General features: G+C 36.9%; 4 protein-coding genes, 1 long non-coding RNA gene and 1 pseudogene across 11 annotated transcripts; 1 reads left to right on the plus strand and 5 right to left on the minus strand.

The window, feature by feature from the left end:
* Positions 1-8,324: 8,324 nt before the first annotated feature.
* On the plus strand, positions 8,325-9,199 carry LOC113350586 (annotated as a pseudogene).
* A 14,322-nt stretch (positions 9,200-23,521) lies between these two features.
* LOC113346629 (probable carboxylesterase 2) lies at positions 23,522-24,671 on the minus strand. The gene has a single exon (XM_026590092.1). The coding sequence runs from the start codon at positions 24,620-24,622 to the stop codon at positions 23,675-23,677; it is 948 nt and encodes a 315-aa protein (XP_026445877.1). The 5' UTR covers positions 24,623-24,671; the 3' UTR covers positions 23,522-23,674.
* Positions 24,672-25,125: 454 nt separating this feature from the next.
* Positions 25,126-30,699, minus strand: LOC113346630. 3 transcript variants are annotated; one of them, XM_026590095.1, is made up of 12 exons: positions 30,328-30,699; positions 30,141-30,242; positions 29,932-30,012; positions 29,096-29,205; positions 28,851-28,986; positions 28,645-28,743; positions 27,445-27,550; positions 26,935-27,365; positions 26,580-26,762; positions 26,189-26,389; positions 25,684-26,001; positions 25,126-25,500 (listed from the first exon to the last, which is right to left on the minus strand). In XM_026590095.1, the coding sequence occupies exons 1-12, from the start codon at positions 30,577-30,579 to the stop codon at positions 25,408-25,410; spliced, it is 2,112 nt and encodes a 703-aa protein (XP_026445880.1). In that variant the 5' UTR covers positions 30,580-30,699; the 3' UTR covers positions 25,126-25,407. The 3 variants fall into 3 exon arrangements, with proteins under 3 accessions (XP_026445880.1, XP_026445879.1, XP_026445878.1); XM_026590094.1 differs by having other exon boundaries at positions 26,935-27,359; positions 29,096-29,310; XM_026590093.1 differs by having other exon boundaries at positions 29,096-29,310.
* Positions 30,700-31,353: 654 nt separating this feature from the next.
* On the minus strand, positions 31,354-34,459 carry LOC113352911. The gene is made up of 4 exons (XR_003360985.1): positions 33,193-34,459; positions 32,793-32,882; positions 31,654-31,969; positions 31,354-31,530 (listed from the first exon to the last, which is right to left on the minus strand). It is a non-coding gene; the product is annotated as an uncharacterized LOC113352911 (long non-coding RNA).
* A 1,536-nt stretch (positions 34,460-35,995) lies between these two features.
* Positions 35,996-38,163, minus strand: LOC113352912. Of its 3 annotated transcripts, none has more exons than XM_026596662.1 (2): positions 37,711-38,163; positions 35,996-36,320 (listed from the first exon to the last, which is right to left on the minus strand). In XM_026596662.1, exon 1 carries the CDS (start codon positions 38,141-38,143, stop codon positions 37,721-37,723), a length of 423 nt encoding a protein of 140 aa, XP_026452447.1. In that variant the 5' UTR covers positions 38,144-38,163; the 3' UTR covers positions 35,996-36,320; positions 37,711-37,720. The 3 variants fall into 3 exon arrangements, with proteins under 3 accessions (XP_026452447.1, XP_026452446.1, XP_026452448.1); XM_026596661.1 differs by having other exon boundaries at positions 35,996-36,327; XM_026596663.1 differs by lacking the exon at positions 35,996-36,320 and adding an exon at positions 37,325-37,341.
* Positions 38,164-38,552: 389 nt separating this feature from the next.
* On the minus strand, positions 38,553-41,501 carry LOC113346632 (DPH4 homolog). 3 transcript variants are annotated; one of them, XM_026590097.1, is made up of 3 exons: positions 41,346-41,495; positions 40,312-40,376; positions 38,553-39,250 (listed from the first exon to the last, which is right to left on the minus strand). In XM_026590097.1, exon 3 carries the CDS (start codon positions 39,217-39,219, stop codon positions 38,692-38,694), a length of 528 nt encoding a protein of 175 aa, XP_026445882.1. In that variant the 5' UTR covers positions 39,220-39,250; positions 40,312-40,376; positions 41,346-41,495; the 3' UTR covers positions 38,553-38,691. The 3 variants fall into 3 exon arrangements, with proteins under 3 accessions (XP_026445882.1, XP_026445881.1, XP_026445883.1); XM_026590096.1 differs by lacking the exon at positions 40,312-40,376 and having other exon boundaries at positions 41,346-41,501; XM_026590098.1 differs by lacking the exon at positions 40,312-40,376 and having other exon boundaries at positions 38,553-39,247.
* Positions 41,502-66,130: the final 24,629 nt, after the last annotated feature.

Raw genomic sequence — 66,130 nt, forward strand, 5'->3', positions numbered from 1 at the left:
ACGTTCATATACTCAACACAAGAACTTTTGGAATATATGAAAACTCAACTAGATTAATCACAAGAGAACCTATAATTAATCCAATTGGAATACAATTAACTAAACTAACCACAAAAGTAATCAATTTAATTATTTGGGCTCAACATAAGCGAACTTACGGAACCCCGACTAAGTTCGTCATAGAACATGACAACCTTAACCGTACGTGTACTCAACATAAGAAGGAAAACTTATGAAGTACAAACTAAACAACCAAACAAGTTGATTAATTTAGTTCCTAATGCTCAACATATATCATCTTACGGAACAACCAACCAAGCCAATCAAAAATAATCGACTTAGTTGTAAGGTGCTCAACATAAGATACTCAATGGAGCCTTCACGGTAAACAAAAGATGGATCAATGAAGATCAAAACCGTGGATAACATACAAGGATCTATTCTATTTTTCCATCACTATTTGCATAACGACATAATAGACTTTATCCTTGCAAACAAAAGATTTCATCCTATTTTTCATCAAATAAATGAATGCATAGGCATAACTTTTGTATTTGTCAAAAGTCCGTTCGTCCTTTCATTAATACGAATATCAATTTATGAACGACTTTACTTTTGACAACATATGGGACCTTCAAGTTCACGGACGCAAACAATACATATCCCATAAAAATATTGCAATACTTCAAAATCAAACAGATTAATACTGCAATAACATCACCCTCCAAATATTTTTAGAATTTAAAACCAATAAACCAAAAAAAAAATAACATAAGAAGATGAAAACATAAATAGCTATGTGTAGTGACAATCATTGCTATTTAAAACGCTAGTTATTCTTCCAACTAATCCAAAAAGAATAAATACTAGGCAATAATCCCTTTGAGAAATTCTTTATCATTCTTGAACTCCTTGTTATCGACAGCCATCGGGACATAAGATTCACGGAGATAAGTGTCAATATCCAAGAACTATCTTGGATGAAGATGTAGAATTAGGTTTCTCTGAATTTCCAAAGATTTAGACGCGAAAGTCTTTATTTCACAAATCTCCCTTCTTATTTCCTTTAACTCATCAAGAACATCGGAAAACTTCTGAGAGTTAGATGGAACAGCCCTGGGTTTTCTTGTATTCATTCTTCTTTTTAGGGACTTAGAAACAGGAGATTTCTCTTTTTCCTTGATTGATGGCTTAACAATCATGTTGACATCCTTTCCATCTGACGACATAGTGCTTTGAGAACAGTTATGAACAACTGGATTTGTGTGATGGAATCACTTAACTCAACAAGCATTCTTATAAAGGATATCAAAAAGAAAAAGAAATGTAGGTTCGAAACCTATTGACAGGTTCGCATACGCCCAACTCTAAAACCCTATAAAGAGTAGAATTATCGATAATAACCCTTTCTTTTATTCGATAGACAGAAAACAACAAAACTACAAAAAGAAAAATAAAAACTTTTCTGAAGCCTGGATCAGAACTTAATCTTGTGTCTTTTTGATCAGGCACATGAGACAAGATTTTCCCAATAACACAATCAAGTTGTGTTGTGATGAACAACAATTTGTCCATCTTTTTCCTCATGGGAGGAATCCTCTGATCTCTGTCTATCAAAGCGAATTGACCATGTTTTCTTTTCAAATGGTCTTATTCTATCCCTGGAAACCAACTTCTTTGATGAAGATAAGATCATACATACCTAGGTGGTCTTCTGAGCAAGTTTCAGCTTCCTTGCTAATCGATCTGCTCTTCGTTGAAGTTTGCTTGTGTGCCTTATTTGGTGCTTGTATTTGTAACACCTTGAAAGTTCACGTCCCTTCATCGAACAAAACGAGCACGTCAATCTTGGATAGTATTCAGGCATCTGAGATGTGCAAGAAGCTAGACATATAGTTGATCCTGAAATATTACTGATAAGGTTTCCAGTTACCGGATACAGTGAATCTTCCATCTTGATTAGGTTTCCTTCTTCTCCGAACCCATCGAGGTTGATATATGTATTGCTACAAGTATCAAAATCGATGTTTTCACAAAGAATCCTACACTTGATTTCCTATCTTCGGCGGAATCATAGTTTTTAGACATTTCATCAAGTGTTACAGCTAGACCTTTGTTCCCAGTGTATTTTCTACGATTTGGGAATTCGTTAGCAAAATGGCCAAAACCCTTACACTTAAAGCACTAAGGCATGTCCTCAGCCAGTACGCTTCTTTCATCTATTCAAACGAGCTAGCTCCTAGATCAGCAATGTCATCAGCCTCGTCAGCATCCCTGTTTTTAGGAGGTACGCGACCGTGAGGTTTGTCTGATGACTTAGGCTTGTCTCTTGAAAACCATTTACTTCTCTTCAACAGAAGATCCCTAAAATGTCTTGTGATTAAGGAGACTGATTTATCAAGATCTTCATCTGAAAAATCATCCTCATACTGATCATCCTGAGAGACATGAACACTTTTACCTTTGAAAAGTAATTTAGTGTTCTTCTGTGCTTTAAAGGCAACATCCTTACCGACTTTGGATGTATGCTCATGGTCAAAGATCATTAGCTTCCCAACAAAGGTGTTTCTGGAAAGATTATCGAGGTTATTCCCCTCAATGATGGCATGCTTCTTAGACTCGTATCTAGATGGCAGCGATATGAGAATTTTCATCACAATGTCTTTTTCAGGAATAGTCTTACCCAATGCAAAAGATGCATTAACAATTTCATACACTTTGTGATTAAACTCATCAAATATTTCTTCATCTTCCATACGAAGGTTCTCCCAATCGGAATTAAGGTTTTGAAGCCTAGCATCCTTTTCATTGGAGTTGCCTTGAAATACGGTTTCTAAGATATCCCAAGCATATTTAGATCTAGTGCAGTTTGTCACATGATGCTGAAGATTTGGGGTAATGGCATGTATGATAGCATTCAAACCGTCGGAATTTTTCTTTGCAGCAGTTATCTCAACAGCGGTGTATTCACCAATGGGTTTGGAAATGTTTACATCACCGGCTGCCACAACGGGAGCATCATAGCCATTAAAAACATATACCCATGATTGAAAATCACGCGATTGAAGAAAATCTCGCATAGAAATTTTCCACCATAAGTAATTGGATCCATCGAAGACTGGTGGTACGTTAATAGAGATAGCACCTCTGTCCATAGAGTCGGATCGCTACAAACACAGACTTGTTAGGTCTTAAACGTGTTTGCCTGCTCTGATACAAATTGAAAAAGTGGGGGGTCTAACAACACCACCCAATAATTCGATTAACAATTTTTATGGACTAACTCCGAATTAATTTGCTAGAGAATCAACTAGACATTCAGACTCAATCTAGATAAAAAGTATCTCAAGGAGTTAATATCTCAATCTCTCGATTTGATATTTACTCAAGCAAATAGAAATCTGCGAGTCTTTATCAAAGAGAGATAACTTGGACGGTACCAAATACCAATGTCCAAGGATCAATCAATATCAATCAACAACCAAAGGTTGGATTTCCAATTGATGAGATATTAACGCACAACCTGTATTATTTCTATTATATAAAAATATAATACGGAAAAGAAATAACACAGACACCAGAAGTTTTGTTAACGAGGAACCCGCAATTGCAGAAAAACCCCGGGACCTAGTCCAGATTGAATACACACTGTATTAAGCCGCGACATACACTATCCTACTACAAGCTAACTTCGGACTGGACTATAGTTGAACCCCAATCAGTCTCCCACCGATCCAAGGTACAGTTGTACTCCCTACGCCTCTGATCCAAACAAGATACTACGCACTTGATTCCCTTAGATGATCTCACCCACAACTGAGAGTTGCTGCAACCCAAAATCGCAGACTTGATGATAAACAAATCTGTCTCACACAGAAAAGTCTATCAAAAGGATAAATCTGTCTCCTACAGAAAAACCCTAGGTTTTGTTCCGTCTTATGATATGAAATCAAGGTGAACAGGAGCCAATTGATAATCCGGTCTTATATTCCTGAAGAACAACCTAGATTAATCAATCACCTCTCAACGATCTTACTTGACTATACAAGAATATGTCAAGGAATCACAAACAGTGAGACGAAGATGTTTGTGACTTCTTTATCTTGCCTATCGGAGAACTCTCACGATCTCAAGCCAATCAATAGATTGTACTCGTACGATAGAAGATGCAAGGTCAGATCACACAAATACGATAAAAGTAGTATCGGTCTAGCTTCACAATCCCAATGAAGTCTTTCAGTCGTTAACCTGGTTTTAAAAGAATAAAACCAAAGGTTAAAGGAGAATCGACTCTAGCGAGCGCAGTAATATCACACAGATGTGTGGGGATTAGTTTTGCCCAATGCTAGATGTTTCCTTTATATAGCCTTCAAATCAGGGTTTTGCCTTAGTTACAAAGCAATCCATATTCACCGTTAGATGAAAACCTGATTTAGATTCAAGCTAATATTTCTCAACTGTTAGATCGAAAACTTAGCTTGCCACACACACACTTGAGGTATACGTTTACTGAGTTTGTGAAAACCATGCTTAAACGTGTACGTGTATGTTGGTTCAACATAGTAACCCAAAAGGTTAACCATATGAGCATCTCATATTAACCTGGTTCTTCTTCACCATAACTAGTTCAAATGACTCAAATGAACTAGTTAAATAGTTGTTCAATTGATATGAGATCTTATGTACTACACAGGACACAATTGAAACAAAGATGATTCGATTCGATTGAATCGGCTCATGAACTTTATAGCCAATGTTTTCATAAATCATTCCTTAGTAATTTAAGTTTCATGTTCAGAGCACATCTTTAGATCATAACCACTTAAGCTCACAAACAAGTTCGCGGACTTAAGACAACCGGTAGAATTTTCCAAACTCAGCAGAAAATCTCGGCAATGAGACTTTCGCCAGTTCGCGGACTAGGTTCGCAGACTGAGTTCGTGGACTAAACGCGCAAACAAGTTTTTGGAAAACCCAACAGAAATTCTCGGTAAGAGGACTTCCGACAGTTCGCGGACTTGGCAAAGCCAATTCCTCCGGTTTATCTTAATCAACAAAGTTCGAAAACTTCGGATTAAGGAATACATGGTTATGTAATCTAAACTCTTATTCCAACCATTGAGACATTCTCAGAGGACGTTATATAGTCGTTATTCACAGACCGTTTCCCGTCAGAGCAATTATCAAAGTAATTGAAACTTTTCATGACTTTCATCACTAGGTGAAGATAAACCCGATCAAAGCGAAACACTTTACGAATACATGATTTCGAGAAAAAGATAAGTAGAGTATACTCAGCTCGAAATTTCAAATGTGTATGATCCAGTCTATATAGCATACGAGTTTTGTCTCATAAGAAGTAGGAGATAGAATAGATAGACTTTTGAGTGATAGATAAGTTCAAGTCTCCACATACCTTTTTATTGATGAAGTTCCACGGTTCCTTATGTAGATCTTCGTCGTTGTATGATGAATCGCCATGGCATCCTTGAGCTCAACTACACTTTTCTATCCTAGTCCGAGACTTAGCTATAATAGACTAGAAATCAAGATTCATAGTTTTGATCACTAACATTGGCAAACATGATTGATATAGAAACACATGCGAGGTCGACCGAGCTATGCTCTAACAGTTGTCACTCATTGTCAGTGTATAGGTGTGAGGAAGCGTGAAGGTCTTGCAAGCCTTTAGAAAAAATATATTCGTGGAGCCTGTAGAATGTCATCTCTTGATGCTGGGTTTGATCTAATCTGTCTCGATGTTGATTAAAGAATATCAAAATGTTTTTCTTTGAAGCTTCAACGCGTGTATCCATTTTCGAAACTAATGCAAAACTCTGTCCACTTTACTTTCTTCTTGTTCCATTTGGTGGAAATTTCCGAGGAACCCAAATTTGGTTCCTCTCTCTTTGAGGAACCCATCATTAAGATTGTATATATTTGTAGCCCAAAACATGAGATGTACGGTTAAGATTAATAGATCAATGTTGAATTCGGATTTTCAAACTTTTAATATGAATGAATTAACCTTTATCCATTACGTAAAAAAAACTAAAAATAGAAAATCACAAAGTGGTTTATGGCTCAATTGGCAGATTTAAAGTTCAAATGTAAACTCGGACTTCAGACCAAAAAGAATCCCTAATGTTATCTAAAGAATAAATGAAATATTAGCCAACACATTTTTTATATTCATGAAAAAAAAACAGAATCTGTATATTTAGAGCTCTGATAAAGATTTCAACTTAGGGTATTTATGAAAACATTGTTATGAAATTTGAAATTTCGGTGAGGATATGAGACGATTCTCATAGGTCAAGCATCATATCATTGGAAGAGTAAGTGAGCAAGCAAATATTACATTACTGGAAACTATAAGGAGGAGTTCAAATATAAATTCTGACTTCGGATAAAAAATAGAAAATCCAGAATGCTATCGAAAAGTGAATAATATATCAATATACGCAATAAATAGTATATCAGTGTACATTGTTTTTTTGATTCATAATAATAAAGACTGGGATTAGTATATTTAAAGCTATGATAAAGATTTTGACTTAGGGTTTTTACGACAACAATATTATGTAATTTAAAACTAGGGTAAGGTTCATATTTTTACGATCATTGGAAGAGTAAGAGAGCAAGCAGATATTGCGATTAGTCGAAAAGGATGTAAGCACTTTGTGGTTCAATGGGTAGATTTACAGTCCAGGCGTAAATTCTAAACTGAGTTTTCCCGACAACATGAGGATTATGACATGACATTCATTGGTCAAGCATCATTTTTTTATGATCATTGGAAGAGTAAGAGAGCAAGCAAGAATACGGTTTGGCGAAAAGGTGGCAAGTGTTTTACGGCTCAATGAGTAGATTTTGAGTTCAAATGTAAATTATGACTTCATAACAAAAAGATAGAGTCTCCAGTGCTATCTAAAGAATAAATGAAATATTATCCTATGCTATCTAAAGAATCCCCAATGCTATCTAAAGAATAAATGAAATACTAGCCTATTCGGTTTATATATATGATAAATATTTCAACTTAGGATATTTATTAACGGCAACATCACTTACAATTTAAAACTCCATTGAGGATTCTTAAATAACGCTCAAAGGCCAAGCATCATATTTTTATTTTTATGATCATTCCAAAAGTGAGAAAGCAAGCAGTGATTACGATTAGTAAATATGACAAACATTTTATGGTTCAACAATGGGTAGATTTAGAGTTCAAACATAAATTCTAACTTGACATCAACAATTGAGAATCCTCCATGAGACCCAGAGGATCAATGGAATATCGGCTTACACGGGTTTTTATATTCATTATAAAGAAAAGCACAGAGATCTATATATTCAGAGTTATATCGGGGATTTTAATTTAGGGTATTTACGACGATATTATTATGCATTTTGAAACCCCAGTGAGGATTATGCCAAGAAGCTCGTAGGTCAAAAATCATATTTTTATGATCATTGGAAGGGTAAGAGAGCAAACAAAGATTATGATTTGTCGAATAGATATTAAGCATTTTATGGCTCAACTGTTAGATTTGAAGTTCAAACGTAAATTCTAACTTGAAATCAAAAAGTGAGAATCCCAATGAGATCAAAAGAATCAAAAAAATATATGCCTAAGCGTCATTATCCAAGCGAAAATGCTAAAAAAAAAACCGTATTTATACCCAAAATTTTTTACACCCATGTGTGTCAACTTTTTATTGGCTCTCTTTTAAACCGGACCCTCTGTTTTTCCCAGGTGGGGTATGGTGAGGACGAAATCTACCGTGGATATAACAGACAGATAGGGGTGTAAAAATCCGGGGATGTGCAGCAGCTTCGATTTTCCAATCTAAAACTTCGGTGTGGATTCTAACATGACAGTTATAGGTCAAGGAAGAGAAAGCATTCTGTCACAATATTGTCCCATAACCGGTTGACCCAGATCGATTCAACCCGGGGCCACTAACCGTTATCTTTTAAGGATATCTATTTTCCCATGACGTGTCGTCAGCTCAGTTGCTAACCCAATGGACCCCTGCTTGCTCCAGAACTAACAAGACAATGCCACATAAAGGGGATTGAGGGTGGTGGTGAGTGCGAGTGTAATGCATTTGTGAAAAGAGTTAATTTTTCCTCTTATACTTGATACTTCCACACTACATTCTTTCTTCTCTTCTCTCTCAAAGAATTCCTTTACCAAGTCCATACTCCGTAGAGTCGAAGAATGAAGAAGACTGAAACCTTACTCCAATTCATAACATCAATTTTTATTTTTTATCGAAGATCTTAGGGAATAAATAATTCATAATTTTATTAGTAGTATGGGGATGGTTACTGAAGGTTGCTCATATGTAACCGAGGTGGCGACGTCGTTGCTGGGGTTGGTCGGAAATCAACGTCAACAACAAGTAGAAGTGTGGGATTTTCTCCTTCTAGTAAAAACTTTAATAAGTTTAATCTTCAAGCAGAATATGACGATGCATGGTCGGCGGGAATAATAAGAAAAAAAAGTGCAAACACGGGCAGTAGAAGGTGGTGGTGAGAATGCTGGTGGCAGAGGACTTCATCAATTTGGTATCCAAGTGTGCAAAAAAGTTGAAAGCAAAGGAAGAACTACATATAATGAAGTTACATATGAGCTTGTGGCTGAAATTTCAACAACAATACCTTACATGAAACCAAATTATAATGATAAAAATATTCGACGGAGAGTGTATGATTCCCTTAATGTTCTTATTCAACGAATATCATAGATAAAAACAAAGAGATACAATGGAGAGGCATGATTCATGTTGCTGGCCTAAATGTTGTTGAACAACTTAAGTCTAAATACCTTAGCTTTAGAAACAAAATTGAAAACAAGGCTGCATATCTGCAAGAACTTGAGGATCAATTTGTAGGCCTGCAGAATCTGGCTCAGCGGAATGAGCAACTATGTTGTTCATGGAAGAAAGCTGCAACTTCAGGGGGTGTGTCGTTGCTTTTTATTATAATCCATACGCCTCCACCTGCAACAATTGAGTTAGAGATGTCATAGGATATGAAGTTGTTGTAGTTCGATTTCAATAACACTTTTTAAATACATGACGACCTCTTTGTTCTTAAGTCTATGGGATTATGTGAAGGTTGTACGAGTCCTAAGATAAATGACTTGTCAAAGGATTTTACCCCTACAATTTGCAGGAGTGTCCACTAATCTTCCATGCATTTCTACAAAAGTTCTGAATACTATTTTGTCTGGTCTATTATAGAATATTCGATACAGTTCACTTATAGGTTTTTTTTTTCACAACTGTTTTTCAATAGAAAAATTATTTGTTTACCGATTTTAGGGTTATACAAGTTTCTTCAATTTTATATCCTTGTTTCGACTCGACTAAAGAAACAACCATCAAGCAAAACTCCTAAGCCCAATTTCTATCAAAGTGTTATGTCGGAACTATACACTCACTGCGGGGTAGATCCAACGGTGTGTCCCGCGGAGAGAGTGGGGCCCACCGAAAGTTGAGAAATCATGGAAATAGTTTCACCTGTCCAAATAATTGACGACCAAGTCGACTTCCAATGGATGAGTTAGTTGTTAATGGCGGTTCATTAAGTTTTTTTTTGTTTTGGAAAGTAATCGAAGAACTTCCACTAATACTAACAAATCGTGGAGTGGCGGAAATCAAATGTTTTTAGAAGGTCTGACTGTAACTTTAGCATGCTTGGTTACAGGGATAACTCTTTTCCCATCATTTCCTTATTTTTCTGTAAAACATTAATTAGATGTCTTTACAGAATACAACAACTCATTGGTGTATAACCATATTTTGCTCTTTAAAATGGATTACTTTCATAGATTACTGTTGACGATAAGGTTGAAGATAAGCCAGAGAGAAGAACGAGTGCTTTCTAAGGTTTACTGTTAATGATAAGGTTGAAGATAAGGCACAAAGAATAAAGTGTGTTTACGGTGCGGATAGTTGTGTGTAGAGTCTACAATCTGTAGACGTAAGTAAGGTGTTGGTACTGTCTATCTGATTAATGGAGAGATGTCTTTTTGGATTTTTTTTTATAAGCGAACTTTTTTCTCAACGATTGTTTTTGGTAGTGGAGAGGAACGTGAGGGTCACCATGGTGTTAGGCAGTAACACCTAGTTTTGGTGTGGATTGCAAATGGTTTGCGGAATGGATTGCAAATGGTTTGCGACAACTTCTCTTTGTTTCCAAGTTCCCGCTCCTATGCTTTGCTTGACATCCAAGCGTTATTTAGATAGTTATATTACGTATGTTTTAATCAAATATCCAACGATTGATCACATGTTAGTAGACATACGGATCCAATTAAATTGATACTCATATCCCATTGTTTTTGAACGACCTTTCTACAGCCTAGACAATAAGAGATTGTCCAATTTTGGGACACGACGTGGCACAATATTAATAGTGAAGAAGGGAATGACTCGAGCATTCGAAACTCTGATCAGACATCCTGTTCAGCTGGAGTAATGTGACCAACTGCATCGGCTTTTATTTTTGACGCTATATTTATACACTTACGATGGAAAAAATATGTTGTTTATTGGAAAACATCAACCATGAAAGTGATTATAATGGGACTCCCTATTTTTCCATGGGGATCAAAAGTGATCAAGTCCAGGGCCTGGATGGCACCCCTCTTCACGCGAGGCAGAGATGCCTTGCCAGAGAAACCGCTTCTAATCTTATTGCAACAAACCGAACCTGTTAAGCAGACAACCCCACCTATCCGACCCTAAAATGCTTCTCACATGTTTTTTTCTTCATGAGTCAATATTGGATTTCAGCGAATATCGGCCGGGATAAAACACGATATTTCTGTGAATACCGGTCAATCGGAGAATATCGGTATAATATTGGCAATATAGCCATCACGGACTAACACCAAAAACGGTATTTCGCCCGTATCAACCGAAATTGTCTACATTGTTCATGACGTACCTTCATGAGTCCTAGGTAAACTATAAAAAGGAAAGGATATCTACATGTTTGGGGCCAAATTTTTTTTACTAAATTCCCGATGTTGTTACACTTCCCCCACCGCCTTCCCCCACTCCCTCCATTAGGTCAACGATAAGCCATCTGTAAGAAAAGTACCCATGGATCAAATAATACCAATTTTAACACCATCTTATACATAAGTGCAGCCGATTTCATTACACATTATCAGAAATATCTAGTGTGTAAGAAGGAAAATGTAGCAGCTGACCACTTGTCAAGGTTATTGAATCTATTTATGAATAACGCATATTACACCAGCTATGGCCTCATAACCGAAGCAGATGTAAATAGAACAAAATGTTGTAAACAAGGTGAATTTGGTGCCTTAATCAAATACTTTAGTAAATTTACAATACCCTTGTGTAGTCGTCTTGCTAAAGATGTTGCATTTGTCTTTGATGATGCTTGTAAGGAAGCATGAGAGCAATTAAACAGATGATTACATCCCAGAATTTTGTTTATGCGTTACACATTATTTCAAATGGTAAGCTACCCGTCGGGTTGTCATACTATAGAGGCATGCGGAAGAGCATTCAATTGATCCATGCTTCCGTCATCAAAGACCGAAGTTGTTACACTTCCCCCACTCCCTTCCACCATTAGGTGGCTCCATCTGGACCGTTGATTTCATAAAATTTAATCCCAAGGGAGAAGCAGGGGGTCCCATTATTATTGGTTTGACCAATACCTGCGTGACACGTAAGCGAGGAAGGGAGTGGGGCTCATCTAGAATTTTCGTGTTCGCATAGGAATCCATATGCAGCTAGGTAGTGAACAATATCAGCAAACCAGTTATTTCAGACACAAGAATAAATGAATCAAGGCCCGTTGAAACATTCAGATATCGGATCCTATTCGAAATGTTATATGCGCATGTCCAGTTGTAGTCGGTTAAGGTGCAATCCCGGGGGTTATTGGTAACTCCTCGCTTATGAGCACGTCGTCTCAAGACCTCATGATATAAAGTATCCTGGCGCGTAGTATAGAGGTAAACGAAAACCGGGTATATGATTATATAATATTATCTCAGTCAAATACGTACACCTCTGTACTATACAAAAAAACATATACATGTCACTGTAATCCAAATTAGCTGTCACGTATCTGACTGAATCAAGCCGGTTGAAACATCCTTATACATGTTTGTTTCCATATGCAGCAAATCTTGCTTGTAACCACTTAGATACCCACACAATTTTACAATTTCCAACATTTGAATCCCATCATTAATAAGATCCAATAAACTAGAAGCATGGTTCAAATTTAATCAAATATAGCTTAGAAAACAAATGTCTAAACTGATCCTGTCTGTTCCACAAAAAGTACAACAAAATGGGAAACACCATTTATTGAGATTCAGCCTACAAAACAACCCAATAAGCTCATCTATATACAATTGAAAACCGAATTCAACTTGTAAGGATGAATAAAAACAACCTAACAAGCTTATCTATATACACTTGAAAACCGAATTCAACTTGTCAGCATGAATTAAAATAACTGAATCAGAATTCAATTTATGTAATCATCCTCATAGCAAAAAGTAAAATCATTATGTTCAAAAATCACAGATCTCTTTTATGGGGGTCATTGTCGGTGGTCACTAGGTTAAAAGCATAAAAATAAATTTCACATGAATGTAATACCGACACCAGAAATAGAAAAACCCTAAATCAGAAATCAAAAAGGGTTCCCAAAAAAAAATAGAATCACAAACTAACAATCTCACCTTCCAATGTTAGGCACATGTGTTGGTTGTGGTTGTTGCTAGTTTCGTGAATTCATGACAGACCAAAAAAATTCGAATCGAGTGCTTGGAATACAAGAGGTAGATCAAGATTTTCTGGCGTGTTTTCATTAATTATGTTAGGGTTCGGATGTGAAAAACCTAGGTTTAGAGTTGTTCTACTTTGAGAGAAAGACTGTGATGTCGATATAAAATAAAAAAATAAAATGAAAAGTATCTAGGGTTTTATCTTTAGGTTTGTATTTATAATAATGTCTCAGAATTCAAATCTAACGGCTGAGAAACAAATGTTTGCATTTACACCAAGATAGTAAGCAATTTGTTGTTCAATCTACAGATTTAGAGTTCAAATGTAAATTCTAACTTCATATCCAAAAGAGAAAATCGAAAGAATAAATGATATATCAACCAAAGTATCTTTTTAGATCCATGATGATAAAAAAAAACGAGGACCGATACATTTAAAGCTACTATAAAGATATTAACTTTGGGTTTAAACTACAAAATTATTATGCAATTTAAAACTAAGGTGAGGATTCATGTTTTTATGATCATCGGAAGAGTAACAGATCAAGCAAAGATTAAGATTAGTCGAAAAAGATGTACGCATTTTATGGTTCAGTGGGTAGATTTACAGTTCAAACGTAAATTCTAACCTGAGTTTTCCCGGCAATGCAATTTTAATCTCGGTAAGGATTCTGACGTGACGCTCATTGGTCAAGCATCATTTTTTTTAATATCATTGGAAGAGTAAGAGAGAAAACAAGAATTCAGTTTGTCAAAAATATAGTAAGTGCTTTGTGGCTTTACATGCAAATTTAGAGTTCAAATGTAACTTCTGACATCAGACCAAAAAGAGAGAATTCTCGATGCTATTTCTAAAGTATCTGCTGAAATATTAGCGTTCGCAGTTTTATATTCATAAAAATGAAAAAGACAGGATAAGTATATTTATAGTTATGAAAAGGATTTCAACTAAGGGTATTTATGATAACATGATTATGTAATTTAAAATTACGGTGAGGACTATGACATAATGCACATAGGTCAAGCATCATATTTTTATGATTATTGGAAGAGTAAGTAAGCAAGCAAAGATCACAATTAGTGAAAAATATAGGAAGCATTTTATGGTTTAAACGGTAGATTTAGAGTTCAAATATAAAACATGACTTCATCTCAGAAACACAAAATCCCCAATGATATCGAAAATATAAATGATATATATTAACATATGCAGTTATTTAGATTCATACAAATAAAGACGGGGATTGGTATATTTAAAGCTACGATGAAGATTATTTCAGCTTTTTATGAGGACATTAGTTTGCAGTTTAAAACCACAGTGAGGATTCATATTTTTCGATCATTAGAAGAGTAAGAGAGCAAGAAAACTAAGGTGACATGACGCTCATTGGTCAAGCATTTTCTTTTATGATCAGTGGAAGAGTAAGAGAGCAAGCAAGAATACGATTTGGCGAAAATGTGGCAAGTGTTTTACGGCTCAATGGCCGTCTCTATCAGCTTTGGGATACAGTAGTTTTTAAGTTACGTTAGCTATTAATTGTCAGGTTAATTACTTTCTTTAGCCGTATGTTAATTACGATCTTGTGGCAGTGTTAAGTCCACGTGCAGTCAGTTGAGCCATTGATGCTCTCAATTAGGGTTTGTGTAGTATTTATACTCGCCTTCCTGTTTTTACTGAACTTAAAAAATTGAATAGATAAGAAGAACTCAGTCCAGTGTGGCTGTAGTTAGTACTTTGAGCTCGTGATATCCCTGTACTTCTCGTACTAACATCATCAACCATAACAGTGGTATAACCCAGTAGATCTAGGTACTCTGCAGTGACTGGCGGTCCATCAATCAAAGATGTTAAACACACAACAAAGGAGCTGTCACGATTGATGACGAATCTTACAGAGATACAACTTAAATCAGAGGAGAAACGTGAAGCAGATGCTAAGGCTCATCAAATATTAATTAATCGCCTAGTACAACTCTCAGAAGACACTTTAAAGTATCTCCAAAACCAACCCAGATCCACAGTTGGTGAACAACACACACCACCTACTGGTCATTCTGAAACTCATGGAGTTATCCAAGATTCTCCTGCAAATGCTCTCAAACCAGCAAAACTTGACTTTCTTAGGTTTGATGGTGAAAATCCCAGAAGCTGGTTACGCAAATGTGACAAAAATTTTCAGACGCACCCCATGGATGACACTCAAAAGACAAAATTTGCTTCTATGTACATGGATGGTAGAGCTGATTCTGGTTTTTCGACTATTGTTCTGGTAAAACATCTGTTCCTTGGTCTGAATTTTCTAATCATCTTTGCCATCGTTTTGAGGATCTAGCTAATGATAACTATGTTGGATGTTTTAATAAACTCACCCAAATCACTATTGTGGAAAAATATTTCCAAAAATTTGAGCAACTCAAAGCTCTAATGATAACAAAAAATCCTTCCCTTGATGAAGAGTACTTTATTTTGAGTTTTATTAGTGGATTGAAACCTGAGATTAGTAACTTAGTTAGAATGCACAACCCCACATCTCTTTCTCAAGCTTTTTTCTTAGCCAGACTTCAAGAACAAACTCTTGTTTCCCCACAAAAATCTCTTGCCACTAAACAACCCACTACCTCCACTTATTTCAGTAAACCATCTACATTTACCAAAACTGCCACATCTCTTGTAGTTTCAACTTCAATAGCCCCAATTCCCCAGAAATCTACTTATATACCTCATATTAAAAGATTAACTCAAGAACAATTAGCTCAAATGAGAGCCAAAAATTTATGCTACAATTGTGATGAGAAGTATGTGTATGGCCATAAATACAATACCCAACAACACTATATGGTTCGAGCTGAAGAAGACTCCACAGCAGACAACGTACTTCGCCCACTGAACCAAAACAACCCATATCAGACATGGAAATTTATCTCTATGCTCTCATAGGACATCATAGTACTGAAACCATACGCATTTTGGGGAAAATCAAAAAGCAGGCAGTCACAATTCTGGTGGACACAAGTAGCACTCATAGTTTCATAGATGCTGCCATTGCTAAGAGGTTATTCTGCAATATTCAACCAACATCTAATCTTCTAGTTACAGTAGCAAATGGGGAAAGAACTACAAGTTATGGGGTTTACCAACAGATGGACTGGCAGATGCAGGGCCATCAATTCACATCAGATATTCATTTCCTGGAATTGGGTGGTTGTGACATTGTATTGAGAGAAGACTGGCTTAAATCTCTAGGAGATGTCATGTTCAACTTCTCCAAATTAACTATTTCCTTTACCCATTTGGGCACCAACATCACTCTCACTGGTATTCCTACTAAGCTTCATTTATGATGGTTAGTAGTCAAGTTGTACATAACTTAATTAAACACCACACACCAACATTTTTTGGTCAATTTTTTGCTATTTCAGCTGAACCTCACCTCTTACACCCATTTCTTCACCAATCCATGCTGTATTGGATCAGTTTCCTGATGTCTTTGCTGAACCAACACAGTTACCACCTCAGAGATCATTAGATCACAAAATACCCCTCAAACCTGATGCCCAACCGGTAAATATTTAGACCCTACAAATGCCCCCACATCCACAAAGCAGTGGTAGAATCCTTAATAGAAGAAATACTTGTTTCTGGTGTTATTCAAGACAGTCACATGCCCTTTGCTTCTCCTATTCTTTTGGTCAAGAAAAAAGAAAATTCTTGGAGATTCTGTGTGGATTACGGGAAACTCAATGAACTCACCATCAAATATAAGTACCCTATACCTATCATAGATGAACTTTTAGATGAGTTATATGGCTCCAAATTTTTCACAAAGCTAGATTTGAGGTCTGGTTACTATCAAATAAGATTATTTGAAGATGATACACACAAAACTGCTTTCAGTACCCATCATGGTCATTTGAGCTCAAAGTGATGCCATTGGGGTCACTAATGCACCTGTCACTTTTCAATCTCTCATGAATTCAGTTTTTGGTCCTTACTTAAGAAAATTTGCATTAATTTTCTTTGATGACATCCTTATCTACATCCAGTCACTTGAAGAGCATGTTCAACATATTTCTATAGTTCTTGGCCTTCTAGAACATCACCAACTTTATGCTAAATTTTCAAAATGTTGTTTTGGCCAATCTTCTTTGGGTTACTTGGGTCACGTTATCACAGCAGATAGAGTAGTTGCTGACCCTGAAAAAGTTGAATGTATGCAGCAATGGCATGTGCCAACTTGCCTTAAGCAGTTAAGAGGATTTTTGGGGTTAACATGCTATTACAGGAAGTTTGTTAAGCACCATGGACTTCTCGGCAAGCCACTCACTGACCTCTTGAAAAAGAATGCTTTTCATTGGTCCCTAAGTGCAGGAGAAGCTTTTCAAAACCTTAAAAAAGTTATGTGTACTACTCCAGTATTGGTGCTCCCTGATTTCACTAAAACATTTTTTTTTGAAACAGAAGCTTGTTCTGTGGGTGTAGGAGTTGTCTTAATGCAAAAAGGGAGGGTTATTAGCTTCTACAACAAACCTCTTGGCCTAAGTCTCTAGGTCTCTCTACGTATGAGAAAGAACTACTTGCAGTGGTGATGGAAGTTACTAATTGGAGACACTATCTTTTTGTCCATCATTTCATCATTAATACTGACCAGCAAAACGTCAAATAGTTCATGGATCAGAAAACCACCACTGTTTTACAACAAAGATGGCTCATGAAGTTATTGGAATTTAACTACCATCAACTACAAGAAGGGCATGGAAAACAAAGTTGCAGATGCCCTGTCCATACTTCCTTCTTCTTCTCAATGTTCAGTTATTTCTATTTCTACACCTACTTGGGCTCAAGAGGTCATTCAAAGTTGTGATACAGAAAAAATGGGCCACAATCATCATTCCTCAGTTACTAGTGGCTCTTTCCTCTACTCCTCACTATACTTATGTGTAGGACATTTTGAGATATAAAGGCAGAATTTATATAGGCACCAACAACAACCTCAGGTATACCATCTTACAATCTATTCACTCTTCTGCAATTGGGGACATTCAGGCATGCAAAGTAGTTACATAAGAGCTAAAAGCCATTTTTATTGGAAAGGCCTTAAGAAGGAGATGTTATTATTGGTTAGCCACTATGATATCTTCCAAAGGAATAAGGGTGAACATACTTTCCCTGCTGGATTACTTCAACCTTTTCCAATTCCCACACAGGCTTGGAAACATATCACCATGGATCTCATAGATGGCTTACCCATTTCAAGTAAAAAAGATGTTATTCTTGTTGTGGTTGATAGACTCACAAAATATAGCCATTTTATTGGCTTGACTCACCTATTTACATCTTCCACTGTAGCACATGATTTCCTTATCATATTTTCAAATTTCATGGTCTTCCCTCTTCCATTATTTCAGATAGAGACAAGATTTTCACTAGTAACTTATGACAGGAACTGTTTAAAGCAATTGGCACCAGTTTGCAAATGAGTATTGCCTATCACCCTCAATCAGATGGCCAGACTGAAAGAGTGAATGCATGTTTAGAAAACTATCTCAGATGCATGACTGGACATCATCCAAAGCAATGGTTCAAATGGCTTCCCTTGGCAGAGTTCTGGTACAATACAAACCACCATACTAGCTTAAACATGACACCATTCAAGGCATTGTATGGTTACTCTCCTCCACACCTTGCTTTTCACTGCATTGAAGATTACTTAACTCAAAGGGATGCAATAATGAAATTGCTAAGAGACTCTTTACACAAAGCACAAGAGAGGATGAAGGTATTTTATGTTAATAAGAGAACTAACAGACAATTTGAAGTTGATGACTTGGTCTTCTTGAAGCTCTAACCCTATCGGCAATCCTCAATTGCTCTGCGCAGAAATTTCAAGTTCACGACAAGATACTATGGCCCTTTCCCTGTGATTGCCAAAGTTGGCTAAGTATCCTACGAACTTCAGCTACCTGCTTCATCTCAGATATATCATGTGTTTCATGTTTCTCAGTTGAAGAAACGCATAGGTTCTGCTGCTATCACTGCCCCGACCCTCCCACAACTGATGATGATGGAGAAATTATCCTCAAACCAGTTGCCATGTTGGGCACAAGAGAAATCACTAGAGGACGTGCTATTATTCCTCAGTTGTTGATCCAGTGGTTTCACTCAACTGCAACTGACGCTACTTGGGAGGATACTTCAAATGTCAAGGACCGTTTCCATAAGTTTCATCCTTGAGGACAAGGATGATTTGAAGATCGAGGTAATGTCATGTACCTGCTGAAGATGGTTGCCTCTATCAGCTTTGGGATTCAGTTAGTAGTTTTTAAGTTACGTTAGTTATTAATTGTCAGGTTAATTATTTTTTTTAGCAGTAAGTTAATTAGGATCTTGTGGCAGTGTTAAGTCCACGTGCATTCAGTTGAGCCGTTGATGCTTTCACTTAGGGTTTGTGTACTATTTATACTCGCTTTACTGCTTGTACTGAACTTAAGAAATTAAATAGATAAGAAGAACTCAGTCCAGTGTGGTTGTAGTTAGTACTTTGATATCGTGATCTCCCTTTACTTATCGTACTAACATCATCAACCATAACATCTCTTTATTAGCAATAACCATATCCACTCGAACGAGTAAAGAAGCGCCTGGATCTTCTTGTATTGTGGTTGCGAGCCTGTGAACTCAACTGAAATTTCCATCCCTAATATCGTCATAATAACCTCATTCCAATATGAAACTAATCCTATATTTTTTAGTTAAATTCAGGAGAATTGAATCTTCAATTTTGTTAGTATGCACTAGAATCATGTCAATTGGAAGAAAAACATCAGTTTCTTTACTATGGAAGCTATGTCCTATCCTATCCATGAGAGACATTTATAATTAGCTTCCAGCATAACCATCTTCACTATATGAGATGGGTGAGCATCTGTTAGAGTCGGAATAATCAACAATTACTATGTTGATTTCTGGCAACCGTTTGTTCTGTCATTTCTTTTCGTACTTCCTTTGCTTTTTGAACCCATGTCCATATGAATTACCAATGTATACCACATCATTTAACAACATTAGAATTAAAACCACAAACAAAGAATTTGAAGCCCGGTGTTATGAAAGGGTTGGGTATGATTCTAAGACCGAAAATTGCAAGTTGGTACACATAAGGGAAATTCCTATGACAATCAACAAACTTATTATTTTTTTGAGCCACGTGGATGAACAAACTGCATTTTCCAATATGGTAAAGGGTTGGGCGTTTGAGAACTAAGCGCGCGTGCTTGAGACAAACGCTGGAGCTTAAAGAAAAAGCGCGGGCGTTGAAGAGACAAACTTAGCGTTAGATAGAAAAATTCGGGCGTTGGACAAACACACGCGCGTTGGTCCTATCAACGCGGGCGTGAGATACAAATTGTCCAACGTTCATATCTCCAACGGCCATAATTCCAACGTCTATATTTTCAAAACCTATAAATTGGATTAAACTCACTTCATTTCTGTCACACCACTACTATTTCCTTCTTCTAAAAATCTTCTAAATCAAAATTTTTTGATACGATATGAGCGGCTTTTTCAGAAAAGCGATCAATAGTGTAAAGAAGAAAAGAGATTGAAGAAATGAATCGGCAACGCGGCCTGCCATAGGTGTAGATTTTTCTCAAAATCGTGAAGCAGAGTTTGCTTCGCCGAGTGTCGTTGTTGGTCCATCAATAGTCCAAGGTCATGTCTCGGGGCATCAAGATCGGTCTGATGATTATTTTAGAATGAGTGGTGGATTTTCAGACTTAAAGGCCATTCATGAAGTTTTACCCCCTCAAGTCCGAAAAAGGGTAGACAGACATCCCTGGTGTGCGTTTTATAGTGTGACGCCTAGAAGACACAGCTACAAAATTCCGACAACAGTGGTAGAAAGGTGGTGGGCGACGATGCACACATTTAATTTCACTGATTTTGAAATTGGTAACCTTGCTTAACTTAACTTAAATTATATTTTTCTAAAAATTGTTAAATAATCAAAAAAATTAATCATGGTTGATATTATACTTGTAATATAAATTACGCCATTTGATTTATATTTCATTTGTGGGATCCCAATTGGAATAGGAGAGCCACCACCGTTCAACCAAGACGATTGGATATCAAATAGTAAATGAGAGAGGCTTTTTCCCTCGGGCTGGATGATGCATCTACGGGCGGAGATAACTTCACTGGTTTCTGGGGCATCATAGAGGTAAATATCAAAATTATTATTTTAAAAGTTAAATAATTTTTAAGAGCAAGTGTAGATTAAGTCAATATACTAAAATTATGGAGTAATTTGCAGTATTGGTGGTATGCCTACTTCTGTGTTAGTAAACCAATCCTTAAATACGATACCCTAATACTTCCAATGTTGAATATGTACATCTCGACCAACTTAGCGAAGGGCACTGGCAGCGACATCTCGGGTTCCATTTTTGTTCAGAGGTTTCATCAGATGACTCGGAGCCACAACAACGTCGTTGTTCACCCTTACATTGATTTTCCTCCGTATGATGCTAATGTTGGACGACGTATTCTTGATTATTCTCTGCGTAGAGTTTTTTTTCACACTCCACCATTGGATATAGGGGTTTGGTACCAGGGAGAAAGATTGCAGTACCAAATGCAAGGTATATATGCAATTGCAATTAACCCGCCACAATAGATGCAAACCTCTGGATCAGATTTTTAACGGCTGGGAAGAACCAATTGGGAGAGGTATGAACTAAATACAAAGATGAATATTAGTGAAGCAGAGTATATCTAATGGTACGCGTCGATTCCGCATCCTGTAACTGGGACACGGAACACCCACATCTATGGGTATGATCTCCCAGCGTTATCACGCCTTTCCCATGATGCAAATATCGTTCCTAGCCAGCCACCTCCAAAAGAACCATGCTTTATGACTTACCCCACCACGGGTGCAAGTTCTTCATCATCTTCTTCAAATTTGCCCGAAATTCATTGGGAGATGCCAAGTATTACTTCACAAGGTGAGCCAACCACGATCCCCATTGTTTCCCAAGGTATGGAACGTGATTATCCTTACAACAATGTGACTGCTACTAAGGCAGAGTTGAGGAACCAATTGAAGGATTTGCATTGGATGAATCGGCAAATTGGGGCTACACACTTGGATGTGTGTCGGAAATGGCACGAGAACACAATGTTTGGATTGAGTCCAACTGTAAATGATGATGGACAACGGTCTGGATTGAGTCCAACTATAAATGATGATGGGCGGCAGTCACAGTCTTCCAATTCCACCAGAAGAAACATATCATATCACGAAAGTGATGATACAGTGGTGGGAGAATTACAAATACGACAGAGTTATTCTTCAACACACATACGGCATCACACTTCTTCACCACAAACTGTGCCTGTATCTCAGCCTCAAATATTTCGGCTAGATCCTAGGCGCATTTCATCATCATTCTCGACCTACAACCCAAATGATTACTACAATGTTACACCACCACAACAACAACAACAAACATCTTATATGCTTGGAGGACCGAGTGCACCGAGTGCTTTCCAACAATCGCCTAATGATTTCCAATCGCCTAATGTTGGTCAACAAGGTATGTCCCCAGGTTTATCAACATATGGAAATTTATTTAATATGTTGGCAAGTGGGGATGTCTCAGGTCTATCCCCAGGTCTTACAGAATTCTGGACTCCAGAAAATAACAATGGGGATGCTAACGATGAGCGACATTAGAAATTGTAATTTTTAATTCTGCTACATATGTAATTTTAGTTTTAAAGGTACGACGGTCTTAATTAAATAAAATTACACATGTTTAAAATTAAGTGTTTTACATTAGCTTCACTGAATTACGGCGGACTACATTAGCTTCAAAGAAGGGGTTGGAATTGTTCAACACCTTAAGGATTTCGAAAGGAAAAGCCACATTTTTCCATCTTCTCCATTCAGCCAAAGATCATGTTACCATCTCAGCATCAGTTTCACTTCTCAGTCTATATCGATTGGCTTGTATGGTTAAAGCTACAAACTCACTTACTTCTTTCTTAATTGTACGAAAACGATCTTCTATGTCGCATATAGCACGATGACTCGGATTACGGGTGTCACTACAGAACCCGCCGTGAATAACCGCCCAGAAATTCACCCATGGATAGTTTGCTGAAGCAAGCTGAGTAAATAAAAAAACATAGTTTCTGCAAATAGATTCATCTTCTTCTTTAGTATCGGAGCGCGCCGAACTAACAAGGGCCGAGACATGTTCAAGAATTGAAAAATTTGTTGAAGTGGAAAATTTTTAAGCTCATAGAAGAGTAAAGAAGACTAGATGTGTGAATGTGAATTTGTAGTTGAAATAAGGAGTATTTATACAACTCAAAAATTATAGCCGTTAGATCGCAAGAGTTTTCAGCCGTCCAGATTCAGCCGTTGGCGATTCTATGAAAAACGCGGCGCTGGAAGGACAAGCTCTAGCGATTCAGTAAAGACCGTGCACTGGAAAGAAAAGCGCCAGCGATTTTGTCTCAAACACCAGCGTTTGTGGCAATCACGTCCGTCCTATCATCAAACGCTCGCTATATCCTCCAACTCAATGAACAAATCAACAAATTTGTTGGTTTGAACATTCATTTTTCATGTTTGTTGAGTCCATAATGGGAGCAAAGTGAACAAACTTGATAGTTTGTTCATTCCATTGGAACTGCTCTAAAGAGCTGTTTAGCAAAAGCTTTTCTCAAGCCAAGGGCTATTCATAAAAATCAAATCCATGGAAACAAATAAACACTTTATTCTAGTGGTGTTTCTTATCACTCGACACCACAGAAAGCACAAATACAATTAAAACCATAAACCACCAAGATCATCACATTATTCACTGATTCAGAAATGAAGCTATCCATTTTGTCAATTCAAGAGATTCTTCACATGGATCAAAAAGATGGAAAACATGATCTTTCCCCTTTGTCTCCTTAATCTCCCTTCGTCCACCCCATCCGCTCTTCCCAAGTGTTTCATAGTAAAGCAAACCCCTATCCTTCAACACATCATCCTCTGTAATGCAAACCAGAACCCTGTCACAACCCAGACCTGACAAGCTTGGCGCTCCAACTGCAAACGGATTGATCCTTGGATCGTCGTTCCCCAGTGTTGACGACGGACACGCGTATAACCAAGTCCTTTCAGAAATTACGTTCTTCTCTGGATCAAGTTTTTCCACCCCAATCCTTTCTTTACCCCAAAAGAAAGGGTGAATCAGAGCTATACCAAGAAGCTTAAAATCATCACATAGTTGTCCAGTTTTCATTGCCATGTTATGTGCAATAGCTGAGCCTACACTGTCGCCAGATAAGAAAACCCTATTGAAATCGACATGATCATTTAACCACGATTCACTTCCTTCTCCCATGGAATGAGAAATCACCCACTGAATTGCTTCCCATGAATCATCAAAAGCTATTGGAACAGGATGTTCAGGAGCTGATCTGTAGTCAACGGATATTGCGACAACATTAGCTTCGGCAACTAATGAGTTGACAAATTGATGGTAAGAGGCAGAAAAAGCTGATCCAGAAACAAAACATCCACCATGAAAGTAAATGAGAAGGGGTAATTTGTTTTGATGATTTAAGACTATTGGAAGATAGAGTCTTGCTGATAGACTCGGATTAATTGAAACATCTTTTGATGCGACACCAGTTTGGGTATCAACTGATGCAGGAACTTCATCTGTAAATAGATGTCTAACTACTTTCCCATTTTTGTATACTGTTAGGAAGGGTTGAAACTCATGATCTACTTCTTGCTCAATGCTTGAAGCCATTGAAGGAGAGGTTGACTGTCAGTCATAATGTTGGGTACCAATACCATGTTTTTATACAAACGTATATGGATTATAAAACTGCAAATTTAATAGTGTTATAATATTATTTATTATCCAGACATCCGATCGTGTTAAAGTAATTGGACAAACAGAGTAAAGCAGTCTTCCCTTGATTGCGATGTCTTTCTTTTTCTTTAACGAAAATGTTGATTTTTCGGTAAAAAGAAAGAATTCCTCAACAGCCGGCTAATGTTGTAGACTGAAATTGGCTGATTTGCCAATCCGACAAGTCCACTGTGGACTCCCCAAATCTATTTCTGGTGAAATCCTACCAAGTCCAGATTTTGATAACTCAAATTTATTAAGCTTAAAAGGAGCCAAAGACAGATCAATACGATCAGAATAATGTATCGAGACCTAAATAAAAAACTTTTTAAATAGTTTAGGACAAACCAATACGATCAGCATCAGTATTGAATTTCGTTATAACCATTTTGAAAAGACTAAATTAAGATATCCGTGTTAGCTCAGAGAAGAAAGGGAAAACTTGGCCTGCATTTGGCCAGGTACGCAGTAAGTATGCAGTTACTTCAAATGCATGCAACTACTTTGTGATTCCTTCACTTCTAGTATACATCATACACATTAGCGTTATTTACAACTAAATCTGATATGGTAACAAATTGAATAAAATAATGGATTACTTCATTTTATTTGTTTTCTTTCTTCTTTTTCTCCTTCGGGTGGACTACAGATTTACTCTTTAATATAACAATTTGATGAGCCTATGCAAAAATCTGTTGTATGACAGTCTCGGCATTCCCATTGTACTCGGCTAGAAGATGGATCGCATCAGCTCTAGGCAAAGCCAAGAATTCCTGGAGAGAATAAAAAAAAGGAAGAATTCAGAGGTTGCAACATCTAAGATATAAACAGCTATAACCAATAGATGGAGAGAATCAAGAGACCATAATCAAATTTGACAAAAACCACTAGCGTTCTCAGGAAGGATAAACATAAAACTTTCATCATAAAACCAGACCATCCGAGAGCAGACTTACCATAACTTTGAGTATAGCACTTTCATCACAGACAACATCTCCGGGAGAAACCTGAGAGGGACTGCTACTATCTTCCAGCATTCTGCTAGATACTGTAACTTGGGAAGACCCAGAGGTGTCAGCATCAAGATTTATGTTGGATTTAGATTCAGTAAGTAGGGAAGTGTTAATATCCTTCAAACAATCGATCTTCAGAAGTCCTTCGAAACGGTCTTTACACATTTGAATTTTAAACCACTCATTATGTGAGTGAATCGTTGTTCTCACTATCTTCATAAGCTGTGGTTCTTCTATGCCAAGCCTCCTACCCAATGCCACCTACATTTGGATCACATGCAAGTCCGGTAACGATTTTATGTTGCAACAGAGAAGAGAGAACTAAGAAATTTTACATGTTACAGTACTAACCTGGACGATATCAACCAATTATGGAAACTGCTAATAATCAACCACTCACTAGCATTATTACATAAAGCAGTCAAATCATGTCAACAAGTAAGCTAACCTGGAGCGAAGTTGCAAGGAGAGACAGAGGTACTCCTTTTGTAAGTGGATCTTCATTGGGTCCCATTAAAGCCAAGAAGAGGGTCTCCTTCAAAGGTTTAAGCAAAGTTGCATTGCTAGCTGTTGAAGGACCTAAAAATGCTTTTGCAACCTTTATAGCTTCATCACGATCACCAGAGCTGACCAACTTAAGAAACTCGACCTGAAGCACCACAGAGGTCAATGTGTGATGCCATCAACTAAACCATCAAGCTCTACTTTCTTACTACCTCCGTTTCAAAGGGCTGGTTTCATATACAAATTACACATGAAACCAGACTATTATTTTGAAACGAAGGGAGTATTTTTCAAGGATGGAGGCTGTATATCAGGGTAAATGTAGCAATAATTACCTGCTTAAGTTGAAATAGAAGGTCAGGATTGTGCACAAAGAAGTTAGGGTCCAGGGCATTGATCTCCTTTACAACCTCCACGGTCATTCCCTTACTCGCTAATTCCTTCATCTCCAGCACAATATCATATTTGTACTCCTCCCTAATGTGGAAATTCTCTGAAGCAGGACGTTTTACTGAAACCTACAAAAACAAAAACAAAAAAATAAGTAAAACACAAAGGTGACGACTAACAAGTTCAGGGTATGAAGAGATAGGATCATCTTTCTAAACAGGAAATAAGAGCCAAAACTGTAAGTTGTGGTTTACAAAATTGAGCTACGAACTGAAGACCCAGTTTTGGAAGTCAAAACACCTGTTTTTCATTTGACATGAATATATCAGCAGCATGGTCACGGTCGCTAAGCTTTTGCTTGCTGGTCCCAGTAAGAGAAATATCAGGACTAACTTCTAATCCCTCATTCCTACCTCTCCATCTCTTACGTCCACTCCTTTCTCCAGTCCCATGACCTCTGTTCTTCTGAAAGTTTTTGAAGTTTTCAGGACTACTTGTGCTGCAATCTTCTCGATTGCTTTCTGTCTCATATGCAACTCGCCGTTCGACATCAACACCCCGCACGTTCATTTCTTGAGTTCCAATTGAATCAGGATTGCAAACAGAAGTTTCACCATCGGAGTCCTTACAAGGCTGCACATCCATGTTGATGGAGCAATCTAACGAGGAACCATTGGAAGGATCAGGTTCACACGTAACTGAAGATCTACCAAGACTTTGCATGTCTGATGCTGGAAAACCATAATATTAGCTCATAAGAATGGGCATTTGCGTAAGCAGTAAATGGCGAGGCATTATAACATATAGTACCATGTCCTGATGAAAGCCCACATTCCACAATACCCCTATAGACGCAATACTCATGGACAAGATCATCAAGTACTGAGACATCCATTCTCATTCGGCATAATTCATTCTGTAATAAATAAGCAGCGCAGACAGGTTACTGTCCATATAAGCATCTGAAACCATGTTGCAATCACAGGAGAGACGGACAGTACAAATGAATGGGACCAAACAGCGAGTATCATCAGTGATGTATCATAAACCGTACGGCTAAAATCAATTCAAACCTACACTAATTTTGTTCTTATTAACTCGCTTTTGGTTTGAAGAGTACGATTCAAACATCAAAATGTCAAAAGAGTCATTAATGGGACGATTCAGGCCTACCATGTTGAAGCATGTGAATATCTTTTTACTGCCTCTTTTCTTCCATTGTTAATGACACCAACATCCTTTGTTAAGGGTATATTTGGTGTTCTATACAAGACAAGGTCATCTACCAAGATCAAGATATTGTTCTTTCGTAAATGATGACATGGATGCTGACGTTGACAAGAAAATGATGATCGAATTATTAACCATACCGATGAAGAATGAAGAACAGGTAGATGAATTTAACTCATCCTATACTTTTAGATGTTTTGTATCTCGACTGTTTTTAGACGTTAGAATAGTTTCTTTATCTCGTATTAACTTTTCTGAATCTAATATAAATCACATATGTTCGTTTTAAGTTAATTTAAGTTTTTTAAGTATCCTATGATTCACCATTTAACATCCTTGAACAACACATATATAAAACCAATGGTACTAAAATCATGATTACATGCAACGTTTCCCGTCTTACACAGCAGCTTCTAGCAAATATCAATATGCAATAACAGGTAACTACTTGAGGAAGGAGAATAAACACGAACAGAAGAAGGTAAAACCTTCATCACCCAGCATAGAAAGCCATACTACAGTCACGTGAACCAGTTGTACATGTTTATTTCTTAACTTCTTATTGAGTTTATACTGTTATCATGATTGTATATAACACTATCTGTAACATCAACCTATTGCCCAAACTCCTAATCCTTCACAAAACTACAAAACCAATTTCCTCTCTATAATTGCCTATCCAGGACGGCAAATAACACTTAATGATGAAAAACCAAGTAACAAAACAAAAGTGAAGCAAATACAAAACAATTTTAACTATATAGACAGGAATTGGTGAACCTTAAAAGCCTGAAACAGATCTCCTTTAGCAGATCGCAAGCTGTCAATAGCCCCTTGTCTTGTAAGATCAACAGCATGAGCAAGCGCTTGCACATCCACCTGAATTTAAAACCAAAAGATCTGTCATGGCGCAACTACAGAAAATGGCACTTAAGATTGACAAGGGAACCTTTTCTATTCATTGCTCGGCAAATAAAATTCTTTACCTCATCAAATGGAGGTGCCTCTAGCAAGCTTTCTTGTGGAGTAGGAGCTGGGTCTCGTTCCTCAATAAGCAATCTCTCGGTCAGATCTGAAACAGGTGATGGAATGCCTTGGCGAAAGCAAAATCCATTGTGTATGCTGTATGGTTGCAAGACAACAAATTATATATCATTAGCTCAGAGATGAGACTTGGGCTTTTACTTTCCGTTAGCAAACAATGGAAGAACAAACAAACGCAGGTGACTACCTTATCAAGTATCTCAATGTCATAGAAAAGATTGGGTCGAACGCTTGTAAGTGAACTCGAAGAACCGATGATAACAAGCCAGCAATGTCAAAGCGCCTCTTTTCAGACCACTGAAAAGAAAATAACTTACTTTTATATTTATCTCGATTAATATTGCTATAGAAAGCACCATCTAGATTGGTTACACAGATACGGATATGGCTGTCAAGCACAAGCTGCAGAACAGTGGTATCGGTTGTCAAATTCAGCATAGAAAAGAAATTCAGATTCTGGGTCATGGTGGATAGTTGATTATACCTACATATGTATACACTAAAAATCATCTACTAACTGCTACAGATACACTAACAATCAAATAGACACACTATCAGCTTTTACAAGCAACTCTAAATCAAATACATTGAAATACACCAGATGTATTTTATTTCAATGTTCTGCACCCGGTTTTCAGGCACCATCCTCTTCTTTACCCCTCTCCATTTCCATTCCATAATTTCCTATTAGTCTCTTAGTTGTGTCCAGCAGTGTGTCCGTGAGTTACTGACACATACTGCATACTCCTCCTAGCATATAAAAACAGCACTACATATTCCTAACTACCTTGATAGTTGCATCTGACTATGTATATTTAACTGATAATCATAATGCTCATGCTTAAGAAAAGTATCCCCTCCCATTCAGCTAGCAGTCTTTAAGAGTTCTCTTTCCCTCAATCCTCCTTCTACCTCAGTTTTATGACTAAAGGACATGTTTTCTTTTATGTGATTTGACATACACAGATTTAATGAAACTCAACCATAATATCAGGAGAAAACATAAAAAAACAGCTTACACACCTCATTAGCCACTGGAGAAGTCTGATCGTCTTTGTCGAATATCAACGCTAAAAGAACATGCTTAAACTCCTCATACGCTTCCTTAATCACAAATCCACAAACATGATACCCTAAATTAGAATCATTATCACACTATCTCCAATGCACATTAATCAAAACACTTACTTATCCTTAAAAATCAACTGTAATAAATAGTAAAAAACATATACCGGATAAGCGTCTAAAGCACAAGGAGCAAGAACAGTTCGAATGCAATCAATGGCAGCATCGCGATCCTTAGTTGTACCTCTTCTTAATAGTTCAATAAATTTCTACAAAAAAATAAAAAAAACACCAATTAGTAATACGACAGTGAAATATAAAATTACCAAAATATTTTCCTTGTATAAAATTTACCTGTTTCTGTAATCGAAAAAGAAGACGGTGATCATCAAGAACAAAAGGAGCATGAATTCGAAGAAGATTAATCGAAGAATCAATGTCACCGATCTCAATTAACTTTCTGATTTGACGAATTACTAAACGAGAATGATAACCAGAAGATGAAGGAGAAGAAGATTCAGTGCAATCTTCGAGTAAATTCTCAGATTTAGCAAAATTGATAATTAGAGAATCTAGGGTATCCCAATTAACTGGTGTGGAATCCATTCTCACACTAGAGATTTAGAGAAAGAGAGAGATGTACAGGAACTTATCGTCGTTGGACTTGTAAGGGCAAAAAATTTATTTTCTCAGCGCAGGGAACAAACAATGGCGGCGAAAAGGAATTCTGAGGATAGTAGGATATTATTTATATGTTTAATATTCTGGAGTGCCGATGGAGTTTTGTATACTGTGTGTATGCTTGTAATTGCTCCACGTGTACTAAGCGAATTCAGTGTACATCTTTTTAGTCCCGACTCCTGGCTTGGGCAGCTATCTAACATTCAAGCACAAAAATGTTTGTTTTAGGCTTGTTTATATACAAACTAGCCCACCGGCGTTGTAGTTTCACGGTAATGCATTTTTCGAAATGACACTACGATATAAGTTCTTCCACGGTAATGCAATTTTTCGAAATGACACTACGATATAAGCTCTTTCACGGTAATCAATTTTCCGAACACTACGATATAAGCTCTTCCATTGTAGGATTTGACTTTCACTCACCCTTCTCTTAGAGAGCACTGCATTTTCTATTTTTTTGTGGGGAGGAATCGCATGCTTTCCTTAAATTTATTAAGAAAGTGATACCCAGTGTACTTCAAACAAAGTCTGCAATAATCATAAGAACAATGATGCTAGGCTCAGTAAAAATTTCTTACCATCACCATTAGGATACATATACATGCGTACTTTGTTGAAGCATGTAGGTACAAATAAAAGAAGACATATAACCAAAGGAACTTAACAACGGTTATAAGAGTCACTTTACTGCTGATTTAAGAAATGAAAATAAATTTTTCATGGACAAATGATCAACTCTATAGAGCTAGGAGTTGTGCGGTTGAATTCATTGACAAACTTAGGTAAACACAACCAAATAATTAGCATTCACCGATGCGTCCATTCCCATGATGGAATTCTTTTGCCATGTTTGTTGCAACGTTCAGCAAACACCTGCAAAACCACCAAAAGTAAATTAAAGATTTGTGTTACTCAAAAACTAAACGACACAGGGCCATAAAGACGTTACCCCATCCAAGAGTTTCAGAAAACCACCGTTATATGTAAATGTATTACCTGAGTTTATGCTATTTGGAATAGTTTCAAACACGTTGGATCAGTGTCGTCTGCTGCTTGGACCTCAACTAATTTCATTCAACGTGCATTGCCAAGTTGGGTTGACAGCTTAATTGTTTTCACCATTCTTTATTAATTTTTTCACCATGGTCCCTCTACAACGATGTAAAGATTTCCCAATCATTCCAAAGAGACCTTCGGCCTTTGCTAGTGAAACACCCACCATACTTGCAAATCGTCGGCAACATATTGTCATCCTTGATGACTCATTGTTGAATCGAATTCTCTTCATTGCCACTGCTTGAATACGAACCTACTAAGTGTAAAAAAAACTAAAATGATGACTAACAAAATATCATATATTTGATGTCATTTTGTCTTTTTCTGAATTATTCGTAAAATTTGAATATAACTATTCTTTATAGTAATGTTGTAGCCCTAACGTAGTATGTCAGTGATCTATTACGTATCGTAGTGAAAGAAAGAGACTCGGATAAAAAAGATCTTAAAACGGTGGTCATATTTTAACAGGTCAGAACCTAATAGAACAAATAAGTATATCGTGTAAAATTGAAACATGCAGATCTGTGAATGTACATGCAGCAGACAAATGGTATAATCAACAAATCAAAGTAATATACAGTTGGTACGGTTTCAAAAGAACTGTAGCTGATTAATAGATTATGTCATCCTAAAATCCCTATAATTTTTTTAAAATCACTATGGAAAATGTGATTCTATAGTAAGCGAGTAAGGTAAAAATTATCTCATGTACTCAAAGGTCTTAAATTAAATTGAGTGATACATTAACAAATCTAGCTAAAATTAAGAACAGAGATAGTCCGGAGGAAATACCTACTGGAAAATGTAATCCTAAGTGTAAATCTAGCTAAAATTGAGTGATACATTAACAAATCTAGCTAAAATTAAGAACAGAGATAGTCCGAAATAAATACCTACTGGAAAATGTAAGTTAAGTGTAAATCTAGTGAAAGGGACGTTGAAAGCTGCCAATCAATTATATGGAGAGGATGACTATATCTGGCAGAGGATAAAACCCACCATTTTATTTAGCAAATGAGAAAATAACAAAAATAAGCCAACTGAGTTTGGCGTGTGAAAGAGAATATAAGACTTACATAGTACAGTTACATGACTGAGCGGCACGATGTAACCTCCAAAGAATGAACAAAAGGACAAAGACCGTGGTTGGCTGACCCCAAGATGAGCTGCAAATCATGAAGTAAGAATAAGGACGATGTATCGAATCACAAATGACTACTCACAGTTGGGTTAACAATACAATCAAGTGCGATGAATAATGTCATTTCCCCGAAATACAGATAAACATTGTAAGAAGTCTTCCAGACCTTGCACAAAATAGGAAATGAAAATGTAACCTCATCAATACAAAATACTAAATAACTAAACCATCAAGGTTAATTGTTAGCATGGACGTAGGACGAAAACAATGGATTTTCCAGCAAAACTGGTTTAACAAATTCTAATTGGATGGGGAAGGGATAAAGAGCGACTTACTATATATCGTGGTTTCCCTTCTTCGCACTGAATGAACGACATTGGGTTCAAGTGCTTAAATAAAATAACCATACTAACTTCATTAACAACCCTGTAAGGGTGTAACACCAAATCGAGAAATGACGCAACACGCTGGAAATTACAAAATGAAGCGAATAAATTCCGTGGAAATCATGTATCGAAAATATGTAAATTGGGTGATCAAAACTTACAAAGGGGTCATGATAGGACTGATCGGTGCAAAATGATGTCCAATGGAGCTAAGAAACTTTGTTACTTTTTGAACCATTTTGAAATGGTTTGGATTGCAACCAAAGCGGTAAGAACTCAGAAATATTAACAATATATTGAAAGAAAAGAGTTTGAAGAACAAACTACCGAAACTTGATATTAAAAGACATGCACTATTGAATTCAAGTCATTAAAGAAACGAACCTAAAATACTGCTACGATCACGAAATCATAAACTGCTAATTAAACCCTAGATAATTGTATGTCTCTTCAAAAATGACATCGATGGTAAATCTAATATTGTGTAAATATGCAATTGAAAATCACCCCATCAACACGAAGTTACAATTAGTTAACAATGAACCCCTCAAATTCTTAATAACGACAAACAAAAAAGAACTCCAAGAAACCAAAAAAATTGAAGATCCAAACCTGTATGGCTTTTATGATTTTACCCAGTGAATTTTGAGAGATCAATGAAATTTCTTGACCAAATGACGATTGTTGTGAAAGATAAGACTAAAGTCGGTAAGAAGGAAATTGGATGGAAGTAAAAGAGGTTTTGATGATTCCGATCACGGTTCTTCTTATTTAGAAGAAAAATAAGAAGAAAAATAGTAACTCCAATACACAAATTTAAATTCTTTAACTAGTTATTGTTTTTAAGAAACCCAGGTTCAAAGCTGGAAGTACAAAACAAATGATATTATTATTACCTTCAACAACATTATAAGCAAACTTAATCCCTTACGCCACCATTCCCCACGACTGGCTCACTAGGAGAGGGAGAGAAGCAAGTAAAAATAATAACTGTTGATACAAACAACAAACTAAAATTTGATTCTTCAGGGACTCACAAAATCATACCTGCAATCTGATTTTTATTCCCAAAAATTGTTGATTCATCTTCCCTGGGAACGAAATCAAATTAAAAATCATGGAGAACATCACCAAGATTAACATGATGAACAAAATAAGCCCCGAAAAGAAAAATCAAAGGTAAGAAAACTATGTGATTGATCATCGAGTTTTTAGCAGCGGCAATAGATTTTGGAAATGAGAGAGTCAGAGAGAAAGATAGGGTGTCCGATGGGTTTTTTTCAACAGCGGCGATTTTGGATCTGAGATAGGCAAAGAGAACGACATGGCGCACGATGGGGTATTCCTGTATTCTCATTCCTAAATCTAGAAGCTACGCTACACGTGCGAGTAGTAGGGTCTGGTCTGGACAATCACAACCATGGATTTATCTTTGCCCAGGACAGATCCTGACCACTCTTTACATAGGCCAAGTTATCCAAATTGTGTCATAAGAAGATACAATCAGGTACTAAAGATAGCAATGCTACTATTTGGGTGATCCTACAATCATGATTATCGTTTATTATATGATCTGTTAATATCCTTGAAATTTTTGATATCTGTCTTAGTCAATCGTGGTAAAAACAAACGACAACATAGTTCACAATACAATGTTATCCATGTTGTAAAAACACATAACTAATATCGTCGACTACTACTCATCCATATCCGCCACCATAAAAACCACCCATTGCCACCATTTCTTCCACCAGCACAAATGTTACCTCCAACACCACTCGACCGCATCCACCACTCGCTAACACACGCCACCATTTCTACCACCCCTACTTATTCCACTACCACAAATAATTTTTATTGATATAATTTCTATTGTATGTATTATTTATTAATGAAATATGTATTTATTAGATTAATTAAGGGAAATAAACAATTAATAAACTAATCATTATGAACAATGAATGAGACAACACCAATTAATAAAACAATTTGTATTTATTAAATTAATTAAGGGAAATAAAAAAATTAATAAACCATTCATTATGAGTAACTAATGAGACAACACCAATTAATGAAACATTTATAGTAATATTAAAGTTGAACAAATTAATGAAACATTTATGCTAATATTAAAATTGAACAAACCACGACCATTGATTTATCTTTTCCCTAGACAAATCTGGACCATCACTTACACAGGCTAAGTTATCCAAACTGTGTTTTGTATTCTTGATAGTAATTCATTATAAGACTTTTTTTCGTTTTCTGGGAGGACTTTTTTTTTTTGGGGGTATTTATTTTTGGAGGCACTTATAAGACATTTGTGTTTTATAATTTGGCATAGAAAAGCATTCCTAATTTCTATTGGTCTATGGGTCAAAGTCATCAGACTAGGACCACTCTGTTCTTTCAGGGTTCAGTTATCCTTGAGAACCAATATGCTCAAAATGTAAATTTGTAATGTAGTTTCAGCTGAATACACTTTAATGTAGTTTCAGCAGACCACACAGCAGCATTTACAAGCTTACTCAAATTACTTAAACTAAGTGTTTACAGGCATGCGAGTTAGCCAGTTAGTGTTGCTTAATGGTCTGACAAAATTGAATGCTATTTAGTACTGCTAAACCCACAGAACATTCTGGGCTAACTTGTTAATTGTAAACCTCATAAAGGTACTGAAAGTATGTTGGTTCTCAAGGATTCTTAGTTTAGTAAGTTCTTACCATTACTAGTCCTTTTTGACCCTTAGACCGACAGAAATTAAGATGTTTACTCCAATCAAGGTTGTACTATACATGTTAATGTCTGCATTACAACAATAACAAGACAGTCCAGCTGGACTGGTGAGGGAATGAACGTAATAGCAGCCCAAATGTAACACAGTGTACTGCGACATGCATCAAATTTAAGCGAGAGCTATGACTTAGGTGGTTTCATGAGTTCAGTGTACAGGCATATAATGATCAGATGAGTTACAGCCCTGCTCTTGTAGTTGTAACCGGGCAAGCTTGTGACTAGATCTTGCAACCCATTGGCCTTACTTCTGAAGCTTTTGTAGCAAAGAAAAATGTCATAACCTGTTTACTGCGGAGGAAATAAAAAGCTTAAAACAAGCCATAACAGGTAATCCCTGTTACAGGGGAAGTGATGAGGACACGGATTGAAGTTCGGGATTCACAAAAAGGAAAGTTTCAGTATCTTTCTCAACTGTAACGCAATTCCCATTACATTGATGCATGAGAACAATTCAAACATAAAATGTTTCATAAGCATGTCAAATGGCAACCAATATAACTAAGAAATCAACTCAAGAACATCCAATTTTCCTGTGGAGTTCAGTAAGAACTAGTTTTCTCTTTGTAACCATAAATAAATGAAGAATGTAACAGGAAAAAGCATAGCGTAGATTCATTCCCAACCAAATTGATTGGGACTAGATAGCTAACAACCTAACACAGTAGGGATTGCTTGTTAACCATAAAGTAACACCTCAAGAATCAAAGCTCAAATTCTGATCCCCATGTTCATCGCGTACATACACGATTTTTTTTTTTTTGTTTCTACACCTAGCATCAGCTTCCTCACAGCCGATTTACCCAAAAGGGAAAAACAGATGAATGACACCAGAGTGTGCGCGTGAGTATTTTAACAAGTGATCTAGCATCAGCTTCCTCAGATCCGAATTACCCAAAAGGGAAAAACAGATGAATGACATCAGACTGCGCGGGACTATTTTAACAAGTGATCTAGCATCAGCTTCCTCACAACCTAATTACCCAAAAGGGAAAAAAAAGATGAATGGCATCGGAGTGTGTGCGTGACTATTTTAACAAGTGAAGTGATCAACCAACAAATGAGCCAGCAGCAAGCAATAACCCCGTTTACAGCATACAGCTGAATTTAAATGAACAAACCAAATTTATACATTACCTACCCCAATTCACATGAACTTACAGGTTCTAAATCTCGAATGAATATGCATTAATTTACGCTAAACAATCTCATCATCTTTTGAATTTCCTGCAGCAGCCCCATATTGACCAACTAATCAAAAATCCTTCTGTGGCTTTGGCAGTTGACAATACTTAGGAAACAGTTCTAGATGAAGAAAAAAAAAGTGACTAAAATCAAGCTTATACCCTGACTTAGCAGAGAAAAAACAACCACTTAAATGTTGCAATAAGAGAATTTTCTTAGAATAAGGTGTTGTTATCCCTATTCTAACAGTATAGGGATAACGCAAATGACTTCCACAGAATTTTCTTAGAATAACGTTATTTACTTGAACCTAGAATAGAACACATAGACCCTTCCAACAACCAGACATTCAGTATACAAATTTTCCTTCTCAATTTCAACATCTTTACATTATTAACATATTATCATATCAATCCGTAACATCCTTACACACGAAGAACAGAAAACTCACACACACAAAAAAAAAGCCTCTTTAAATTTAAAACTTACCAAATGGAAATCATCCATGGGGTTTCTGAATTTGTTGTTGAGATGTTAACTTGATAAGAGATTGAAGCTTAGAAATTGCAGAGGCTTTATGAGGTGGACATTTAGAAAGAGCAATCTGCAAAGATTGAAGAGCTTCATCAAGTTTCCCAGATGCTAAAGCTGCACAACCAGCTTTATAAGCTTCATCTGCCATCCTAGCATCAAACTGATCCTGCTTTATTTCATTACTATCTGAATTTATCTTTGATGATGAAGTAGAAGAGGTTGATTGAAGGAGCGCAGAAGCATGAGAATATTCAGAAGCAGCAATGGCTGCATCAATTTCTGCCATTAAAGCTTCGGGCGTGTGTGGAATGATCTTCATTCCATCGTATACACTCCAATTACGAAATCCTCTCCCTCCACCCGAATCATTACCAGTACCAGAACCCATTTCCTACTCTCTCTCTTTCTCTGAAACAGATTGGTAAGTACTGTACTTATGATATAGTCAACCTTGACTCGGTCGCTTCGATATACACCGTCGGATATTGGCAGTTTTACTTGGAGATTATTATCGAACCTACTCGAATGGGTCACGACTCACGAGTGGGTAGAGCTTTTTCGTTTTTGTCCTAACAAGAGAAAGACCAGGGGAACACGGCTACACTAGCTGCATCAGCTAGAAAGGACCAAGGGTCTGTTTCTTGAGAGCTAAAACAAGCAACATAGCACAAAGGCATCCGTGTCTGTCATTCAAATCACAAGAGAACCAGTATTTTGGTCTAGTGAACTCTTGGAGGATATACACGGTTTCATTGAACTCTTACGGGTAAGCTGCTTGTAAGTACAATATTAGGACCAGAGCAGAGAAGTACATCACAGAATATATAGACATCAAGGAAGAAAAAGAAAAGGATAATAAGGGCAATAACATTCAAAGGGGATGTTTTACTGCATTATTGACATGTATACTGGATATGTTACATGAATAAGAAATGACTATGAACTGATGGAGATTGTAAGACGAATTTTAAGAGAGCACGACCCACAAGGAAGTATAACAGTGGCGGGTCTGGAGTCAGGTCTGTGTATAAATATCTTACTCTCATCCCTACCCAATGAATAGCCCATCTCTCCGAGTTCAATTGAATCAATGGAAAAATGATCGCCACACCTGCATTCATAAAAGAGTTCCAACACCTCACCAACTTCTTCTACCATCATCTCCTCTAAACTAACATCTTCAGCAGTTTCTGTATCTAGTCTTGAATCCCTCAACTGACGATCGTAAATTCCACGGGTCTTTGAGTCACTCAAGATTTCCCAGGCTTTTTGCACCATTAGAAACGTTTCTGGTGATTCATGTTGAATATCTGAGGCCTCGGTTGTTGCTCGCATTTTATCAGGATGGGATTTAAGGGCAGCTCTCTTGTAGTTCGCGTGAATCTCTTCATAATCTGCATCCTCCTTCACTGATAGAATGTCATAGTGCGTTTTCAGGACAGATCTTTTCCCATCCAAAAGCATAGCTTTAAGTTAATCGACCACGCCACTTCTACTGTGAACTCAAACAAAAAGAAAAGAGATGCAAAATGAGACCATAAAGATAGAAGAATATACTGCAGCTGATAATAGAAGTATGTATAGACTTTCTGATACTCAATAGAAAATTACTCGTTATTAATACCACAGAAACCAGCATTGGACGTACATACAAAAATTGCATATGCATCATGCTCATAGTCTAACCATATCCAACTCTACTAATAAGAAAAGTAAAGGAGTTAACTAGGCCATAAGATATTGATACTGTTTCAGCGGAAGTGATAAAAACACGGAACTGAAGTTCAGCATTCCCATAAAGAAACACTAAATATCTTTCTACTCTCTCACAAACACAAGCAAGATGCATGTACAGCAATTCAAACATTAAAAGTTTGACAACACAGGTCAAGTTGTCAAACCAGTACAATAACTAAATCAACTCAAGAACCTAAAACGCCCCAGTGGGTTCCTGGTGACTTAATGTTCTCTTCGTAACCATAAAAAACAGAGGATATGGCAGGAAAAAGTATTCATTAGATTAACTCGGATTCTCTTTCTAACGTAAGTTGAAAATGAACAAACTAAACATATGCATAATCTATTCCAATTTTGCATAATTTTATAGCGTTTTCATGATTATGCATACGCTTGTGCTAATCAAATTCATCTCTAGTGATGCAGGCCAAATAGAACAACATATCCACAAACCTTTTACATCTTTAGGTTATTGACAATTCAGATCAAGCAAAAAAAAATATCGACAATTCAGGGAAGAGCTCAAGGTAGTACCCTAACTAAGCAAAGAAGAAAAAAAACACTAAGATTCTCACAAAACCTCAATAAGAGTATTGCTTATCATAAGGTATTAAGGTGCCTTACCTACTTAGGGAACTTTTTCCACAAAAGGAAAAAAAGGACTCGATTTTAAGAGAAAAATGAAGAGCATATTGCTTTGAGTAAAGGTGAAACGTTATTATAATTTCCAGGACTTCTTCCATGTGCCAATTTTTACCAACAAGCATCTAATGGGCAATTCTTGTTATGCCTATGGATGATTGGATTAGAAACTCTCACCAGTACTATATGTGGAACAGATGCAGCTGCCATTTCATCCAGATGCAGGCCTTAAAATGGCTTCTCTACGTAAAGAATTTTCAAAAAAATTGCAATTGTAATGTAATAAAGTTGCCGCTAATGATATATAAATTCTACTACCAGAATATTCACAAACAAAATACCAAAAGAACGAAACAAAAAAGATATTTAAGTGCCTGAACTGCAGTGTAAGTTTGATTGCATATGATAAGTTCAAGAGTTACCAGGTTATCAGAAAATGACCAATCACAATAAGGAAACTGGGTAAAACTTCTGGTTAAAGAAAAAAAAAAAACTGGGTGCAACTGAAACTAAAGTCTGATGAGGAGTTTTTAAGCAAATTTTCAAAAAGAAAATCAGAAGGTGTCAATGATTTTGCAAATAGAGAGAAATACACAAAACACGTACAAGGATTTATAACTCAATGGCTGATGGCATAAGCGCAGTCAAACCATGTTGAATCAATGGCATCATCACAACTAAACCATATTACTTTGAGAGATTGGTGAATCTGCATCTATTTGTTTGACAAGTGGAACCAAACATAAATCATCCATCAAATATAGTTTCTGCGTTCAATTCCAACTCCAGTTAGTGGTCGCATATACCCAAGATGCTAACAATTAGAAAATGATTCTTTTCATGAGTGTTTACACTTTACAACAACAAACAAACGGTAAACAATGTCATTCAAATCAAAATTCCAACTCAAGCAGGAATATGCAAATGGATGTTAAATGAAGATAGGGAGAATTCTACGAAATCCATGTACATATACCAGTTGGTATTAACCCTAATTCTTTTCTTCTTTTTTCCACGTATTTGATTCAAGCAATTGCCTTAAAAAACTAGTGGAATCCAATAAGACTATGGGATGCAATTGATTTACTTAGAAAAACAAGTTACATTGATTTTCGATGTATATTTCGTGGGGAAAGTATTCTGACTAAAATTCATTCAGATTTGCTTAAAACACACGATAAAAATAGGAAAAAAGAAAACCCTAGACATACCTGTGAACCTTGAGATGTAGAATATGGTTACTTCTGCAACTAGTTGAATCAAACAAAAAGATGGTTTCGAATGTCGAAATTCTCCGATTTAATTTCAGGGAGAGAGAGATAGAGACGGCCAGAGACGCCAGTCTGATTCACATATATATGCATGACTGCATTTGAAAGGACAACTTTTCTTTTTTTACAAAAAAGGACAACTTTCTTGAGTCTGACTTGGCTTACAAGAGGGAGTGAGTCAGATGGTGATGGCAATCTGACTATTAGTAGTTTCTAAATTCAAACTCGAGTCAGCCAGTTTAAAAAAAGATTAGAATCCACAAGCACACAGTGAAAGAACAAAATTTGTGATACATCCACGAACGGTTCAAATTTTTACTGAATATTGTGTTATTGAAAGTAACATGTTATAAGGGCTGATGAAACCATTGGAGGTGTTGAACCATGATAATAATATCTATATTAGGAGGTGTGCTAGTGTTATGTTAAAGGTCTAGATTACCCTTTCATTTTTAAAGAGACTAAATTACTCTACTATACATTCAAACCTAATCATAAAAAGAAAACGAAATCAAAATCAGTTTTTCTTTGATAATCATCGTCAAATATATTTAAACATAATAAAGAAAAACAAAATAGGGTTGCAGACAGAGTTACGGTTGGTTATTCTTAATTAAAATATGGTTTCTCTATCATATAGAGATTCACCCACCTCTAATTTTTCACTGACATCATTCATTTTATTTGAATAAATCAAAATCTAGATTTTTGAAGTAAATCTCTAAAAAAAAAAGAAAAAAAAAACTCTCTATTTTATCTCTCCAAACCTAACTCTTAATCTGATTTTTCATCAAGTATAAAAAAAAAAATTCATTAACCTAATAATTAACTAATTAAATTAACAACACTAACTAGATAAGGACATTTTAGCCATTATAAAAATTATATAGATAAGGGGTTTTTTAAATTACTAACAGGTTACCCTTTTATCATATTATATCAACCCCTCTAATGGTTTCATCAGCCCCTATAACAGATTACTATTGAAATGAGCTTACATAACAAGAATGCAACTGCAAACAATGATATATCACTGCCGGTAAAATGGAAATTTGTTTTCTTTTTTAGTACAACTAGTGTTTTGCCCGTGATTTGCACGGGCTTAAGTTCATTATCCAAGTAAATTACACTTTTAAGAAAACCTATGCACATTTTAGCATTGTAGTCGTGAGGTCCGCAATTCTGTATATTAGGCAAATTAGTGTCTAAATATTGAAAAAAAATTGAATCCCAAAAGAACATATGAGATACAATTGATTGAAGGATCAAAAGTGTTTTGTGCGGTGCCTATTTAAAACAAAAACTAACAATCCCTTTGTTAGGTGTCCCAAAATGCACTTACACATTACAACTGTCCCCGGTACGAAGGAAAAGAAGATTACTAAAGATAGAACGCAATTGTCCCCAGTACGAAGCAGAATATATATGGTTATTAAAGATCGAATGACTCTTTTTTCTGTCTTTTGCATCCTCAGCTCTAACCGAGATACATAGTTTGCCTTCTCCCTCGGTTGACTAACTTCAATTTCAACCACTTTTTTTTTTGTATCTTAAAAATGCGAGCCAAATGTGTCCCGAGAAATGTCAAACATATTGTTATACCACTACATCTTGATAGCTAACCATCAGCAAGTACTTAAACTTATTGCAACACCAGAAAGAAGCATACCAAGGCACCATTCAGTGGCATGAAAACACAGACCAAAATCAGAAATTAAATAAGGACTACGGATAAACTATAATATCTGCACGGCAGAAATGGTGTCTTAATCCGTTGAAAAGAATTCAAAACGCAGCATTAACTCCAATAACAATGTAAAATGCAATTAGAAGGACCTACTCCAGCATTGTCCTTCAACTACAGGTTTCATATCTCAAAGTAATCACAGAGATTCTGTGATCTTCAAAAGAATAAATCGTTTCTAGCTTACCTTGGTTGTTGTACCTTCAACCGAGAATGTGAATGTCTTTGACAGGTTTGCATCTAGAAAATAAGAATACCTTTGAGAGGTTTGCATCTAAGTATGGGTTAGGATTGACATTCAAGAATTCGAAATCTCATATGAACTTACTGGACAAAGATTAGAAACGAAAATTTATTAGATGAGAATCTCAGAATTAAAAAAACCCACGGTTCTTGTCAAAAACATGCCGCGTACTAACTCTTAAAAAAAATTCAATAAGATGGTTTCCCAAACCAAACTAAGAAGTTGATCACACTGATAAGACCCAGTAAGACAACCCTTCGAGTAAAGGTATGAAATAATCAGCATACTATTTGAATAACTTTTTGACATGGGTATAATTACCTTTATAAGAAGTAACATTTTCACCTTAATTTGCCACCTTCGATCCCGTCCAGTTTGTGATAATGGTGAAAGTAATGTATTATGATGTGGAAAGAAAATTTTAACACAGATTTTTGCATTTATAGATATAGTATGTATATTTAAGTGCACCTGCCGATGGTACATCAAATGCCCCCTTCACCATTACAACTCCTTGTGGTCTTTCCAATCTGCCAATCCCCATGAGTCAATACACCCAGCCGGACATCTACATTAAAATTATCTGGATATCAATTAATTTGTTTTATATGCTTCAAAAAAAACAAAAAAAATAACGAAATTATTAAAATATAAAATATAATGAGATTTAGTTGAATACACATAACAACAATCCAATTTTTGTTAGCATGAGTAGTGGCCATAAGATGAAATTTTGAGTCAAGCTTGTCTTGTTGTACATTTCAAAAAAAAAGGATTCGAACAATTTATTGTTCCAAAAATGCTTTTGTTTCAAGTTGATCATTTGGAAATTTCCCAAGCAATGATATTTATATCTATGGCGATTGAGAATGTTTTAAATCATTAAAAAAAGTTTTCAGAACTACTTAGATTCTGCACACAGGGTAGGTACGCATACCCAGTACACGTACCCTAAGGTTCTTAGTTCGTGTAAAGGGGGGTACATAAACCAAGTACATGTACCCCAATGAAGTGAATTCGTGGTCGGTTAGGGGTATGCATACCCAATACGTGTAACCCAACAACCTGAGTTCACGCACTGGTCTATAGGTACGTGTACCTCTACACACACCTACCCAGCGATCTAATTAAGCATATGCTCATAAACTATTTTCATTAATTTGTTTGGCATTGATACAACTCTCATAAACACTTCTAAGACAACTTTGATCACTAATTCATTATGTGTTTGTGAATCATCGCTTAAGTCTTACTGTCATCGTGCACGATTACACTTATACGTTTATATGGCATATCTTCTATGAACTATCGTTGTACGCGAACTTGAGTAGGTTATATATAAAAACGATGTTTGTGAACTTATTCATATTAACTAAGGAATGCAATTGTAAACCGTGGGTATATAGTTCATGAACCGATTCAAGTGAATCAAATCGTATTTGCTTCAATTGTGTCTTGTGTAGTACATAAGATTTCCTTGCAAGTGAATAACTCTCTAACTAGTTCATTTGAGTCATTTGAACTAGTTATGGTGAAAAAAAACATGGTTGATATGAAAGTGATCATATGGATAATCATTTGGTTAACTATTGTTGAACCAACTAATGGACAAGTTTGGGTACGGTTACACAAGCCTAGGAACGTGCATTTCATGTGTGTATAACAAGCTATATTTTAGATCTAACGGTTGATAAATATTAGCTTGAATCTAATCAGGTTTTCATCTAACGATGAATACTGAATGCTTTGTTACTAAGCTAACATTGATTGCAAACCCTGATTTGAAATACCATATAAGGGAGAACCCTAGCAACTGGTAAACCTAATCCCCATACATTCTGTGTGATACTAGTTGTGCTGAGCTAGAGTCGATTCTCCTTTAACCTTTGGTTTCTTCTTCTAAACCAGGTTAACGACTTAAAGACTTCATTGGGATTGTGAATCCAGACCGATACTACTTTTCTTGTAATTGTGTGATCTGATCTTGCTGTTTCTATCGTACGAGTACAATTGTAATAATTGGCTTGAAATTTCTATCTCCGATAGGCAAGATAAAAAGTAATCACAAACATCTTCGTATCATCGTTTGTGATTCCACAATATCTTTTTTCGATGTGTCGATTAAGACTATTGTGAGGTGATTGATAATACTAGGCTGTTCTTCGGGAATATAAGTCTGGATTATCAATTGGTTCATGTTCACCTTGATTTATCAAAAGACGGAAGAAAACTCGTAGGTATATTCGTGGGAAACGAATTTATCTATTACCATAGACTTTTCTGTGTGATACAGATTTTTTTATTAAAGTCTTCGACTTTGGGTCGTAGCAACTCTTAGTTGTTGGTGAGATCAGCTAAGGGAATCAAGTACGTAGTATCCTGTTGGGATCAGAGACGTAGAAGCATAACTGTACCTTGGATCACTATGAGATTGGTTGGGGTTCAACTACAGTCCAGACTGAAGTTATTTTGGAGTAGGTTAGTGTCTGTAGCGGCTTAATATAGTGTGTGTTCAATCTGGACTAGGTCCCGGGGTTTTTATGCATTTGCGGTTTCCTCGTTAACAAAATTCTGGTGTCTGTGTTATTTCTTTTCCGCATTATATTTTGTTATATAATTGAAATATCACAGGTTGTGCGTTGTTCAATCAATTAGAATATCCGACCTTTTGGTTGTTGTTTAAATTGATTGACACTTGGATATTGGTCTTTGGTACCATCTAAGTTATCTCTCCTGTATTTGATAAAGACTCGCAGATTTTTATTTGCTTGAGTATATATCAAATCGAGAGATTGAGATAAAACCTCTTTGATATACTTTTTATCTAGATTGAGTCTGACTGTCTAGTTGATTTTCTAGAAAGTATATTGGAGTTTTTCCATACAGATTGCTAAGCGAAATATTGGGTGTGGTTGTTAGACCACCGCCTTTTCAATTGGTATCAGAGCAGGCAAACACTCTAAACCTGATAAGTTTGTGTTTGTTCGTTTCTTAAAAAAATCGTCCCATGGGAAATTTCTTTGGAAAACTTGCTCTTGGCATCTGTAACGCACGCCAGAATTCCTTAAAAATTGCTCAAGGATTATTATGGATAAAACCTTCGGTTCCTCATGATAATCTCATTTCATCTAAAAAGGAAGATTTAGATGATAAGTATCAATCCAAAGGAAAAAATAAAAAGAAGGAAAGGTTGAGGAAACGTTCATCACGCTCAAGGATATGGACCCTCACTAGATTAACTCTAGATTTCTATGAGGAATACTATCATAATGGATCAATTAATAAAGATCTATTCAGAGCGTTTGAAGGCGTTTTTAAATTCTTAGAAAAACTTAATTCTGTTGAGTCTAAGAATCACTCCGAAAAGGGTTTTGTACATGTTAAAACATCGAATAATATTGTACAACCTAGAAATCAGAAGAATATTCCTTCTAGCCATATCAAACGAAGGATAGAAAGCTCTGACTACCCTGATTATCCTCATTATGTTGATTATATCTCTGGGACTGTTCACACATATCAACCAGAAATGTTGCATGAGAATCTCTCTGCACATTATGCCTCTTGGTAACAAGGCTGGCAATACCCCATGTGTATATATCTTGGAATGGGGCAAGAAATGGTTTGAGTTGTGTACAGTTTTGTTATTCACTTTTAGAATACCAATTTAAGCTTTTTACTGCATCCATCGTCTCTCACAAAGTGTGTTGTCACGGGATGCATAACCTTTGATGTGCAAACGGCTGAGAAAAACCACTTCCTTGTATGGGCCGCGGTTCACAAATGGGTCCAAGCCCATTTTTGGTCTTATAAAAAGAAAAAAAAAAGAGGTTCGCGCACCATCTTCTTCATCCCGTCAGTCCGCGTACATTAACCTCTAGGGTTTTGTGTTTTTCCTCCATTGAAGTCTCCTTGGACAAATTGAAAGAAAGGGTGTTCAAAATTCTCTCTAAGTAAGTAAATTCCTCTTGTTCCTTTCAATTTCTTAGATCTCATGATGAATTCTAAGGGCTCAAAAAGAAGTTCCAAAACCTCAAATATCTCTAGCATGGATTTTCCTTGTGACCAAAATTCCCTTAGGATTAGGTTTGTTGATGATTCTTGTGCTAGAATTTTTGAAAAGATTTCATCTAAAGATTTAATCCTAGAAAAGAAATTAGATATCTCTAGTGGACATGAAGAGGATTTAATTTGCTTCAAAAAATTCAATCTTGGAAACATCTTTGATGGTCATGGTCAAGGGTTTGATTCTCTCACAAGAATTTTCTATGCCAACATTCATGATGTTGATCTTAATAAGATGGAATTCAAATCCATGATTAATAGAGAAAGATTTCTTGTTGATAGAGAATTAATTTTAAAGCTTACCAACATTCTGATGGGAAACGTGCGCCTTCCTAGACCAAGTGACGAACGTCCATCATATGATGCAATATCTCTTTGGATTTGTGGCAAGAAGGTATCTTGGAACCAAGGGAAGTTTCCTACTAATGATCTTAGTATTGCATTGATGGCATTTGGAAAGCTTGGTATCCCCAATTTTTGCCCCTCCACAATTGAGAATTCTTGGTGGAGTCATGAGTTTGCAGAATTGGTCTATTTCCTTGATTCGGGTGTTCAAAGTCTCGATATGTGTGGCTTTATCATTTCAAATGACTTCGATGACTTATCCCATCAAGATGTTAGGTTATCCTTGCTTGATTGGTCAAATTTGCCGTGATCGTGGTTTTGATTCAATTGGCAACTCTCTCGGAGTTCCCAAACCGGTTCGTCCTTGTACCTTCAGGCGCATAAGGGAGAATGTGTGCAAAAGAAAAAAATATGCTTCACTTAACGACTGTGACCCTACCACCTTGAGTCTTCTTCAAAAAATCCACAAGGGTGTGTGTAAGGTCAATTCAAGGGTGAAGTTTGTGCAAGAACAATTGTCATTGGTTGCAACTAAGTTTCCCGAGCTCAAGGAAAAGTTGAACACAATCCAAACTTCTTGGAGTATTTCCGATGAGGAAGAAAATGAGTAAGTTTTGATTTAGTTTGCCTAGTAAATCTTTTATTTTGCTTGTTTTTAGTTAGAAGAATAACTAGAGTTTGGAATAGCCATTATTGTGATTACACATAACTATTTCCAACGTTTTCATCTTCATGTTTTTAGGTTTATTTGTTTGAATTCTAAAATTGTTTGGAAGATGATTTTTGCAATATTAATCTTTATGGTTTTATATATTGCAATATTGTTACGGGATATATGTGTTTGCGTCCGTGAACTTGATTGTCCCATACTTTGTCAAAAGTAAAGTCGTTCATGAGTTGATATGCATGTATTGATAAAAGAATGAATTGACTTTTGACAAATACAAAAGTTAAGCCTATTATGTCAATTCTTGATGGAAGATAGGTTAAAATAATTTGTGTTCAAGGATTATGTCTATTGAATGTCATTGTGCAAATGGTGATAGAAAATAGAATGAGTCCTTGCTTATTCCACGGTATAAGGTCGTTCTCTGATCCACAATTTTTGTATACATACTGTGTTGTTCCATAAAGTGTCTTATGTTGAGCTCTATCGACTGAGTCATTGTTTTGACATAGTTGTTGTTCCATGAGATACTTTGTGTCGAGCATGACCAATTAAATTGATTTCTTTTATGATTAGTTTAGTTGTGTATTACAATTAGATTAATTGTGGGTTTTCTTGTGATTAATCTAATTGAGTGTTTTTAAGTCTCCATAAGTTTACTTATGTTGAGCATGTTTGATTAAATTAATCATGGGTTCTCTTATGGTTAATTTAATTGAATATTTTGGATTCAAATTCATACTCGTATGTGATATGTTATGTCCAAAGAAATCCTTCTTTTTTCTTTGAAATTAAGGTTGCTCTTGTTGTTCTTTCCGGAATGACATTTTATGGGGGAGAGTTCTTAATTGAACTTGTGCTTAATTGCCAAATATTTGTGGGGAGTGCGGCTGTGGAATATTATAGGGGTTATCTTGTATCTTTATAGATTCCTTGATGAATGCATTTAGCTTCGGATTTATGATTGCATCTAAATAAGATGATATATGCTTTCTTTTGGTCATGAAATGTCTCTTTCGGAAATTTCATTAGGATCCCGTTCTTGTACCTTTTCCAATTTTATTGACAAAAAGGGGGAGAATTAATATGTAGTTCACACTACAAATACATATGGTTTTCGGATCATTATGTAAGGGGGAGTGGTTTCCATGAGAGATGGAGTATTGACTAAGGGGGAGTGACATATCACCATAGTATTGTTGTTAAAGTTGTGATACAATTGAACTTTGACGTTGTGTAATGATACTATGACACTGTATAACAATGATTGAGAACTCCTGTTTTCTCGTTGTTATATCTACGGATTTTCAACAACGATGATGCTAAACTTACAACCTTTGGGATCATTGGAGTACTTGGAAGTGACGAAGATGTCGAGTAATGTTGAAGATTAGGTATGTGGAATAGGAGCTACCAAAAGTTTAATTATATATTTTTTTGTATTCTATATGTATTGATAGTTTTGTCACTAAAATTGAAAAAGGGGGAGATTGTTAGAGCATTGCTTGGTCGAACTCGCATGCGTTGCTATCTCAAGCATGTTTGTCAATGTTAGTGATCAAAACTATAAGGCTTGATTTCTAGTCTATTATAGCTAAGGTCTCGGACTAGGATAGAAAGTGTAGTTGAGCTCAAGAACTCCAAGGCAATCATCACACAAGATGAAGGACTACTCAAGGAACTGGTGGATCTTTATCGACTAAAAGGTATGTGGATACTTGAACTTATCTATCACTCAAAAGTATATTTATCTCCTATCTTGAGACAAAAGTCGTTTTGCTATATAGACTTAGATTATACACATTTGGTATTTCGAGCCGAGTTTATCTCGCCTATCTATTTCTCGAAATATGTGTTGGTAAGCTTTCGCTTTAGCCAAGTTCATCTTTACCTAGTGACGAAAGTCATGTTATGTTTCAATCACTTTGAAAATTGCTCTGACGAAAAATAGTTTGTGAATAACAACTATATAACGTCCTCTGAGAATGTTTCAATGATTGAAATGAGAGTTTAGATTATATAACCATTGGAGGATATAAGCATTGTTGTGGAAACACATATATGTATAAGTCCTTATTCCTTGAACTGAAGTTTGCGAACTTTGTTGGTCAAGTGAACCGAAGTAGTGCGCGAGCTAAGTCCGCAAACCCAGTCCGCGAAATGGCGAAGTTCTCAAACCCGAGAATTTCTGCTGGAGTTTGTAAACTCCATCCAGGAACTTAAGTCTGCGAACCCAGTTCGTGAACTTGAGTAGCTTATATCTAAAAATGATGTTTGTGAACTTATTCATATTAACTAAGGAATGCAATTGCAAACCGTGGCTATATAGTTCATTAACCGATTCAAGTGAATCAAATCGTTTTTGCTTCAATTGTGTCTTGTGTAGTACATAAGATTTCCTTGCAATTGAATAACTCTCTAACTAGTTCATTTGAGTCATTTGAACTAGTTATGGTGAAGAAGAATATGGTTGATATGAAAGTGATCACATGGCTAACCATTTGGTTAACTATTGTTGAACCAACTAATGTACAAGTTTGGGTACGGTTACACAAGCCTATAAACGTGCATTTCATTTGTGTATAACAAGCTATGTTTTCGATCTAACAGTTGATAAATATTATCTTGAATCTAATCAGTTTTTCATCTAACGGTGAATATTAAATGCTTTGTTATCAATCTAACATTGATTGCAAACCCTGATTTGAAAGACTAAATAAGAGAGAACTCTAGCAACTGGGAAACCTAATACCCACACATTCTGTGTGATACTAGTTGTGCTAATCTAGAGTCGATTCTCCTTTAAACTTTGGTTTCTTCTTCTAAACCAGGTTAACGACTTAAAGACTTCATTGGGATTGTGAATCCAGATCGATATTACTTTATCGTAGTTGTGTGATCTGATCTTGTTGTTTCTATCGTACGAGTACAATTATAATAATTGGCTTGAAATTTCTATCTCCGATAGGCAAGATAAAAAGTAATCACAAATATCTTCATCTCATCGTTTGTGATTCCACAATATCTTTTTTTGCTGCGTCGGTTAAAACTATTGTGAGGTGATTGATAATACTAGGCTGTTCTTCGGGAATATAAGTCTGGATTATCAATTGGTTCCTGTTCACCTTGATTTATCAAAACACGAACAAAACTCGTAGGTATATTCGTGGGAGACGAATTTATCTATTACCTTAGAATTTTCTGTGTGACACAGATTTGTTTATTAAAGTCTTCGACTTCGGGTCGTAGCAACTCTTAATTGTAGGTGAGATCATCTAAGGGAATCAAGTACGTAGTATCCTGCTGGGATCAGAGACGTAGGAGTATAACTGTACCTTGGATCAGTATGAGATTGGTTGGGGTTCAACTATAGTCCAGACCGAAGTTAGTTTGGAGTAGGCTAGTGTCTATAGCGTCTTAATATAGTGTGTGTTCAATCTGGACTAGGTCCCGGGGTTTTTCTGCATTTGCGGTTTCCTCGTTAACAAAATTCTGGTGTCTGTGTTATTTCTTTTCCGCATTATATTTTGTTATATAATTGAAATATCACAGGTTGTGCGTTGTTCAATCAATTAGAATATCCGACCTTTTGGTTGTTGATTTAAATTGATTGAAACTTGGATATTGGTCTTTGGTACCATCCAAGTTATCTCTCCAGTATTTGATAAAGACTCGCAGATTTATATTTGCTTGAGTATATATCAAATCGAGAGATTGATATATAAACTCTTTGATATACTTTTTATCTAGATCGAGTCTGACTGTCTAGTTGATTCTCTAGAAAGTATATTGGAGTTTGTCCATACAGATTCATAAGCGAAATATTGGGTGCGGTTGTTAGACCCCCGTTTTTTCACTTATTGATTATGATCTATTACAAGACTTGTTCTTTTAGAATTCGTATCTTGAAAGATAGATAACAAGTAACATACTTTGCGGTATTCAGATCCTCTTAATTTGGATACAACTATATTAATATTGGATATTGATTTATGAGATTGTCCAAGAACTCTTTTATACAATCAGATTCAAGAAATTTATTGTTTATACATATGTTGATTGTGGAAGAGATAAGAAAAAACTTTATGTACATATTGTTTAAAGATGTTTAATTAGATCAACTTGCAAGGTTTTGTCCATAGAGGTTGCCGAACAAAAAATTTGGTGGTGTAATTGGTACCCTCTCCTTTTCACATATAATTAACTGATTCCCTACAACAATAAAAAAAAAACTGAAGGTGCAACAATATCGTAATTTGATAAAAGGGAATACCTTCATTGGAATCCATACAGAAATGAATTGATCGAAGTGGTGGATGGTTTTAGATATATTAAAAAATAGATACTATGGTGATGAAGGATAAAAAATGAGAGTAAATTGGTTTCCTAATTATTCAGATTACAACAAACTATAAAGTCAAAGATATTACATAGATCTTTATGAAGAGCTGAGAAACAAATATTTATTAATCGAATATCCCAACAAGCTTATAACAAATTCTTGGAAATTTAGAAGATATCATGTTGTTTTATTCAACAATGTTACGAATATTTATACTTTCAATAAACATGGACTAGCCTATAAGTTCTTCTGTTGTGAACTTTTAAGTGACCTCAGAGATAGTCAGAACTCTTCAGGTACAAAGGAAATACCAAACACTGAAGTTGTCTTGATGGGAAGAGATTCCCTAGAAGTGCATCTATATACAGGTTAAGTTGGGGATTGTTACGAGGTTAGCAGAACTGTTTCATAGTTCCTAAAGGTTGTACGCGGACTCCAAATTTTGAACTTTTTACGTGTCACCAATACCCTAGATTTTTTTGTTTTTTAAAAAAAATCATGTTATGATATATGAAACTAGTAATTAGTTATCCATGAAATGGCTCCGGGATGTTATCTTCCAGAGAATGTTTCCGTCGGTCCTTACTGCTATGTGTTAGAGCATTGCTCGGTTGAAACCACCAAGCATTGGTATGTCAAGTTTGGTTGTCATATTTTAGTGAATCAAAACTCATGTTAAGAGTCGCTTGATTATGTACTGGAGTCAACTTCGTATAGGTTAGCTTGAAAGTATTAGGATATGAGACATTACAAGTATTGAGAAGTCTTGAAGATGTGAAGAAGCAAGGAGCTACAACGAAAACAATCATCCTTCCACTTGAGGTTAGTGATATTAAACTTGAACTGTTTCATTTCCTAACGTATCTTTCAAGTCATGCATATTGAAAACATAACTGCGAAGCATGTTTGAACTCTAGATAGACATAGTATTAAGGAATACAATACGAGGTTTACTGCTTCACCATTAAACTTTGTAGATAAGACATCTCCATAATCATTTGAATTCTATTGTGATTTTGTATGGGTATGAGGTGAGGATTTCATCCTAGGGAACAATGTTTACATGTGTTCTAAGGAAGTAAGTTCATAAACTTGTTTGTGGACCGAAAAGGAAATTGCCAGGTGTTATTGGTTTTGTTATTCATTGCATATCTTATGAAAAACCAATATGTGTGATAGAGTATAACCGCTCATAATATGTTGTGTTCTTGGTAAAACTATTCACAAAGGCCTGACTTATGTATTGGTATAACTTTTATTAGTAAAACCGATCTTAAGTAATCACATGTGGTATGATCGTATTTTGTATGTCTGACCAATTAAAAGGAAAGGGGAACCGATCCTTGTAAGAGGTGCAGTACATCAAAGGAAACCGATCCTTGTATGGGGTGCAACAAGGTTTATAGCAGAAAGGGGAACCGATCTTATGGACATGTGCAACACGTTTTTAGGCAAAGAGGAACCGATCCTATGGAAATGTGCAACACATATAAGTTAGATACCATATATATGTGTGGAACCGATCCTAGTACCTAGTCAACCGAATTTTTGTAAAGCTAGTGTGACTATGCACAGTACTCTCATGGAGGTAGAACCGAAACTTGTTTTGGTAGAACGATAAACCCATGATTGTGATTGAATGTTGGTTTGATAAATCACTTAGTTCTTGAAAGTCAGATGAACCAATTACAAACTTTTTTGGAAGTGTGGAAAATCGGTTTCAAGGTTGTAACTGTGAAAGAGAACTTACAAAGTAAATATGTCGACAAAATTTGAACACGTGCTGTGAATGTTTATTTCTTTAATTGTTCAAATATATTCCTTAACGGCTAAGGGAAGAGAATCCCAGGATCGAAACATAAGTAAGTTAAGAATCTTTTAATTAAGGTTATTAATTTCATTTTGTAGGGAAATTGCAGAATTAGTAATGTGCATTTACTAATTAGATTTTCCAAGAGATTTCGATCGTTATTTTTGTACAGAGCATTTCCAGGAATTATGAAAACCGAATCTGTGCCTTAATGAATATCTTAAGAATATTTTCGGTTTTGGAAATTTCTTGGTGTCCAAACTTCCTTGTCTATAAATACTCGAAGTTTGCCTTTCTAGCAAACTAATCCTTCGTAACAACAGATTTACTATTTTGTTGTTGTTACTGGTTTAGCCGCCTATTCGGAGAGGAGAGTAACCTAATTAGGCGAAATCTCTTACGGCCGCTGAGTGTAAAGTCTTCTTTGGTATTGATAAGCTCTAGCGTGTACCGTTGGTGGGAAACTAGATAATTATGGTTTATCTTTTGTTTTCGATTGATTTGATTGACTAACGATGGTTGAAATCTGATTGCACCTAGTTTGTTTATTCTTGAGAATCTTCTCTTCTGATATAAGATTCACTCAAACTAGTTCAGAGTTTCGACAGGGATCTTTAGACTGTTGTTAGTTCTAAAGACGATCTTGTGATAAGCCATTGTTAACAGATTTCGTTCTGTGCGTGATTGATCACAAGAGATTCAAGTGATTGTGTGCAGGTTTTTATTGAAGATTTAATAAGATATTGAAGATATGACTTGGGTTTTGTAATCTTTGGTGTGCACAATACTTGTTTCGGTAAAAGAGGATCGAATTAATAATCGTTTTATCCTTGTGGTAGATTGGATTGATTAATTGAGTAGATCGGCATCAACACGATTCTTCGGATTAAAGGTGTTGTTGGCTTAATCTTAAATGATTACCTTTTGGTGATTTAACATAAGATACATATAAGGACCCGACGAAGGAGTTTATGTTGAGATAAACGGAAGAGCCTTTGTCCGACTCATATCACTTGGTTGAATAGAGTTGATACCAAACAGATTTGTTGTTTCTTTACTGTTTGGAATACGAACCAAAGGAATTGTTCCAAGTACGTGACTTATTTATAAGTTGGAGGCGTGGGAATACAGAAGGAACTAGGTGAACTATAGGGTTAGTTACTTGGTCTCAACTATACGAAGTTAGTGTAATTTTGTGTAGCGGCTTAATCCTGAGAGTATTCAATTCTGGACTAGGTCCCGGGGTTTTTCTGCATTTGCGGTTTCCTCGTTAACAAAATCTTGTTGTGTCATTTACTTTTATATTCCGCATTATAATTGTTTTATTATAATTAAAGTAAATCACACAAACGTTAATTACTATTTACTTGATAAGAAATACTATTGTGTTTGGTTAAGTCCGTATCTTTGTATCAAGTAAACATACTTCGTTGTTGTATTGTCTCGATCTCGTATCCATAGACGATCACACAAAGTGTGAACCGATTAGTTGTATTATCTCGACTCAGTCCATAGACAATCACTTTCGGAGAAAGGACTTATAGGTACGAAAAGTTTTAGCTTGAGGTATATTTGGGCACCCTTGCCTTTTCAATTGGTATCAGAGAAGGCAAACACGAAAAGATCTAACAACCTGTGTTTGTTGCGATCCAACCTATAAGAATGAATCCAAAGGATGATTCAGTTAACGTAATTCAAGATAATGAGAGTAAGATCTCAAGAAAAACCAATGGAAATTGGTCTCGAAAGTCTTTTCGAAAATCAAAGAAAAAGTCTATGACTAATAATTTGATTATGAATCAGGTTCCTGATCAAAAAGGGGTGAGTTCAAAACTTAAGAAACATGGTTTGGACTCATCTCCAATTCATTGTGAAAAATATTCTGAAAAGGTATTCAATTCACTTGTTAGCCCGAGTTCTGAATTTGCTAAAATGATGGAAAGCTTTCTCAAACATATTGAAAAAAAATCAGAAAAGGGGAAATCCATTGACAGTCTAGATAATGTCCTGGAACTTATTGTTCAAATGAATGTAAGAATATGTGAAGGAAAGCGAGAAACACTTAGTCTTCAAAATAATCTGATACATTATGAGGAACAAAAATTGGCTTTATGCAATGAAGTTCATCAACAGACTGTAGAGTGTGAAAAACATTCTTACTGAAACATGTCAAGAGGTATATATGAACAAGCGTTTAGAAAAACATTTCCAACAAGGGATGAAAACCTTAAGAGGACATATAGAACGTCTTGAACAAGAGACGTTAGCAAACTGTCGACTGGCAGATCTAGAAAAAACGGGTTCAAGTTCAAGAAACATACCATCCTAGGCACAAGATGTAATTAAGGATATTGTATCTCGCAATTACTTTAACAAAAAGGATGGGTTCAGAACCCACGAAGAAGAACATGATTCTGTTCAAAAGGGAGAAAGATCTCCTCCTGAAGTGTATGATGAGGATCATCCTCATCCCAGTGCTTAACCGCATTGGAGTGTGCATCCTTACCTTGCCCAATCCTCGGATGTAAGGAAGCACACACACCCGGGCAACTGGTATCCAACTAATATCTCTTATTCAACATAGAGATATTACACAATCTACCTTAAGGATTTATTATTCATATTTATGTGTAGAAAGGTTGTCTTACAACAACTTGTGTAAAAAGGATAAGCTAGTATCTATTGATACCGTTTTGGAGATAATATCTTTGAAATATATTGTGTTGCTGTAACACATTAGATGCGAAAATATTTTTTCAAATCTTGTCAGAATTATTTATTTAGGGTTGATATCTATGTTTGGAATGTGTTAAAGGTATTCCTTGTATTAGTACTCAAAGTGTCAGAGAACTTATACAAAAGGATGTACTCTCAAACCATATCTGAAGCACATCTTCTGAAAGCCTTGAGTGGAATGACTTCTAAGGAAAATTTACATCTTGATAATGCCTTCACGAAATCTGGTTGTGAAAACATCGATAATGAAAAAAATGATATGACTCATCTCCTTGTCCAAAACAGTTTGGATTCTAAGGTTGATATTATCAATCTTCGACAAGTCCTCCTCAGTACCATCTAAACTCATCATAGACAGGCAGCATTACTAAGAACTGTTATCCATAACCAAAGGAAGCTGATTAAACTTGGAATCGGTAATAAGGAGTATGCTAGGAATATTAATCGAAAGGTTAATGCTTTACCTTGTGAACATAACCAAGGTACTGTGTGCAGAATCCGAGATATCAGTCGAGATGTTGTTGATGAAGATTCTGAAAAATTTGAGGAAATTGAGGATGACCTTTGAAAAACTCCCGTAAGAAGGTTATTAAAGATTAAGTGATTTGCTGTAATACTTAATCTAGAATAATAGACATAAATTTTTGATTTCTTTCATTGATTTTATTGGTCTATTATGAATAAAACTATTATGAATAAAATTATTTGATTAATAATTTTTCTTGTGATAGTTTTCGGTTTACATAGCATGTGCTTAGTTGCTTTTATATTATTGTTATGTATGTTTATGGGATGTTTGATTCCGGTTTTACTACCTTAATATTCGATCTCATATATTGTGAACCCTTATGGTTTGGGTGACTTTTTGATTTAGCGGGATTAATTTCTAGCCCTAGTAGGTAGGCTTTATCAAAGGATCATGAGGGGTTCTGATAGAAAAAATATGTGAAAAAGTCACAATATGTTGAATCGGTTTTGGTTTAGCATAAAAGCATATGTGTTTCGACGGTTTTAAACTTTTGCTTGCAATTGTTAAAACCGACTTTTAACCTTTCTCTGGTAAAGGTTGAGGTATGTTGTTATTCTTTTGTTTATGCATAAGGATGACAACGTGGTGATATTTCGATATCAATTCTCCCTGGACGAAGATGCTATCATATTGGAGAAGTGGATACAAAATTTGAGGTAACAATCTTGTTAGTTAATTGTTTTACCGTTTAAGAAAAGCATGAGTTTATATTATATATATTTGTTGCTTTTGCTTAACAAAATTTCGGTTCAATTGATATTTATTACATGATGTGTATGTGGATGTGTGTTTCAATTGCTTCCGGTTAAGAAAAACTATTGTTATCTTGCTTTATTGTGTGATATCAATGTTTTAGGCTTACAAAATTTCGGTACAATTGATGTGTGTGTGATTGAATTGGTTCCGGTTAAGAAAAATTATTGTTATCTTGCTTTTGTATGGTACCAATTGTTTAGGCTTACAAAATTACGGTGCAATTGCGGTGCTTTTAATTTCTATGTTGTTTCAATTGCTTCCGATTGAGGTGAATAATTATGCAAGTTGATTTATTTTGGTTTGTATGAATTATTTATGGCTTAACGAAATAATTTTTGTACGGGATGAGTTATTTAGTCCAATTCGATTCCGGATAAGAAACTAAGTTAATTTTGATCTTAGTTTGTCTTATCAAAGTGAGGTTTCGGTTATTCAAGTCTAATCGAATGCCTAAACGAGGATTGCTAGTTAACTAACCTAGTACTTGTCTTGTTTAAAATTGAAAGGTCTAAGTTTATGGATAATTAGAACCCGATGAGAAAAATGGAGTTTATCTTTATTTTGGTCTTATCGAATTAAGCGGTTGTTTTTGAACAATCGGTTTACCAAAGGGACTAATGTGCTTAGTTGTTTTTGGTTTGCTAAACTAAATTGGAAAAATTGTTTCGGACAATTGTTTCCTTGGTAACATATCAAAATAAGACTACTTGTAGTTTCGGTTCTGATATTGGTTATCAGAACGTGATGTGTGGAACCCTCGTGCCTAACTCTACAGGTTTGCAAGTCTATTCTGAGATTTGTAAGATTTTTTTCATGTTGTCCTTTATTTTTTCGTTTCTTTGTCAATTTTGTGACAAAAATGGGGAGAAATATATGGAGTAAACAGGTGATGCTGGCATTGATTTTATATTGATTGGCATCGCTAGGGAAAATAACATTGGTACTTGAAAGTTTTATCTAACGCTAGTGTGCGATTGGCATGCCTGTTTTCTTTTTGTTGGGAGACCCTAAAAGCGAGTAAGTCTTGTTAGGAAAAGTACATAACCTATTACTTTGAGTTTCCGCGCTGATAATGGAAACCGATAACCATGTTATTCCCAAATTTTATCCCATACTTTCCGCTGTCATACAACATTCATGGTTTCATGACTCTGCCAGGATATTTGCGCTACTCACAGTCATAATCAAAACGACATTATTCTAAAGTAATTTATTCCAAAGAATAATCCAAAACCCTCATATGTAGCAATTATCTATCGATCCAAAAAAACAGAAAATTAAACCATGAACTAGGCGTTTCTTTGCCTTTCAAAAAAAAAAACTAAGAAAAAGAAGTTCAGAGTACATAATGTATTCAAGGGAAATCATTCAACAATGGTTCGTTCTTCTTGTAGAAAGCATCCTTCGCGCTTTGAAGAGCCGCATGTTTCAGTTTCAACTCCTGAGACAACCTTTCGACTTCTGCTTCCTGTTGGTTGATCACATCCGCAGAGGGACCTTCGATCGCTTCAGCCTGCAACCTTTGGATATCGGAAAAACCTTCACATAACCAAGAGACGTTGAACTCAAAGTCTACGCACATATCCCGGTGAAACTTCCATCTTGAGACTACATCTCCAGAAACAGTATGGCCAGTCACATTGCACATGTCATGAATCAAAGATAAAGCTTCTTCCACGTGCTTGACCAGCGTAAATCGGCTAGTGATCTTTTTGGATGTGGCAATATGTCCATACCTTTTCCATATCTTGGTATATAGCGCCTCATACTTAATTGGTACACTGAAACCTCCAATCTGCACGTGATCTTTATAAGGAGTCAAGAATAGAGGGACGAAAGCGGCACCTGCAGTTGAACCCACAACCAACACGGGTTCTTTGGTAACAATTGCACCAGCAGCTACAGAAGCGTTATTCGACGTTTGAAGCATAGCAACCTCTCCAGGACGATCAACCTCCATATCCAGATTACCAGCGGGTACGACTTCCATGACTGGAGACACATTTATATCTTCATTGCCATGAATCTCCATCTCAGGGTTATTTTCAGAAGCGACTTATTCCTGCGATATCACCAATTGAATATTTGCTCCATATAAATAAATAAGTCCAAAAGAAAAACGTGTGAAAACTCACCGACTCATCTGTGGTCCCGCTGGAACTAGAAGAAAACCCGTTGCTGCGTTCTGAAGTGCTCTCCCCGTTATCACTGAATTCTGAATCTTCTTCTTCTTCACTTTCCTCCTCATTGGCCTAAGGCTCGGTATTTCCAGACTTTTCTTCAGAAGCCATTCCATGACCACGTGCAAGCTTGGAGAAGGTGTTTGGTCTGTCGAGACCCTGAGCACAAAAGAAGAAAATATTTTCAGTGGCAATAATCCAGAATGTTCACGCAATTCAGGAAGAGAATCATACGTACTTGCATGTTGGAAGAACTGAAGGTCACTGGGGCTGTCGAAGCCGATTGAAAGCCGCCTGCACGACTTTTCGACCTTCGCTCCTTTTTCTGGGGACTGTCTTCACTTGAGTTAGAAGATTTACGCTTACACGGAGAAGGAATCTCAGCAACCCGTGCTTCGCCAAAACTTTAGAGGAGGGATTGCCGCGTGGATCCGTCACAATATTTTGCACGAATTGCTGGATAGAAAGGAACTCTCCCTGCCAGAAAACATTACATTTAGGGTTTGTCACCGATTTTCTCCCTGAAAGCAGAAAATGAAGGCTCTTATGCTCTGCCAGGGCACTGTTATCAAAAACAACTGGCAACAGTTTTTCTGGAGGCGTTGATGGACGACAGAATGGAACCCCCTGATCAAAGGCCATATGACGAGCGGCCCTGTCAATATTATATGGGACCGCTTCCAAAAATTCCTTGAAAAAGATGGTACATATCCAGGTATGCAGCTTCGCATGAATATGACTTCTCCAACGGTTATATCCACTCCATCAGAATGCAATGTTATGTCCGGGACGGAAGCAAAAGTGTTTGGCTGAACTATGGACGCGTGGACCGAGCCCAGAGACGTAATTTTATTGCATTCACGTTGTCGATAAAATCGACGAGTTTCAAGCTAGGTCTTGGACGCTTCTTCGACCACCGAAGTATGCTAGAGCCGCCATATGTGTCAGGAAGTGAAGTCATTGGATTAGGAGCGTGGTGCTTAAAATGCTCCCACAACCATACTTGAAGAAAGGCGACATGGACATACGAGTCCACCTTCATGTACCCATTAGAAGCATACATGTCTGCTGCTAAGCAATCCAGATGGGTGTACAAGGAGCCAAGGAACAAGATGCCCATGGGAAGGGCCACGCCTTTCGCAAATTTGATAGCAAAGTTGATGAGATTCCGTCTTATTTCTTTCCTGTTAGAACCATCATCAAAAATATCTCTGGATAACCACAAGGCTAAAAATGCAGCGACATGGAGCGTATCGTCCAGCGGTTTTTTGGGGAACCATTCATACACCCACCAAGTATAAAAGCAATTTTCCTCATTGTTCTTCCGACTTCCTAACCAGAGTAGCGTGTATTTCCTCTTCTTCCTCGGACAAGACGATATCAAGATTCCCAATTATTGGAAGATTCAATCGGACGACTACGCTCTCCAAAGTAATAGTCATCTCGCCCCACCTACATATGGTAGTATGAGTCTCCATACACCACCTAGAGATGAAAGTGATCAGACCAGCAATGCATTTCCTAATCTGAAGTGCTGCAGCGCCATGACATCATTCATGATTTGTGTTGTAACCAGATTAGCCTTGACGTGGTCATGAATTATCAAGAATCTCGTCCATCCTTCGTAAGAGCGCAATGGGCTTTGGAAAATTTTAAAGTCGATAGAAGAAGCCGCATACTCTTTCCTCTGGAGACAAAACTGTATCACACGCAATGGTGAAATCGACTGGACCTTTCCTTCGTTCTCTGAGCTAGTCAGAAAAATTACCACATGACTGGGATGCATCCTAACAACTGTGCAAAATTCTGTGAAGAATCCATCATCCATATTCGGCTTGTCATTGGAGTTATTAGCATTTCTCGGCACAACAGCAGAACTGCTTTCAGGTGACATCTTAGTAAAATCTCTTTACGCTGCTTTCACTTTCAAAGTAACTACAACGGAACAAAAAAATTTACTTTGAAGAAAACCATGCATGAAGATTTTATCAGAATCGAGTACAATGATCAAAAATTAATGGAAAGTTTTTCTACAAGAAATTTTATTTTGGTCACAAGTAATAGCACACATGGCCAAAAGGAGCACAGATAACAAAAGGAATGGGGATTGATGCTTGCTCGACGGGATATATGTGCTGCCACGAAAACATGCTCTCGGCTGAAACCATTCACTGCCACAGGAGCCATGCTCTCGACCAAATCACGCCTTGCCATGGGGTTGTACTCGTGGATAAAGGAAACCCTTCAACTAAGTCCCATGGAAGGAGCAAATATAGTTTTTCGTGCATACATGATTACCTAGCATGTTAATTGGTTTTGTTGTTGTTCACTTTATGGCTAACCCTACTATAATACTGCTGGCGAAGAGGAATCATTCATACGGAAACTATTTTATGGAAGTCATACCTATGGTTAGGGTTTACACCAACACAGAAGAGCAAGCAAAATAAGAAACGCTGGAATACATACCTGGAATATACTCTCCTGCGTTGTTGCTACTGGTTTGCCGCTAACACCAAGATGTGGAAACAAAACCAGTAATACGAGATGAAGAAGATAGGTAGCGCCTTTTATAGGCACAACCCTTTTGAAGTTCGTTTAGAGGGAGGTTTCTCGTTTAGGATACACACGAAAAAAAGCAACCGGGCCCGCGCTGAAAACGCTCCATGGCACCAACATGCCGCGGCCAAGACAGCACCCACAATCCACGCCCAAGCCGGGGCCGACATTCCGCGTCCCATCTAGCACCACGACCAGCGCCAATAGGTCACTCCCAACACCAACAGTCCGCTTCCAAGCCAGCAACCATCTCTGCCATTCCGCGTCCTAGCCAGAAGCGCCATGGGCCATCCCTTAGCCAGCCAAAGCAGCGCCCTCTACCTCCCCGTAGCCATCAACGCAATTGACCGTTCCCTGGCCAGCCAAAACAGCGCCATATCCGCTTGCTCCTAGCCAGCCCAAAGCAGCGCCATCTTCTCCGCTCCATAGCCAGCCAAATCAGCTCCGTCCACCCTTCCAACGCCATTGATCTTCACCAGCCAAAGCGGTACCATCTTAGCCGTTCAAAGCAGCACCATCTTCACCAGCCAAAGCAGCGCCATCTTAGCCGTTCAAAGCAGTGCCATCTTCCCGATCCATAGCCAGCCAAAGAAGCACCATTCACCTTTCCGTAGCAGCAGAGCCATCTACCTTTCCTAGCCAACTAGCGCCGTTCCGCGGACCAAGTTGCAGTGCCATCTCTGCCGATCAGTAGCCAAAGTTGAAGCGCTGATGCCAATGCCCCATGGAAAAGCAGAATTTATGCAAAACCGCCAATACAAGGATCACAGATTCTTCATGCCTCCTGACAAAGGTAATCCAAATCTTCCTGACAATCTCTTCATGACTTGTCGTTTCGATTTTATCTTTGTCTGTCACCATCTCATGCTTACCCCGTAACAATGCCGTTGTTTCGAGCTAAGCAGGGGACTTAATGTTGATGGTGGTTTTTATCTTAGGGCTAGAATTGTAAAACCTTACATCTGATGTTACGTCACTCTGTAAGGAAACGGAGCCATGAGTGTCATCCTCTCCTCCGACACATTTATTGAGTCGTTCAATATACTTACATGAAATTTATCCAGACTGGCGCATGTAGCAACAATCCCAGGCATTCTGTAAATTATGGAACCTTGCATACACTCAATTAATATAAGTTTCTTTGAATGCTTCCTGTGCTATGTTCCCCGGCTGAACCCTTAATGTTGATATGGCCTGAAAATTTGTCTTCACTCGCAGCAGAGTAGCACGAATTTCCAAGTATCAAGGATAAGGTCTTTGAATAAGGTATTCAATCGGAAAGCATGCTGCTCGTTGGAAATGAACTTAAAAGAACTCTGTGTCAACACATATAATTCAATCAATTATCCTGACTAATTTGCAAAAGTTAGGGTTTTGCGCCTTGCGCAGTATATCAGACCTTGCTTGTCGAAATTAAGCCTAGGAAAACTAGGTAATTAATCCGCCATGGATTAGCAGATGAAAAATCTTGCCCAGAATCAGAAAACAAGGAGCCACAGGATAGGATCAGCAACAAAGAGAGGCGTGGCCATGCCTTAGGCCAACCGGCGCCATTTTCCATTGGCCACGCCCTATCCTAAACCGGCCCTATTTCCCTCGACCAATCAAATCGCCTTAAACTCGCCACACGCACATAAGTTGTGGCTGGGCCCATACTTGCCGTCCCTTTTTATCCTCGACCAATCAGGTCGCCCTAAACCTTCCACGCGCACCAAAAGGGTGGCCATGCCCATGCTTGGCCGGCTCCCTGCTTTCGTTGACCAATCAGGTTACTCTAAACCTGCCACAACTTTAAAAAATGGTGGAAATTGTGTCAAAAAGTTACCCTACCAAGTTGGCTTCCCAAAACCATGCCAACGTGCCAACGGCATGTCAAACATGCCAAAAAAAAAACATGCCAAACGGCATGCCAAACATGCCGAACGCGCATGCCAGGTTACTCTAAACCTGCCACAGCTTTAAAAAAGGGTGGAAATTGTGTCAAAAAGTTACCCTACCAAGTTGGCTTCCCAAAACCATGCCAATGTGCCAACGGCATGTCAAACATGCCAAAAACAAACATGCTAAACGGCATGCCAAACATGCCAAACGCGCATGCCAGGCGCACATGCCAAACGACATGCCAAACGCGCATGCCAGGCACACATGCCAAACATCATGCCAAACATGCCAAAATCATGCCAATCGCACACGCCAAACAGGCATGCCAAGTGCACATGCCAAACGTGCCTCCTACTTCATACTAAATGCCATATACGCTAATTATGGTTTCGACATGCCAAACCCTAATTTAGGCAAAGTTGTCGCGCCAACCGAGCCAAACAATGCTCCACAGAACATGGGAATCAATGTGGCCATTAAAACTGATGTTGCCGCACCACGTTTGAATCTAACACCAACGTGCCAAAAATACAGCGGTCGTGGCTACGCCAGGCGCCACTTGCACCATTGCACCGCTGACATGCACAAATTATGCCAGCCATGCCGCGATGCCACTGGCATGCACTAAAGGCGCCACTGTGCCATTACCAGGCGCCAACAGAAGGTAGCCATAATCAACGACTACCGTTCCTCATGAGATGCGATCTCAGTTTTACTTGAGGACAAGTAAAATTATCCCCGACAGCGGCGCCAAAAACTTGGTAGCTCAAGGAATTAAACCTAAAACTATGTTTTAACCTAAACCTGCAAGTATACAGGATCTAAAGTAGTGAGTGAGCAAATAAGGGGAAGTCCACAGGGACAAGG

The sequence above is a fragment of the Papaver somniferum genome, chromosome 2 (assembly GCF_003573695.1).
Source record: "Papaver somniferum cultivar HN1 chromosome 2, ASM357369v1, whole genome shotgun sequence".
Classification (NCBI taxonomy): Eukaryota; Viridiplantae; Streptophyta; class Magnoliopsida; order Ranunculales; family Papaveraceae; genus Papaver; species Papaver somniferum.

Bases quoted from the DNA above. Each gene is read 5' to 3' on its own strand.
- LOC113346629 (XM_026590092.1), bottom strand. From the start codon at position 24,622: ATGGCTTCAAGCATTGAGCAAGAAGTAGATCATGAGTTTCAACCCTTC.
- LOC113346630 (XM_026590093.1), bottom strand. From the start codon at position 30,579: ATGGATTCCACACCAGTTAATTGGGATACCCTAGATTCTCTAATTATC. The intron at 28,987-29,095 runs GTAGTCACCTGC...GCAACCATACAG, and splicing joins ACATTGAGATACTTGATAAG to CATACACAATGGATTTTGCT. The intron at 27,366-27,444 runs GTACTATATGTT...ATGGTTTTCCAG, and splicing joins TGGGCTTTCATCAGGACATG to CATCAGACATGCAAAGTCTT.
- LOC113352912 (XM_026596662.1), bottom strand. From the start codon at position 38,143: ATGGGTTCTGGTACTGGTAATGATTCGGGTGGAGGGAGAGGATTTCGT.
- LOC113346632 (XM_026590096.1), bottom strand. From the start codon at position 39,219: ATGCTTTTGGATGGGAAAAGATCTGTCCTGAAAACGCACTATGACATT.